This window comes from Glycine max, chromosome 15, assembly GCF_000004515.6.
Source record: "Glycine max cultivar Williams 82 chromosome 15, Glycine_max_v4.0, whole genome shotgun sequence".
In the NCBI taxonomy this organism is placed as follows: Eukaryota; Viridiplantae; Streptophyta; class Magnoliopsida; order Fabales; family Fabaceae; genus Glycine; species Glycine max.
In genome coordinates, this window is record NC_038251.2 from 34,593,903 (window position 1) to 34,665,991 (window position 72,089).

At 37.0% G+C, this 72,089-nt stretch overlaps 2 protein-coding genes across 3 annotated transcripts; one reads left to right on the top strand and one right to left on the bottom strand.

The window, feature by feature from the left end:
- Positions 1 to 13,827: 13,827 nt before the first annotated feature.
- Positions 13,828 to 15,477, top strand: LOC100814931 (GRAS family protein RAD1). The gene has a single exon (XM_003545660.3). The coding sequence runs from the start codon at positions 13,828 to 13,830 to the stop codon at positions 15,475 to 15,477; it is 1,650 nt and encodes a 549-aa protein (XP_003545708.1).
- An 8,601-nt stretch (positions 15,478 to 24,078) lies between these two features.
- LOC100816522 (uncharacterized) lies at positions 24,079 to 32,798 on the bottom strand. Of its 2 annotated transcripts, XM_003545662.5 has the most exons (9): positions 32,526 to 32,796; positions 28,859 to 31,764; positions 28,691 to 28,765; positions 28,026 to 28,178; positions 27,344 to 27,507; positions 26,907 to 27,054; positions 26,694 to 26,816; positions 26,252 to 26,339; positions 24,079 to 24,462 (listed from the first exon to the last, which is right to left on the bottom strand). In XM_003545662.5, the coding sequence occupies exons 2-9, from the start codon at positions 31,580 to 31,582 to the stop codon at positions 24,269 to 24,271; spliced, it is 3,669 nt and encodes a 1,222-aa protein (XP_003545710.2). In that variant the 5' UTR covers positions 31,583 to 31,764; positions 32,526 to 32,796; the 3' UTR covers positions 24,079 to 24,268. The 2 variants fall into 2 exon arrangements, with proteins under 2 accessions (XP_003545710.2, XP_006597992.1); XM_006597929.3 differs by lacking the exons at positions 24,079 to 24,462; positions 26,252 to 26,339 and having other exon boundaries at positions 26,907 to 27,010; positions 32,526 to 32,798.
- Between the last annotated feature and the right edge of the window lie 39,291 nt (positions 32,799 to 72,089).

The window sequence follows — 72,089 nt, forward strand, 5'->3', positions numbered from 1 at the left end:
CTAACTTCACCTTCTACTCTTCAATATAATCATTGTAGGAGAATACATGCTCAATCTTCATCTCCCAGTCAAGGTAGGCGTCTGGGTCACTCCTACCTTTGAAAGGAAGTACATTGAGTTTTACTCCCTCAATTCTGTTCTGCCCCTCCATCCTATTTTGCCTAGGTCCATCATTGCCCCATCTATTCCCACCATAATGTCTTCCAACATTCTAATTCAGTTGGTTCTCCAATCCTTATATTCGTCCATAGAGCTCTTCATTGTTACAGTTCAATAGACGTTGCATCTGTGTAGTCATCACGTCTAGTAACAAACACTGAGATCCGTCCAATTGATGATATTCACCACCACCATCACCAGCTCCTTCCATAATTAAGGAAAAGAAGAAAATCTGCAGTAATTTAAACAAAGGTTTCAGGACCTCACCACACTCTACTCACATGTTTCTCTCTTTGATGGAAGCACACTCATGTTTGATGCTCTCAATATAGGCTTTTGTGTGATGTTTTCACTCTTGCCTTTTACCACTCACCTCCCCCCCCCCCCTTTAAGTTCCTGGATGAATCAAATTGGATGCACAAAATAATGGAATAGGAAAAAAACAACTTAATTATCACAGACTCAATAACAGATAACAAAAACTCAATAACAGGTAGAAGAAACAAAGAAACTTTTCAATCATAGAAAAGAAGAAGAATAGAATAGCATAGATGACATGTAATTTTCAAATGTTCATAACTTTCGCAATGGTTGTTCGTTTGAGATCCACTATATATCAAAATGCTCATAATTGAGAGGAGAATCCCTTGGCATTTCTGAAGGGGATTTGGTTTGCTATTTTTCCAAAAGAACACCTCTAACTACCTCATACCCATGTTCAAAGATCAAACACCAACTTTTTTGTCAAACTTTCTACAAATTTTTTTTTATAATGCTTTCCTTTCAAAATTAGTCTAGGATAATAGACTATTCATCAATCAATCAATTCCACTGGTCCAAATTCAATAGGCAAATATGCAAGTTGACCCCCTAACAAAATTTGTTCCCAAACAAAATTTGTCCCCAAACAGAATTGAAACAAAATTGGAACAAAATTGAAATAGAATTGAGGCAGAATTTTGAAATAGAATTGAAACAGAATGAAGCAAGAACAAGAACGAAGCAACAACGAAACAAGAACATAGACAAAAACACAAATAGACACGCAAACAAGAACACAAATTACAAAACAAACATGAACCTCAGACAAATTACAAAGAATAAAAAATTGGATAGGATAGAACCTGTATCAAGAGCCAAAGCTCTGATACCAGATGATGTGATCCTTACTAGAAGTGGATTGCTTGATACATGTTATAGAGTTTGGATGATGCCACTTCCAGAGAGGGAAGATAAGTCAGGGTAGACACCACAAGGATTACCTTGATAAGTCAAAGATTGGTTTAACAAGGAACCCAAAGAGAAGCTCTCATAAAATATTCACAAAATGCCAAAAGTACCTTTATTGAAAATGAGTTCAATACATATAGTGTATTTGAGGTGCAACTGGAAAGGCACCAATTGTATTTAATTTAAAATTAAAACAAAAAATAGAAAAAAAAAATGGTATGGGACTTCAAATTAGTTTGGGCCAAAATGACAACGAAGAAATAAAAATAGAAAAAACATATTTGGCATGGGCCTTCAACAACAATTAAGACTCTTGGTAGTGCCTCTAGGCCTTCACCCTTCTCCACTTGGGCCTTGCTAAGTATGTTTTATATCATTTGTTGGAGGGTATCATTTGACTGTTTGGTCCTAATCCTGGTCATAGGTCAATGTATTTAGGCAGTTTTTGGATTCTCATCAACATGACTATGTTGAACAAAAAGATATGGATGAGTTCGCACATATATGTGAGGTTAGAAGTCCACAGGAAGCTAACTAAACCCTTCTTCTCAAACAAATCTGGGTATTGCTTTCCATAGAGCATAAAGTCCACCATTTCTTTAGTTATCTCCTTCTCCCAATCTGTATCAAAGTCTAGACCTTCTTCTGGGCATCTAATCACAACAAAAATAGTTTTAGGTGAGATGGCCATATTTCTTCCATTTACGGTTCCACTAATATTGACTCTATATTGCCTTGCTATTCCCTAGAATAGGGCATAGGACCCATAGTGCAATGAGCTAAACTTCTTCAAGAGTTGTGTCCAGCCAACACAATTAAACAGGTCTTTGAAAACAAATCCTTCTACCATCAGACTTTGAAAGTCCATTCAATTCCCAGGGATGAACTAGTCTTCTAGAAAAGCCTTCTTTGCATCTTCAACGTTGTTGTTAGCAGAAACCTTAACATTTTTCAATTTTCTTGAGAGCCATTGTTCACAAAATAAAAAGATTGAAAATTTGTAAGCAAAGACAGATGTTGAAAAGCATGGTTAAAGTGTTGGAACTTTCTAAAAACTTCTCAAAGTCTTTTTTAAGATAAGTGATCTTCTCTCTTAGCTTCTCAACTATAGAGGATTCATCAATCTTACTGGCTTGACTTAGACTCTCTTCCAGAGTCTGGATTTTGTTTTTTAGATCTTCATTTGATTTCTTCAATTCACTATTTTGACAAACAAATATTTTTGTATTATTCTTTATACTTCTTGCACTGAAGATAAATCATATGACTATTCTGAAGAATAACATCATAGGGCATATCTTCTTCATCGTCTGACGAAGGACAAAAGGAAGAGTTAGATTTTGAGTAGGTTTTTACCTCAACTTTTTTGTTTATATCTGCCATTAGACAAATGTTAGCTTGCTCATCATCTGAACTGCTGTTCTTTTCACTGTCTAAGTTATCCCAAGTTAACATTACGCTTTTATTTTTCTTGTATCCATAATGTCTTTTTCACTTTAACTGAGGACATCCTACACTCAAAGCAGATGATCTCGTTGCTCTCCTCCTTGTGTTTCTTTTTAAATCTTGTATGTTTACATCTAGAAGAGTGTTGGAGCTTTCCTTTTTTTCTTCATGATTTGTTTGAATTTTCTTGACATAAGGGCCACTTTATCATTTGTGAATCCTTCAAAACTATTATCTGAGTCGTCAAACTCAACCATCTACACCTTCAAAACCTTCGATGAGCTTTTTCTTTCTTCGTGTCTAGAGCTAGTTTCTCCAATTTTGAGGGTAATAGAGTTCCTTTTTTGCAGATGATCCATGTTTTGAAGATGAACTTCATAAACTCTTAGGATACCTAATAGTTCATCCCAAGATAGGGTTTTTAAGTTTCTAGCTTCTTGGATGGTTGTTGTTTTTTGTTTGCACACCTTGGAAAAGCTATCTAAGATCTTCAGGCTAATCTAAGCTTTGGTGAAGGTCTGTCCTAGAGCTTCAAGTCCATTTAGAAGGACTTGGAGTATCCCAAACACATCATCCACAGATTCTCCTTCCTTCATGCAAAAGCTTTCATAGTGACACATCAGAGTAGCATCCTTTTTGAGTTGGACATCTTATGTTCCTTTATAATTGATGCTTAGAGAGTCCCATATTTCTTTAGTTGTCTTTAATCTGCATATCTCGTTGTACTCGTTTCTGGAAAGGGCGCATGTTAAAGTATAATGAGCTTTTGTGTATAGCTCCATTATAGACCAGTCGTTTGTCCATTCTGCTTCAAGTCAGGAAAGGGTATGTCTCCATTTGTGATGATCAGCCAGAGCCTGTAGTGATTGGACTTGATGTACATCTTCATTCGGTCTTTCCAATATGGGTAGTCCTTTCTCGTGAAGCCCGATGGTCTTGTGAGAGATGCTCCCTCAATGATGAACGGGGAGGGGGGTTAAATTGTAATATTAGTGAATTTTTTAAACCTTTTTGAAAACCAACAATTTTTTTCATCTAAAACAAGGAAATTTTGTAAAAACAAATAAAATTTTTATGAAAAACACACTCAGATGATGAGGAAACAAGTTTGTAAAACACAAGATGTTTTCAAAAGACTAAAAACCAATTAAAGCCCCAGGATAGTTAAATGAAAAAAGACAACAAAATATTATACACCGAGAGTTATTCTGGTTTGTCTCTACCAATAAGACTACTGTTAACATTTTAATTACGTTAGGATTTATGTCGGCCTAGTGTAACCGAATCCCAATTGTAGTATTGAACCCAAAGCTTAGGTCATCTCCTATGGGAATAGTGCAAGGATGAATATTCAAATTAAAGCCTTTTGAATAAATATATTTTTGTGTTTTTATATTTTAAACTACCTAAAACTAAAACTAATCAAAACAGAAAATAAAAGATATATTTTTCTAGAGAGATTAATGTGCTAAAAATTTAATAAAAAAAATTAAAAGAAAATGTAAGAAGTTACTTATTGACGCGATAATAATTGTAGACGGAAACAATAACGTTGAGATGCTAAGATTATACTCGGAATCCCCCTATTTGCTGTAATTCCTCACACTTCTACATTGTTATATCATTCATTCCCAATTTAGTAATGTATTCTATCCCTAATCCCTTAGGTGATAGACCTTAAATCACTTTCCTTGATTCTCAACCCCTTGGCAAACCAAGACAAGCAATCAGCATTATCGCTTGGGAATTAGTGAGGCTTAACCAAGATTATTCTAACCTTAGAGATAACCCTAATTAAGTATCCGATTTAGTTCGGGTTTCAATGAGACTTGCCAAAGTGCATGTTAATTCATGGAATCATCTATTAGGTGCACATGCTCACAAAGCATTAAGTATTGAAGGCGAATAATGAACTTAAAAAATATATTAATATGAGAAAATTACATCAAATAGCGTTCAATCCTTTCCTTTCCTAGCTAAGAAAGAAACTAGCCACTCATGAAATACAAGAAGAGAGAAGAAAATAGGGTTTTTCAGTGAAGGATGGTGTGTGGAGGTGTTTTTTTTCTTTCTTTTGTTGCTGCCTATGCCTCTCTATTTATAGAATAATAGACGTGTTTAATAGAGGCAAATAATCTCCTTAATTTATAAAATAATATAATCTATACAAGGAAGTTATTTTCACTGATATAATATGTTTTAATTGTTGCAATTATCTTCCAAGTGATTTTCTTTATTTATCTTCAAGCTATATCTTCATAATTATCTCTTTTTTTAATTAATTCAATTTCTGGACACACTGTCTGGTGTGCTCCTCGCTTAAGTGGGATATCCCTTCCTTAAGTGAGGTGGTCCCTATAAGTATGTTGCTTTCGGTCATCTGCTCACTTAAGGGAGACGTTTTTTGTAAAATTTCATCTTCTCCTCTGTTTAAGCTAGCTCAAGTAGCCTATACCTCGCTTGAGTGAAGCTACCTTGTAAAATTTCCCTATTTCTCAATAAAAACTCACAAAATCATATTAAAAACTTCTAAAATCGTAATTCCTATCTAAAATATATTAAAAACTTAAAACATAACGAATTTGATTCAAAACAAGGCCTAAAGTATACTAAAGTATCAAATAACGTCTCAAATTCCATATGAAAATATGGTAAATTTGATGTTTATCAACTACGTTTAGTTCTTGGAAAAATATCAAGTTCCACTAACTTCTCACAAGTTACAAGTATTGTGTCACAACCACTTTGTGCTCTTACAAATCAAACTCTACCCCAAGCTTGATCAACACCTGGTATTCTTTTGTTCTACCAAGCCAATGTTGGCTCTAAACAAATCAAAATAGATTTGTGGTTGAAGTTTGCTCAAAGACTAAATCTAGAATCGTCTTAAAAACAAATATACAAATTAGTGCCTAGTCTTTTTCTCTCAAAGTGTTCAAGGTGTTTTGAGAGCTTTTTCTAACTTCACAAGAGTATACATAAAGATTTTTACGGAAAGAACGATGATTGCTTTTGCACAAGATTCTCTACTTTAATCTTCTAAGCTTTTGGTTTATATAGGCTTCATCTTCAAGTATCCATTGTCTCACAATGGGCAGATATCTTCACTTGATCTCCGTCTAATGAAAAAAGTCGTTGGGAGAATTTAATGCATGTCCTTTCCTTTTACAAAAAGTTCTCTCTTCAACACTTGTGTCTTAGAGAAATGCATCAAGTAGTCACTTCTTTATGTAGGAGTAGGTCATGTGTAGCAGAGCTCTTCTTTTGATGGCGAATGAGGAATTCAATATATGGATTTATTTATTCTTCATAGGATTCAACAAATCCTAGAAGAATGTTTATGCAAAGAAAATCTCAGACACATAGCACTAAATAAGGTCTTAAATGCCATCACACATGTTGTATCAAATCATGACTCGATGTGCCTATTGTTTGAAACATCAGACATATTTTTTTTAAGGCGTGTTCTAATAAAACATCAAATACAAAATATCATACATATAACACAAATTTTAACCTTTGTATTTGCTTACATCTAATCAAAATAATTAAGGATCCTGATTTATCTTTAAGATATATATGTCTTTTTGACTCAATACAGGCTAATATTCTAACATGATGTGTGCCCATAAAACTTAAACAACAATTTTAAGTTTTTAAGATTCTTCATAGTCTCCCTAAAAAGAACCATAATATCATTTGCATATAAAACATGAGTGAGGACTGAGGGTGGAGTAACCTCTTGGACTTTCCACGGGCAGCAAATAATGATTATCCACTAGGTAAGAAATCCCCCTGCTAAGAACATAGAGGAGATAGGGGATCTCCTTTACGCACAGCTCTCTTGCAAGATATATAACCAATTGGGCAACCATTAATTCCAAAAGAAAGTCTAGGAGACATCAATATGACCTTGATCCAATTTCAAAAGACTTTATTAAAACCAAAAGCCTTCAGCACCTCCAACAAAATATTCCAATCTAATGTATCAAAAGTTTTCTTTATATCAAATTGAATGGCTAGATTGCCACCAAACACTCTATTATTCAACACGTTAACAAATTTTGAAGTGACACAAATACAATCATGTTAAAATTAATTTAACAACTAGTGTGTTTGTGGGCAGTGACAATGATGGTGGTAGTCATGGCGGTGGTTCTAATGTCCTTCGTTACAATAATTAATCATATATAACTTTGCTAAAGATTAAATTTTCAAAGCCAAAAATGTCTAAAATCACACTTCAAGCATATTAAAATAACCCAAATAATCCATTTGTATATAAATTGAATCATGAAATCCGATACTCAAATGACTACAAATAGTCCTAAATAAGAAGCAATAAAATCTATTCAGCCACAAATTGTAAATCATGCATGTTTTGATGAGGTCAAAAAGAATTTGCTTGACAAATGGGGAGAATGTGAATCATGCATTGTTTTGATGATGTCGAAAAGAAATCACTTGATTGTCATCATCAAAAAGGGGGAGAATGTGAATGTATGAATACATGAATTTTGATGATGCGAAAGAAGAATCAAACAAGGCCACTTCAAAGGATAAGCATTTGCTTCAAGATTAATTCAAGATTGTTTCAACAACCAAAGCCTTGTTTCAAGATTCACTAAAGATCAAGCAACGAAAAAGAGTAATCGATTACTAGAAGGGAAGAATGAAAAAGAGTTGTTGAAAAGGGTTTTGAATTTGAATTTGAATTTTGAACATGTAATCGATTATCATATGTCTATAATCGATTACCAGCAACGAAACTCCTGAAATTCAAATTCAAAAGTTATGACCCTTCAAATTATAACTGTGTAATCAATTACACAAGCATTGTAATCGATTACCAGTGGAGAGTTTTCAGAAAATCTGCCAACAGTCACATCTTTTGATTGGATTTGTGAATGTTCATCAAAGGCATATAAATAGGTGACTTGGGCACGAATTTTAAAGAGAGAGTTTTGCTTGTTTAAAATGTCTTATCCTCTCAAAAGGAAATGAGAGAGATTCTGAGAGAACTTCATTGCCAAATGCTCTCTCAAAAGAAACTCTTGGGCAAACACTTGCAAATTCATTAAGAGTTTCTCCATGGACTTCAATTGTAATATCCTTCTCTTCAAGAGAGAATTCTTCTTTCTTCTCAATCAAAGAGATTGATTAAGGGACTGAGGGTCTCTTAAGTTGTAAGGATTCCTGAACACAAGGGATGGGTTGTCCCTGTGTGGTTCAGACTTTGTAAATGGATTTTTACAAAGGGAGTGGAAAATCTCAAGTGGGTTGCTTGAGTATTGGACGTAGGCATGGACTTTGCCGAACCAGTATAAGACTGTGTTTGCATTCTCTCTTCCCTTATCTCATTTATTTTGTTGCAATCAATTTCGTCGTTCATGTTTAAAGAACATTATTAAAATGATTGCTGCTTTTTCTACATTCTAAGCCTATCCCTCTTAAGTTATTGAGGTCGCTGGTCCAACACAAATGACCCCTTATTCTAATAAATCCTAATAGGTCTAAAATCAAATTAAATAAATGAGATAGCAATTCTTTAAGCCTCCTTAGTCCCACTAATTTCGTCTCCATGCTTTGAAAACAACACTAACTAATGAGATATATAATAGTGAATAAAACACACATTACAAAATATTTCACAAACAGTGTTTGTTCTCTGTCGGTGCTGCAACCAGGAAAATGAACCATGGTATCTGCATTCTTCTGAAATAATATTAGTAATAAATATCTTTAAATAATAGTTTTCTCATGGATATTATAACATCATCACATATGTCTTTCACATAACAACAATTAATCATTGAAAATATCACAATCAATCTACACACACTAAGTTAATCAAATTCTATGGCATCTAAGTGTTATGTGGAGATATACTCCTTCCTTGAAGAAGTTACCTCAATCTCAATAACATGGAGCACTAGCTCAATCTCATGTAGAGAGATACTCCTTCCTCGAAGAAGTTACCTCATTCTCAATAATATGGAGCATCAACTCAATCTCATATGGAGATATACTCTTTTCTCGAAAAAGTTACCTCAATCTCAATTATGTGAAGCACCAACTCAATCTCATGTGAAGATATACTCCTTCCTCGAAGAAGTTACCTCAATCTCTTGTAATGTGGAGCACCAGTTCCATCTCATACTACTAAACAATCATATGTCGAAAACATGATATCAAACATATCCTATTTATACTAATTTGTAGCAATTTTAATTTTCTACTATTGATTGCATCTTATCTTATCTTAGTTATCTTATATAGAAATATGAAATAAATGTAATATCTTATCTTATGTATCTTATATATAAATACAAAATAAATCTAATATCTTATCTTGTTTTATTTATCTTATATATAAATACAAGATAAACTAATATGTTTTAAAAAATAGAAGATAAAACAAATATTCCTTTTTGTCTTATCTAAACTATATATATGTATTTTCTATCTTGTTAGTTTTTTATATTAAATATTATTATTATTTTTGGGATGTTACATTTCTCCCCTCTTTTAAGAATTTCGTCCCCAAAATTAACACCAACTTAACATGTAGTAGGTCAAAAACAGAAATATTTGACACTGGAGAATCAATTGACATTTTTCGCATAACAAATAGTTTACTAAAACAACATATAACACAATTCAAGGCAACCAATGCATACTAAGTATGACAACAAAACAAGATGTCGACAAATATTTAAGATTAGTATGCAACTTTCATAGTTCTAACAAGCAATCCTATTCTGAAAAACAAAATCCTATACGCTCATATTTGATTTTTTTTAGGTGGTGGTGATAACAATGGTGGTAGTGATGAATATGTTTTTTCTAAAACTAAAAGTCAAATTTACGTATCTATTTTTCTTGGTTTTGAAAATGAATATAAAAGTTTTTTATATTGAATTAAAAATCATTTCAACTTTATTTTAACCAAACATGTTTTGTTTTAAAAATTGGACAATTGAAAACCACTGCCTCAAATGGAGTTTATAATTATAATAAATGTAATAACAATTGTTTGACAAAATTAATTAAAAAGTTAGTTAGTAGCTAAAAGATGATAGGAAAAGCTAGCTCATTAAGATATAATTGTTTAACAAAATTATCTATTGAAATAACTGATAAATGTAACATGATAAAAATATACATGTTTATATGATATTTTTATATAATTTTGATATTATTATATTGATAAAAAATATATTTTGGAATATTTATAATTTTAGTTGTTAATTAATTTAAAAGTATTTTAATTTTTTATTTATATTTTACTTTCAATTATCTTAATTTTTCACGTGTGTTCTACTATTCAACTTATACTATATCTAAATATATTTTAAATCAAATTTAAAATTAAGTCAAAATAGTATATTTTTAAATAAACATCATACTTGCATTATGTTAATAGTGTAATGGTTAAAATAAAATATGTAACATAAAAATATTGAGACAACAACAAAAAATAAATAAAATAAAGTTATTATCTATTAATATCAATCTCTTGAAGTATAAACGCCAAAATAATAAAATAAATATTGTAAATAGTATAATGGTTAAAATAAATAGTGTAATTAATATAAAAATATCTTAAAAATAATAATGAAAAAATAAAAATAAATCATATCGTTATCAGTATCTTATGCAGTAAAATAGTAAAAATAGGAAAATCCTATCTTATGTATAGAAAAAGGGTAAAAAGAATAAAACTCTATCTGATGAGTCTAATAATTAAGAATAATAAAAATTATAATAAAATCTTACCTTATATATAGAAAAAAGTAAAAATAAATTTAATAAATACTTTGACAAAAGAAAAAAAATTAAAAATTAAAAGTTAACGTTTTAAAATATTACTTAAGGTAGAGTCTTAAAGTAGCGTAACTATTAAAAAAATTTGTTACCAAATACTGGATAAACCAAATTTTTTATCTAGTAAAAAAAAATTAAAAATTATTGAAACTGACGTGCTAAACATAATCCTATTATAAATATTTTCAAAAATAAAATTAATTAAAAAGATTCAAAGGACAGTAGTAGTTCTTTGCAAAGATAAGTGGCAGCTTAGCTAAACAGTACGTAATATATGAATTATATATTGTGAAATGTCCTAGTTTAATAGGACAGGGAATATTTTCAAGCCACCTTGTTTCTCATTGCTTGTTGGCCGACCAAAGTGGGAATAGACTTATGACAAACAGATGAGACCAGTGAAAAGAAGAGAAGTTTTCTCATTATGTGAAGTAACCGGCCTCAACTAAGTATGCATGTGTAGTGTACTTGTGCATGAGGCCGGCTAGATGTACAATTTGCATTATTAACTTGAATTAATAATTTCCATGGCTATCACCAAAACCCATTGTCTCTTTCCCTCTTTTTTCACAGAAACTCTCTTTGATTTTTCGGCCATTATACCTTTTCAATCTCCAACAAATAAAATTCCGGAAGATAAGAGTCAAGGGAGAGGCTAATACTTCCAAAAATAGGTTTTTTTTTACCAATAGGAATAGAAAACAGATACTAAAGAGAATAAAATGTATCACATTAACAATTAACAATATGATATAGTGGTGATATATAGTATTCTTTATAGCCATGATTATTTTTTGTACGTTAAGTAAGTTTTTAGTGTTTAAATTTTTATAAACTTCAATTTTTATTTCCTAAATAAAAATTTGATAGGTCAAAGTTTCTCAACTTTTAAAAATTTAAATTTTTAGTTCCTAAATAAAAATTTAAACCCATTATTTTTATTTATTTAATGAGATTTCAGAAAAAAAAAACTGAGTTTTTTAAAAATTTAAAGACTAAAAATCTTAATGAAAGAAGTTGAATAATCTTAACTAGTCAAACCTTTTGTTTAAAGACTAAAAACTAAATTTCAAAAAATTTTAAAACTAAAAACTTACCTAATCCTTTTTAGTATAATGTAACATAATGTTAGTATAGACCCATAATATCTATATGCTAATAGTTGAATTTCGGTTGGATAAAGTTTTTTTCAACAATAATACTAATAATGACAAACTATTAATAAAAAAAATAATGACTTTAGAAGAATATATTCATATACTTAAATATGAAAATTTTCAAAATAAATAAATACACTCACAGTAAAACTCATCAGATGAGATAAAAGAAATATTTTTAATAAACTTTGCTACAAAACTTGTAAAATAAATAAACTAACTTGTAAAAAAGTATAATCAACTTTCTTATGTACAAATAAATCCCGTACATCAAGCATGATATGTCTACCACGGTAAAAAGCTATTTCATAAATACAACTTTCACGCGCAATGTTTATACATCATGCATGATATTTGTACCACTGTTTCGGAATAAAGCTTGAAACTCAAATTCCTTTACGTACCGTTGTGGCTACTTGTATTTGGATAGCACATCAACTACCTCTTTGCAAATTAAAATTACCCTTTTTTTCCTATTAAGCTCGTGTGTAGACATAAACTTTTGCTTCCCCTGGACACGTAGAAGCACACCGAAACACGTTGATGAAAGATGGAGTCCTAAATGGAGTTGTGCAAACTTGGACCCAATTTCTTACTATTGCTATAAATTCCTTGGTTAAAAACTCTGAGTATGTCATGCTTAATTTGTTACAAAAGCATTGCATGATCGCTTTCAAGTAACAATTAAAAGAGGAAGATCGTGTTAGGTGATTGATAAATGATACTGTTCAACTTTTTGGAATATTTACGACATTGGCAATTGTGTTAATGTTAGATTACAACTTTTGATCGATGAAATATAGATAATCAATATCATTTGATTTGTACTCGAACCCAAATAGTCCAAACAAACAAAAAAATTGTTTTTTCTTATTGTTGTTGTCCTAATTTTTTAATTGCCTATCATTTCTAAACATCTTACTCTCCTTGACACTCTTTTCTTAACTAGGGTTAAACTAATGCTTAAGGGTTTGAGTAGTTAATAATTAACCGTGGGTTTAGATAAATATACGTAAGTCTTGTTGACAAGCAAGATATTAAAGAATTAATACATAAAAATTCTAACTCCAAGGAGTTAGTTACGTAGAGATTCTTAATTCCAATGTAAAGTAAATATGTTGCAAATTTGAGCCTTCACTCTTTTATTTAAGATACACTAAATATACATTTTACTTAATATGTTTTAGGCATCAACAATATTGGATTTACTGAAAGGGACTTCATAGTATGTTTAACTAAGGTTTGAATCTTTGTTGGGAGAGGTGTCCACGTTTAGTAGCTGATCAAACCTCAAACAAAATTGTTTCCGAAGGAGGAGACCTATGGAAAAAAAAAAATCAATCATTTATAAAGAATCTAAAATATATTTTAGCATATAAATTTATTTGTAGCTCGAAAACCTTATTCTTTATTTCCTAAATTTTTATTTTTCAGTAAAAAAAACCATACATAATTTTCTTTAAAATTAGGGAAAGCAATTGACAAATTTTCCGGAGAATATTTTATTTTGAAAGAATTGGTCCTTTCTCATAAAAGATTTGTACATTATTGTGTGTCAGTGCGGCAAAGCCTCGACTGATAGATTCTTCTTATAGATGACAACCAACTAAAAATCCATATAGCAGAATGAACTTTTAACAAACGTAAAACCATAAACCATGGGGAAAAAAATGTTGCATGGCCTTGTTGAACTGGCAATTCTTGAATTTGTTTTAAAAATACTATCTTTTGCATATTAAATTATAAACTATGTAAAATCAAGTTTTACTCCCTGGCTAAGAGAATCCAGGTATTATTCTTCAATAATACCATTGTTTAGTGTTTATTTTGCATCTTGGAAGCTAATTTTGAAGCATTAAAATGCATAGAGTATGCTGTCTCTTTTAAAAAGGCTAACTGCACCCTCATGTGCAAACAGTGACTACTGACTAAGGTCATAAAATCACTCTAATCCTTGCAAATTTTTTTCTTCCAGGCTTCAGGCACCTCAATTCAGTCAATTGTAACAATGAAAGGCATAAACAGGTGGCTATCCTTCTATATGGATGAAAGTGTTAACCACGATTTCGCCATCCGAAGGTATTGCCCTGCAAGAATGGAGCAAGAGCAAGGAGGAGATAAGTGCCAAGACCAAGAGGCACTAGTTTTTTATGACACTGAATTATGTTCTTCTGATGCTACCAGCAGCACTCCTTGTTTGGCTTCATCTGAGGTTGATGACTTTGTTGATAGCTTCATCAACATGGATCAGTATGAGTACGTGAATGAAGATCAAGGGTTCCAAGAGAAGCATCGAAGTTTTGACCACTTTGTGGTGAATGATGAGGATGAGGCTGATGCATACTCCATTGTGAATGGTGTCTTTGAATATGTTCCAACCACCTTGGAGGATTCAGAATTGGAGATCTATGAAGATGTCACAACAGCCATGTTGGAGGAAGAGGTTGCAATGAATGGCTCTTTTTGTGCTATACCTGAGTTTGTTGTGCCTTGTACACAAGAGGCCAATCTTGGTGTGGACCAAGGGTTAGACTTGGTTCACATGCTTTTGGCCTGTGCTGAAGCTGTGGGGTGCAGAGACAACCAGCAGGCAGAGTTGCTTCTTAGCAGAATTTGGGCTTTGGCAAGTCCTTCAGGAGACTCGCTGCAGCGAGTCTCCTACTGTTTTGCCAAAGGATTGAAGTGTAGGTTATCACTGCTTCCTCATAATGTCATTGCAAATGCTACACTTTCCAGTATGGATGTGCCTTTCATTACTAGGGAGAATAAGCTGGAAGCTTTTCAGCTTCTGTACCAAACCACACCTTACATTGCCTTTGGTTTCATGGCTGCAAATGAAGCCATATGCCAAGCATCACAAGGAAAGAGCTCAATACACATTGTTGATTTAGGAATGGAGCATACCCTTCAGTGGTCTTCCCTAATAAGGGCCCTTTCTTCAAGGCCTGAAGGGCCTCCAACACTCCGGATCACCGGATTAACTGGCAATGAAGAAAACTCAAAACTTCAAGCTAGTATGAATGTGCTTGTGGAAGAAGCAAGCTCATTGGGAATGCATCTTGAATTCCACATAATTTCTGAGCATTTAACTCCATGTCTTCTTACTATGGAGAAGCTGAACTTGAGAAAAGAAGAAGCTTTATGTGTCAATAGTATCTTGCAGTTGCACAAATATGTCAAAGAAAGTAGAGGCTATCTGAAGGAAATTCTTCTATCAATAAAGAAGTTAGGTCCAACTGCACTTACAGTGGTAGAGCAAGACACAAACCATAATGGCCCTTTCTTCCTTGGGAGATTTTTGGAATCACTGCACTATTACTCGGCCATATTTGATTCTCTTGAGGCAAGTATGACAAGAAATAGTCAACACAGGATGAAAATAGAGAGATTACATTTTGCAGAGGAAATTCAGAACGTTGTAGCTTATGAGGGTCCAGATAGAATAGAAAGACATGAAAGGGTAGATCAATGGAGAAGGCAATTAGGCCGAGCAGGATTTCAGGTAATGCCACTGAAGTGCACTAGTCAAGTTAGAATGATGCTTTCTGTTTATGACTGTGACGGATATACATTGTCCTATGAGAAAGGAAATCTTTTACTTGGGTGGAAAGGAAGGCCAGTAATGATGGCTTCTGCATGGCAAGTTGCAAGTGTGTGATTTTCCCTATTAAGAAACAAGGAGCAGAATGATCATGCACTTCTGCATATTCACTCATTAAAGATACAAAATTTTCCAAGTATGTTTTGAGTTAGCTATTTGTGATTGTAATTCTTGATCAAGGAATTCAGTCCTAGAATTCCTATGGTAATGTTTCAGATATGAAAATAATCTACTGCCGGAAGGAGAAAAAGATATACGAAGTTTTCGAAGACCATTGGAACTTGCCAAGAAATATCAAATTGAAGATAGCACATCAACTTTTGAGTCTTTAAATCCAGTTTTGCAGATAGCACATAAACAATGCAAGAATTTAGTTATTATTGTTTAGTATTTCAGTAATAATACTTTTTTAATGAGTTGTTTTTCTGCAATATTTTTCATTTTGTCCCTCTTCCTGTGCTTCCTTTTGATTGATAGTTTGTGTTAATGTTTTTCTATATGAAAAAATAAGTGCAAATGGTAGAGGAATGGGTGAAAAAGAGAAACATCACCTCAACTTTGGTTTCATAGTTCCTCATATTGATCTGTAGAAATAATTCTTATCAAGTTCAAATCAATAAAAGTATCTTCAGTTTGATAGAAAAACACATGTTAAAGTGGGGAAAAATGTACGTTTAGTAATCACAACAATTGGGGATGTTTTCTCCATGTGTTATTTAAAATGCTTCCTGCAGGTATTGTAGGTGGCAATGACATTCTTTGGTCGTTAAAACCAGATGTGCAATTGTACCTTTATACCTTTGTAACTGTTATTAGGTGTAACTGCTATTCTCTTCTTAACAAGCATAAATGTATATATATGGAAGTTAGCTTATTCATAGGTCTAAGAATTAGCATATCACTGAGCACATAGATCAATTGGTACAGTGTTGTTAGCTTAACCAGAGGTGTCAACTTCAAGTCCAGGATACACAGTTGTGTTAAATATTCGAAGGAATAACTATACTGCCCATAGTAGTCTTATCTGACCCGAATAGGATAGCATCCAGTGGAGGATATATACTTGTAGTCTATACAAAAAAAAAACAAAAGGCTAAGAATTAGCCTGTCAGCTTGTAATTAAGCAGTATTTATTTGAGAATGCTGTAATTGGAGAAGATGGTTTAAGAGAAGGGAGTGAGAGAACGAAATGAAGTGTGTAAAGGAGATCATACATTCAGACTAGCTTAATAGGTGAAACACTTAAAGAAAACATGCATGAAACTCAATTGGTTGCTCCTTTGAATTTATGTCTTTACCATCATCAAATAGGCATTATAATTTCACATAACAATAAGAAATTCAACTTATTGTCTTCAAATCCAATCTGAATCATTCTTAAATTTATACACCAAACAATGTCCTAATATTAGCCAGAGGATGTCTCTCACTTGTTTCTGTATATTTACAGTTTTGTCTAAATGTAGATTAATTACTTGGATTTATTATATACAGAAGCATTAGTTTTAACATAGAAAACATTAACCAAGGTCCTACTCAAAGTTGTGTTTGATGCATTGAGGAACAATAAAAGCAAATAGCACATGCAATTAGTGAAGTGACATGTGATATATAGCATAACTTCTTAGATGTTTGGTGGTGTATGTCCAATGCATAAGGGAAAATGGATGCATAAGGAGGGTTGAGGGAGTGGTGGAGTCTCCGGAAAAAGGGCTAATAAGAGGGGAGAGAAAGAAAGGGCTATTTGCATTTAAACCCTATTGTCATTAATGGGTACCTTTTTGCATAAATTACCTAAAAGTATAAGAATTGTTTTCATCTAAATCCTATACTGCAAATAATACTAATTTTTACAGTAATAACATAATTGCTTACCCTAAAAAAACATAATAGCTTAAGAAATAATCATTAATGTTTTGACAAAAATTAACATTTTTTTATGTATTGAATCATGATTAAACATTATTATACTATATAAAATAAAAATTTAATTAAATTGAAAATAAAATCTTGGAAGTTTCAGGTAAAAAAAATAGATATTGAAATTTAGGTTGTGTTTAACAATAAAATCAATTAACACATAATATGTCCTACAAAATTAGTAAACAAAATAGATGAAATTATTACAACTCCAAATAAATATATAAAAAAATCACAGTCCTTTAAAAGAAATTACGTAAAATTCTTATAAATTGGTATGAGTTTTTAATGTGATAACGATTGCTTATAATTTGACATAAGATTTTAAAAATAATAACAACAAAAGTGAGGGTTATTAGAAAGCCTATTAGAAATGATGCATTAGCTTTGAGCAAATTCATCAGTGTCATGCATTGGTTGAAGAGATCCAAATGCTTAAGGTGAAGTTTCATCACTGCCAGATATCTCACGTCTTTTGCAAACCAAACCGCTGATGTATGTATTTGTAATGCATGGACTCTCTATGCCTAGTTCTTCTATTTTTTTTTCTTTTATTATTTAACCTTTTTTTCAGTTAATATATAAGGTTAAAGAATAAAATAATTCTATATTCTATATATAAAAATATATAGAAAATAAATAAAATTCATTTTTTATAAATAACTAAAACTAAATTAAGGAATTAAAATAAATATTTAACAAATTAATTAAAAATTCTAGATTCATAGAAAAAAAAGATAGATTTAAATAGAATAAATACAAAATATAAGCGGGTAGTCTTTTATCTATAAGGCTTAATTATATTTTTTAATACCTTTACTTTAGGAGATTTGCTTTTTTAGTACTTTAAATAAAAATTTATATTGTTAGTCTTTTAAATTTGAAAATTGTTCTTTTCGGTTTCTCAGCCAAAATTTGAGACTAAAATATGTAATTTTTTATTTAAAGGAAAAGACTAAACATTTTTTTATTTGAAAGGCTAAAAAATATAAAATTTTATTCGAAGAATTAAAAAAAAAAACAGACTAACCTTTATTTAATTAGGTTCCTTCTTTTATTCCAGTTCCCTTAACGGGTAATACCGCTTGTACTCACTTTCCCCGTGATTATTATTAAATCTTGGCTGTGGGGCTGACAAGTTAATAATAGTCACGTCCAGCAAAAAAGAAAAGGAAAAACAAATGATTCTTAAAGTTAATAATTGTTAAAATTATTAATTAAAATTCATGGTAAAGTTAAGAGTTATTAAAAATAAAGTTAAAAAGACATTTAGGAATAATAATGTTTAGAATTTACTCAGAATGCCAGATGAAAGAAATTCAGTAAATTTGTATAATTATCAACTCACATCTTTTATATAGGTAAGTATATGCTATGTAGATAGTAAGATTTGAAATTTGGAAACTAAAATCAAACAATTAAAAATAATGAAATCAAAATGTTACAATCATTGTATTATGAGATTCAAAAGTATAATAAAACCTATGGATGCGTTAGTGATCAAATCAAAGCTCTTTGATCTAATACAATATATTTTTAACAGAAAATGGCCCAAAACCATTAGAGGAGGTCCATGATAATTTGGCCCATATAAATCCTGTAGATACCTCAAATTGTAAATAACATCTGCTAGGATCATTCTAGAATAGTATGAGCTGTAAATATAGGTAGAACAATGACAGTTTTTTTTTTTTATCTTATTTCTTCAGAATCATTTTGTATCTGTTATACCTCAGTCACCAATTCTTTTATGGTATCAGAGCTCCCTCTTGGAGCTCTGCCTTTCCTTCCCAAATGTTAGACACGCCTCCTATCAGTCCAAAGAAATCGTCCAGCTCTCCTAAGCATGATGCTGGTTCTGGCACTGTCACCACAGACCCTACCTTGAATCCTTCCAGTCCTTATTTTATTCACCCAAGTGAGGGTCCTTCTTCTGTCTCCATTACGCCGATTCTTGACGGGACCAACTACCATTCCTGGTCCAAAGCTTTTCGTATGGCTCTTATTTCTAAGAACAAAATGGCTTTCCTATTAGGTACTCTCCCTGTTCCTCTTGTTGCTGACCCACTTCACTCTGCTTGGGAGAGATGCAACACTCTCATTATGTCCTGGATCCTCAAATCTATTTCTCCTTCCATTGCTCAAAGTGTGATATTTCTTGAGTGTGCCGTCGACATTTGGGACGACCTTCGTGAACGTTTTTCACAAGGTGATCTTCTTCATATTGCAGAGCTCCAGGATGAAATTTACGGCATGTCTCAAAACAATCGCACCGTCTCTGAGTTTTATACTGCGCTGAAAACCATGTGGGAGGAGCTTGACAACTATCTTCCCTTTCCGGTCTGTACCTACGACGCTAAGAAATACCATCAGCAGGACTTCATCATTCGCTTCTTGAAAGGGCTTGATGATCGTTTTTCCGTTGTCTGCTCGCAGATTCTTCTCATGGATCCCCTTCCGACCATCAACCGTGTCTTCTCGATGGTGGTTCAGCAGGAACGACAACTTCGCGTTCCTTCCTCTGCTTCACCAGAGCCTAACTCCTTCGTGAATGCTGCTGTCAATTCATTCCAAGGCAAGGGTCGTGGCGGTTATGGCTCTACCTCAACCATTAAAGGCGCTGTCTCCTCCAAGAAGTGTGCGTACTGTCATCGCGCCGGGCATACAGTCGATGTTTGCTGGGGAAAGCATGGCTACCCACCGGGACATCCACGCTACCCCGGACGCCCTCGTTTCAACAACCGTGACTCCTCTTCTTCCGCAAACAGCGTTGCCGTCGATGAAGTGGTGGAAGGCGGTTGCTCTGACTTTGGCACCTCCTCTTCCAACCCTATCAATTTAACCCAGGCCCAATATCAATCTCTCATGGCACTCATTCAACCTATGCAACTGAAATCAACTTCTGATAGCACTGGGCCTCATTCTCCACACCAGGCCAACCTTCTCCATGCCATCCCAAATGGCCCAAAACGTGTCTCTGAGTCTAATGGTGATAGTTATTTTGTTTTCTGCACCACCCACTACACACAAAATATTTTTTCCACCACACACAAACACTTAATCCCCTGGATCATAGATTCAGGGGCCACTGATCATATAACTTCATCTTTAGACTATTTCACATCTTATTCTAAAATAAAGCCTATTAAAATCAATCTTCCCAATGGAGACTCTGTCACAGCTTACTTTTCTGGAACTGTTAAATTTTCACAAAATTTTATTATACATGATGTCCTATTTGTGCATGAATTCAAATTTAATTTGTTGTCCATTTCGAAATTGATTTTTTCTCTAAAATACATTCTCATCTTCTATGATTTCTTTTGCACCATACAGGAAAGGAGTATGTTACGGATGATTGGTTTGGCTAAATTAAAGCAAGGTCTCTACCAATTAGATGTCAATCAAGAAGCCAAGGCTATCCTACCTACCACTTCCTTCACCAACAAAAATGTTGTCTGCACCATCTCATCTTCTAATCTTTGGCACTATAGGCTAGGTCATCTTTCTGGAAATCGCTTGAATATGTTACATTCCATTCATTCCAAATCATTTTAATGAAAATTGTGACATTTGTCATTTTGCATAAAAAAGAAAGTTACCTTACTGTCCCAGTAGCAATAGAGCTTCTAAAGTGTTTGACTTGGTTCATATGGATATTTGGGGCCCTTTTTCCAAAGTCTCTATTCATGGTGAAAAATATTTTCTTACCATTGTGGATGATTATAGTAGATACACTTGGGTTGTCTTGTTGAAATCTAAATCTGAGGTTAAAACCCATGTCCAAAACTTCATTGCTCTAATAGAAAATCAATTTGATTCCAAAATAAAATGCATACGTTCAGACAATGGCCCAGAATTTTTTCTCAAAGATTTATTCTCTTCAAAAGGAATTATACATCACACTAGTTGTGTGTATACTCCTTAACAAAATGGACGTGTTGAACGTAAGCATCAACATATTTTAAATGTTGCCCGGGCTTTAATGTTTCAATCTCAATTACCAAAACAATATTGGTCTTATGCCATTAAACACTCCGTTTATCTTATTAATCGTGTTCCTTCTTCGATCATTAAAAAACAAACACCATACGAGCTTTTACACAAAAATACACCAGATTTTTCAATGATCAAGGTTTTTGGGTCCCTCTGTTTTGCCTCCACAGATGGGCTACGCCAAAAATTTGACCCAAGGTCCAAACAAGGAGTTTTTCTTGGTTTTCAAACTAGAACAAAAGGTTATGTCATCTTAGATTTTTACACAAGAGAAATTTTTGTCTCTAGAAATGTTTTATTTTATGAGTCCATATTTCCTTTTATTAAAAATGACTTGGTCCAAATAAATTTCCAGAAAGATGCTTTACCCATCATACCAACCCCAACACACTTGAGTAATGACAACCCATCCTTATCTCAGCCCAATTCGGATTACCCACTTTTTCACACCAACCCAACACCTCACAATACAGCTGATCCACATCTTCCAGCAGCCTAATCTTCCTCTCCTTCTCGACAAACCTCCTTCTCACCATCACCTATTCCAGAATTCACAAACTCCATTTCTTCACCTCTTTCCACCTCACATCCTTCTCCAATTCACTCTTCAACACCTTAATCTTCACCTAACAACCAAATTCCTTTCGTTCCTAGACGCTCATCCCGTCCTCACCAACCTCCCGTTCGTCTTGCCGATTACATCTGCGGTAGCATACAAAATCAACCAAGCCAATCATCGTCAACGTGCCTCTATCCGATCCAGTCTGCCTTGTCTTATTCCCATGTCTCAGAGTCTGATCGCCATTATCTCATGAACTTCTCCTCCGAGATCGAGCCCCGTAACTATCAGGAGGCTATTTCTCAGCAGTGTTGGCATGATGCTATGCGTGATGAAATTGCAGCTTTGAAACTCAATAATACATGGGAAATAGTTGATACTCCTGCTAATGTCAAACCCATTGGATGCAAATGGGTTTACAAAATTAAAAGGAACTCTGATGGCAGCGTTGAGCGTTACAAAGCACGATTAGTCGCCAAAGGATTTTCTCAAGTAGAGGGTATTGATTTCTTCGAGACTTTTTCACCCATTGTGAAGATGACCACCGTTTGTGTTATCTTGGCCCTTGCTTCCATTTACCGTTGGGATCTTCAACAACTGGATGTCAGTAACGCTTTTCTTCATGGGGACCTTTCAGAAGAAGTGTATATGAGTATTCCACCGGGATTACAAGGTCATGGATCTCCTCAGTGTTGTAAATTGAAGAAGTCCTTGTACGACCTCAAACAAGCTAGCCGCAAATGGTACGAAAAATTCTCTACTTTGCTTATGTCCTCTGGTTATCAACAAGCTCACTCTGATCATAGTTTGTTTGTAAAGCATTATAATGGTACAATTACAGCTTTATTGATATACGTGGATGACATTGTCTTGACTGGTAATTCACTTACTGAAATGGCCCAAATTAAGAGTATTCTTCGCTCTAATTTTCGAATTAAGGACTTAGGACCATTAAAGTATTTTCTGGGCTTGGAGGTGAATCAATATGATGAGGGTATTTGCATTTCTCAAAGAAAGTATTGTCTTGAATTGCTTACTGATTCTGGAATGTTGGGCTGTAAACCAAGTTCAACACCCTGGACAGTTCTATGAGGCTTCGTCAAAATGACTCCAGTGATTTTCTTGATGATCCCTTGTCTTATAGACGTCTTGTTGGAAGATTAATATATCTTACAACAACTCGCCCTGATATTGTTTATGCAACCCAACAACTAAGCCAGTTCATGGCTCATCCTACTAAGTCTCATCTTGGTGCAGCAAGGAGAGTCCTTCGATACCTCAAAAGCTGTCCAAGCAAAGGTCTATTCTTCAAACGAGATTCTCCTACACATCTCATTGGTTTTAGCGATGCTGATTGGGCAACATGTGTTGACACTAGAAGATCCATAACAGGTTATTGCTTCTTCCTTGGCAACTCCTTGATTTCATGGAAAACAAAGAAACAAAACACAATGTCTCGTTCTTCTTTAGAAGCCGAATACAGGGCTCTTGCAACCAGCACTTGTGAGTTACAATGGCTGTCCTATCTCCTTGATGACCTCAAGATTACTCGTACCAAATCTGCAGTTCTATACTGCGACAATCAAAGTGCTCTTTATATAGCTGCAAATCCCGTGTTCCATGAGCGCACAAAATACCTAGAAATTGATTGTCACCTCGTCCGTGAAAAGTCTCAAGCAGGCGTGATGCGTTTGCTCCCTGTTCCTTCTTGTTATCAACTTGCAGACATGTTTACCAAAGCCTTGCCACCTCGCTCATTCACCTCCAATGTATCCAAGCTGGAGTTGGTAGATCTCTACACACCACCAGCTTGTGGGGGGCTAACAGAAAATGGCCCAAAACCGTTAGAGGAGATACATGATAATTTGGCCCATATAAATCCTGTAGATACCTCAAATTGTAAATAGCATCTGCTAGGATCATTCTAGAATAGTATGAGCTGTAAATATAGATAGAGCAAGGACAGTTTATTTTTTTTTAATCTTATTTCTTCAGAATCATTTTGTATCTGTTATACCTCAATCACCAATTCTTTTAATTTTCCCTTTCCAAAAAAAGAGTTTGCTTCCTGTTTGAGATATCTAGCACATCAATAACGCATCCGTCTAGACGAGTAATACCGATTATAATGTTTGCAAATACAACAATGGAAAAACAAGGAACAAGAAAAATAATATACAATATACAGAAATTGAAAAGCAATTTTTTGCACTTGTAGTAAAACATTGGTATACAAAATTTTTGCATAGTGTAGTATTGAATTATTATGGTAAGGAAAAAGAAAAACCTAAGTATATAAAACCACCCTTGTATAATTTACTTCCTTGGTTCACCATTAAGAGATGCCAAGATGACAGTATAACAATGTGTAACTCATTTAGATGCTTTATTGCCCTGTGTTTTGGTTTGGCTAGCTGCAGCGGACATTATGCGCAAACGACTGGTGATTTCTGTGAAGGAGGGTCTGGCTCCAGGATTGGGTGCCCAACATTGTTCCATTAGTGTTCTCCATTCATGATCACAGTTACTTGGGATGGTTGGCCTTAATGTGTTATTTACAATCCCACCTGCAAGGGGAGACACAAATTAGTGATCAGTTCTACACAAATTATAGCCTGTTTGTTTTGGTCAGAATCGGGTTTAGGGCCAATGGAATCAATTTCAAGGGTGTCATTAATGTGTTTGTGTAACTCACTGTGGATAAAAGCGAGGTTGTGGTAGATAGAATTGATTTTGTGAGAAATGAAAATACTTTTTAGTGCAGTGACCACAAGATTTTTAAAAGCATACCTATGTGTACCCTCCAAAAGTGGTTCTAGTTTACCAGTCAAACAGATCCAACTATTTTAAACTTACTTTTAAAACATCGTTTACATACACAAATGAATTTGTTTAATATCAATACTTTACAAAATTCTACTAAAATCTGAACCATACAGACCCTCTAGAAAGATAGCTAAAAACAAACATAAGTATGCGGGTGAAATAAGTTCTACAACCATTCTAAGGTAGGAATACAAACATTGAATGTGTGCACAGCATGTTTGGTGTTGATAAAATTTTCAGGACATAATCGCTTTCTATTTTTTTCCAGTTGCTCTTTCCAATAGATTTTGATTAAAAACTATTTGGAATACAAAATAAGCTAATCCAATTGGATTAGTCTATCAGTTTCTAATACAAACTTGATCCATTTCCAAAAAAATTAACATCAACAAAGCTGCTGGAGGAATGCTAGAGACTTAAAAGAAGGCTGCTTAATTCAGGACTTAGGAGGAATATATTTTTGCTCAAGAGACCACATGTATCTTTCACGAGAAATATTTTTGCTCCAGACTACTATGGTTGGCAAAACTTTTCCTCTAAGCATTTAACATAATTTTATGCTCGAGACCACTAGTTAAACTAGAACAATCATGTAGTCTGATTTTTTTCCCCATTATTTAATTGTTACTCTGGTGCTTATCAGAGCATTCCAACAGGAGCTTTTAATGGTTTTTTAAAGCTGTCCTCAACGGTTTGAGTAATATTAGTTTAGGCATTACATTTTATTCGGTTCAAAAGACCTATATAACATAAAGAATTTCTATACAAGTCCTATGACATAGAAACTAACATATCTCTCGTAATGCATAAAAGTCCTGGGCATAAACTTAACTCCTTTGCAGCTTACCTAATATTCTTTAACCATATTTTAAAATGACATCAGCTAGCTCTTTCAAAAGCCCAACCTCTCACCACCTAAATCTCGAGTACTCAACACTAATTTGCCAATTCAGAAGAGCTGGTGAGGAACAGTTCAAAGAGCCTGCAATATAAGCTTTCCTCTAATTTTTGGGAGAAGAGAAAGAAAATAAAATGAAAACAAGAAAACTCATAGAATTGCACAATTTTGCAATTTTTCCTGTGTGCTTGCGATCCAAAATGCAAACGAAGTCAGTTTCTAGTGGAATCATGGTGGAATTGGTGAGTTGGGAGGGTGGAATCATGAAGTTGAAGTAACTCAGAATTCTACCAGTTTAAGTTTAGTTTAATGATGTGATTTAAAGGTTATTTTTTATATCTGTTATTTTCTAAGTATCTTAATGTGCGTAAGTATAATTTTGCAGTTTTAGTAGGATCTTACAATTCATGTTATGATCCTGCTATTTTGGATCTTTTACGGCCCCTCCGCTCCCCACCCCTCCCTTTTCCTGATCCTATCAAAAATCTCAATTTTGACAATGTTGCTCTATTGTACTGTATATTGTCTAATGCTTGTTACTGCAATACAAAGCGCCAATATCAAGAGGACACAAAAAGACTAAAGTTCAGGCTCCACTACAGTACAGATAAAAGAAGAGCATAAGATATTACCTATAATTGCACCATAGTGCATATTAGCATATGGCTCCTCACCAGTCAGAATTTCCCATAATACTATGCCAAAGGAGAACACATCAACCTACACAGATAAGGTAGAAAAACTAAAATAGATTTCAAGAATTTCCTTCCCAGTAATGATTGAGAGGTAAATTCCAAATATCCCATATGAACAAAGAATTCAAAAGTAGTAAAAGAATGAAATAGGAGAATTTGATTGCTCAAAATTTAAAATGGTCAATGAAAAATAATTATACAGGAAGTTCCTGAAGACCAGAGTATTGTGAACTGGTAAAGAGAGTTTTGCTATCATGTGAGAGGAAGGAAATTTCAACATCTAGACAAGAAATCAATACAATTCATTTCCTTGGTTAAATTTCAATTCTGAGTCCTGAAATTGCAGGAAAGCATTTTATGAGATAAGTTGAAATATTACCTTTTCAGAGACCTTGTTGCTGCTGCCATTCAGAAGTTCTGGTGCCATCCAAGGTAGAGTCCCACGCACACCACCAGTAACCAAGGTATTTCGTTTAATTTTTGATAAGCCAAAATCACCAACCTGGGAAAGAAAATTTCTTTGTCTTCTTAACACACAAAAATGTGACATTTCATGCTGATAGAAAAATACTACCAGATCCAGTCTACATACCTTGCATATTGGTCGTAAAGGATCTTTCAAGTTTACAAGCAAATTGTCACATTTCAAGTCGAAATGCACAATGTTTTTTGAGTGCAAATATTCCATTCCAAAAGCTGCATCCATTGCAATTATCAGCCTCTTGCGACGATCAAGATACCTTAGAAAAATCATGCTAAAATTCTTAAACCAAATTCATTTAAAAAAAAAAAAAAAACTGGCATGAAATTCATCACTCGGATGCTGTTGCTGACACAATAAATTTTAGTGGTGCCCATGACTTAAGATTGTACCACATCATGAAGATATCCTAACAAATATTCATGCCTTCCATCCAAGACATAGGTTGTCAATAGGACAACTTTCATTTCATAAAATTTGAGACAGAAGTAAGCCTTGATGTTATGCACTATAATAGAAATGCAAGACCTATTTTTCAAATGCATTACCTATCCTTGCGAAGTAAAACATGCCTAAGAGAACCATCCACCATATATTCTGCCACAGTGGCCATTGTTCCTCCTGGTCCATGCTGTACCACACCATAAAATGCAACCACATTTGGATGATGAAGATTGGAAAGAATGTCAGCTTCCCGCCAGAACTCTACAGTCTGAGAAAAGAGTCAAATATTCTTAGATTTTTAGAATGTGAATTTAGGTCTAATTCAACCCCAAAAGTTAGCTCAGGGGGTGAGGGTTGTACCTCACTTATATACTCTAACTTGACTTTATTTTTAGCCGATGTGGGGTTTTTTCCAATATACCCCCCTTACGTCCAACACTTCTTGGGCTTGGTGTGTGAATAACAATGGTGGGTGACCCTTTGGATTAATCTTGGATATGTGCTGATACCATCTTAGATTTTTAAAATGTGAGTTTAGGCCTAACTCAACCCCAAAAGCTAGCTCCCATTGAGGGTTGTCCCTCACTTATATACTATAACATGGCTTTATTTTTAACTGATGTGGGACTTGAGTTTTTCCCAATAAATATCAACTCACCTCAAAATATATCCTTATCATTAAAGAATTTTTAAACAATCATGAAAAAAGAAAGCTTTTCTTATTTCATTTTAATGAAAACAAAAAAAAAGTGCATACTATTCAACAGCCATTAAATAACAAGTTACCAGTCTCTCTTGCTCAGATGATCGACCAGTGAAGCAGCTCTTCTTTATTCTTTTAATAGCAACATCTGTTCCTCTCCATTTTCCATGATACACAGTCCCAAAGGTACCAGAACCTAGTTCTCGCAGCTCTTCAAGATCTTCATTCTTAATGACCTACCAATTGCATCAGAAACAATGAACTATTACTACAAATACACACTTCTGAACTCTGAAGAGTTCAACTAAAATTATGTAATCACAATTAAAGAAGTAATTAAGAACCATGCCAGCAATATGTTATATCCAAACATTGCTTATTAGCTCTAATGCACGGATACATGAAAAAAGACAACTAAGCATATGCGATCAACAGAGATACAGACTAGTGTACACACACATATTATATTGTTGTACCCATAGTTAGAAAATTGTCATATTTCTGAATTGTATCATATGCAAAACCCATACCCAATCCATGTAATGCAACATAGTTCATTACCAATTATTAATACATACACTAACAATCCATTTATACAAGTCAGATCATCAGTAACTAACTTTCCAGCAGGAGAAAGGATTTTTGAGAGGGCAATAGAGGCTTCAGTTTGCAAAAAAATAACAAAAACATGTTCCATGTATCATAAAAGTACATAAGAAATACAGCATCAGTAAGGATGAGATTTTACCTGCACAGTACTTAAATCTCCGAAAGAAGAATCAAGTGGAGGTAGATTGCTATTTTTTGCATCAAATTTGCCATCCTAAGTTAAAGCAAAAGATCTTTTTTTAGTGGAAAAGCAGATCCATGCAACCTTAACCAAAAACATAAAAAAAATGAAAACTTGAAATAGTACCTCAAACTCTGACTCTTGCATTCTTAGATTTTCCATCATAGCATCAAACTGCATACTCTCATTTTCCTTAAGTTGGGATTGATTATAATTAGACTTCAGAACAGTGGTTTCAGTTCCAATCCTTCTATGCAAGTCCTCTTGATTTTCTTCATTGAAATCAAGATGGGAATCTTCATGATGTAGAGGATGTCCATCATTTGTTAGCAGTGTAACATGATGGGTTCTATTATCTCCTGCTTTTCCTATCACAGGTGAAAAACCAGCATGATCCTGATCAATTAGAGAGACATTATCAATCCCTTCTTGTGCTAACTTATGAAAATATGACCATCTTTTAGGTTCATGATTTTCCATATTTATGCTTAAGCCTACTCCATCTCCGGGAAGTGGATGTAGACTGGAGGGATCTTCTCCAAGTATTGCTTTAGAAAACATATCAGAAAGTATTTCCCGGGGAAATCGATCATCAATATCAATAAGAATATCACCTTGAGATTGTTCAGAAACAACCGTTGGAGGGAAATCTTGATAAATATCTTTGGTTATGTTCCCAGTTACAGATACAGGTAGTTCTTGTACCATACAACCATCATTGGATTCCTTCCCTGAGGCTTCACCCCAATCAATCTCAGGAAGATTGGATGCTAGATCATCAAGACGCTTCCCAGAGGAAACATGATGCAAAGCAGGAAGATCTGATTTACCACCTTTGGTTTCGGTTTCATCAACCAAGAGCTTGGTGTGGTTATCTTTACGATAATTTTCAGTTCCTTCATTGCTTGGCAACACTGACTTCAATTCAGGATCTGTGTGCTCAGAAAGTTTTGACTTAACCAGACTGTTTGTATCAGGCAATGGTTTGCTCATTTGATTTTTGGAAAACCCATTGTCAATGGTAAGGCCATCTGCAAGCAAGGGCTTTGCCACAGTACCCAATTCCTCAGTAGGATTTAACATTTTACCATCATGCAAGTTGTCACCAGATTCTGTTACTGGATTCTCTGGGTTGACATCGGAAAGTAAATCTGACACATGAATTTGAGAATTGTGTGTGTCATCTGACTTGGAAGAACGATTCAGTAACTCCACTTGCTCCCTCGGAGTTCTTTCTGAATAGTAAACTCTCTCAGGAAGCGGAGGAGGATGAAGACAACTCAAATCAATTGCATTGGTGTGGGAATCAACATAAGAAGGAACAAATGCACTGCTAGAAGTAGAAGAGACCTGTTCATAATCCTTGTGCTGAACCTTTTTTGTTGAAGGCAATGAAGGTGGAAGCCCCTCAGGCATGCTAACTACAACCGGTGCTTCAGGAAAATTACTTTTCAAGTAACTATCAATAGGCTGTGAGATGGCTGGGGATGGGGTTTCTGAGGATAAAACTTTACCAGGGTCACTTCCTTGTTTCACCTGCACTGTAGATAACTGAGAATTTTGTATTTGTAATCCACTAGATAGATTATCTTCATTCAGAACCCCTTGTTGGCTGTTCAGCAGATGAGGAGCCATAGGAATAGAAGTCTCTCCAACAACAGGGTTATGACTGGAATTAAGGCCATGGTGAATAAAATATTGACGACTATATTCCCAAACTTGCATCATTTGGTCACCATAAGACAGTTGATTGATTTCATAAGCATTTGAGGCATTTGGTAGAACTGGTTGTGAAGAATGAATAGTCAATGAAGAATCAGATTTATTAGTCAATGGAGCATTGCTGACACCTATAGATTCTGCAGCAACTCTACTAGTCTCCCTCTCCGCAGTTTGCCTTTCCAATTCATTTAGATCATCTGCTGAAAAACTGACACCTAGTGGGGTTGAGCTGTTTATCGATCCAAAGTCCATGGCATTAACAGCAAGAACATATTGGATCTCAGAATCACCACCAATGCTACTGAGAACAAACTGAGCATCTTCTAAATCACTCAATGAGAACAAAAACAACCTAAGTTTTTGAGAGCGTTCTCTATTGTCTAGAAGATTACATTCCTCCATCATATTCTGCAAATCCTCTTCAGAGGATACTGATACCAAAGCATCAAGATCTTCCCCAGGAAGTTGATATTTTAGTACATGAACCAGATTATACATTACCAATGCTTTCTGCAAAAGCTCCTGCCAAGATATGTCCTTTCTTAGACGAAGAATACGAGTTTGACCTCCAACATACCTTAGCTTTCCATCACTTGGTCGAGGTAATATTCTGCCACCAAAGCTACAGAGACACTTCATCATTGTTGATGAGCTGTCAGAACCAACAGAAGAGCCATACTCACATACGAATCGACTATTCTCCTGATTCAATGAAGTTCTTGGTATGGATCGAATTGACCCATAATTGCTTCCCTCTCCATGTAATGATGTACTCTGTCTGTTAAACTCTGTTGGACCTTTCTCGGCTTTTGAAAGCATAGAAATGTCAGACCCACTTTCAGATGCTGCATGACTGATTCCTAATACGCCTTTCAGTTCCATACAACCAGTTGCATAATTGGAATTGGAATCACTAACATTTGAAAATACAGGCTTCCTCAGATTCACCCTATCTCGCATGAATTCAAGAGCAAATTCCTCACCTGTCTGTATTGAATAATTAAGTACAGGTTTAACATCTGACATGTTATAGTCAGATGGTCTTCTGATAGTATGCATGCCATCCATATGGTCTTGAATTACTGATTGAGATCCAGACTGGAACTCCTCATTCTTAGGTTCCATCATGACATTTTTTCTACTTCTTAAGAGAACAGTGCATTAAGAAACCAAATAAAAAAATCTTTTAGTAACTCTTAGACAACATATAAATATGTGACAAATCTGAAATCTTTGAAACTCTCAAGACAAGACCAAGCTGACAACTCTCTTTTTCCAACAAAATGCAACTTAATTGTACAGCAGTTGCCCTGTGAACAAAATGGAATCAAGGTAGGTAGTGTGAGCAAGAGCAACAAAATAAAATGCACCAATATGGTCATTACAGATGGAAACAAATGAATTACACCTCTATGGTCAACCATAAATGCCAAGTTACATATTGATAGCCTGGATAACTGACTAAAAGATAGCATTAAAAATTCGTTATGACGTCAAGTAATTACTAATTTATAATGAAGAATAAGCAACTTCAAATTTTGAGACAGAACAATGAATTTGGGCAGTAGAAAAATGCCATTTGGTGGACAACTCTAGCTTCCTTTCCATGGCTAGAGGACCATTATGTCTCTCATGTGTGGCCATAAAACTGGGTATAACATCTAAAATCTTTCTCTCTCTCTCACTCACACACACACACATTTGATAACCTATCTTCATTTGGGAATGACTTGTATGACAATACATCAATGTCACAAAATGCAAGCTAACAAGTGAAAAATTTCTGTGCGAGTTTATTAAGTTCTAAATAAATTGCACACAAACATCTAGTCCTGCAACTACAGTTATGTAAACTTATAATCTCAGCAATCAATTTAGCTCATCTAATTTTTTATATAATGAATTTCATTACCATAACAACATGCTTTGATGATTTTAACACAACAGACCGACACGTCATCAACATAAGATCATCATCATCATCAACTTAGCCTTCTTATACTCTAACGTTCTACCATCGAAACTAAACACAGCAAAAACAGATAACAGAACATGAAAATTAATCTAGTACCTGATGAAAAAGGAAAAACCTTGTCTTTGCGTTTGCTGAAGTTGAAAAAGGAAAAGATTGAAAAAAAAAAAAAGAACGAATTTTGAACCAGAAACAGAGATTTCAGCGGAAAATCCAAAGAAACAATTTCTGGTTTCTCTTGTTTTCGCCCATTAAGCTATTATCTCTTCAGAGTATGCTCCTGCTTCGATCCTTTTTACCGGAAAATGACGGCGCTTTATCTTTCTCTCTCTAGAAAACAGAAAATTCCCTCTCCAAATTTTTTCTCGACACCGCTTCTTTCTAATACATAGTTTTGGATATTTTGTAGAGTTACGAAAATGCCCTTGCAAATTTGTTAGTTATTACTGCTACACTATTTGCACGTGTGGCAACTTGGGAAATTTGTTTAGCAGCCACAGAGTCAGAATTTTATGGTTTTACCAATATACACACTCTCCAAAATATACCAATTCTACATCAGTTTTGATTTTATTTCCCATTCATTACCTGTTTGTGATTTAGTTGAGAAGTAGGGATTGCAAACCCAACTTGCCTTTAGTTTGCTGTTTTTGTTTTGTTTTTTTTAATAAAATAAAATTAATTTTAATTTTAATTTATTTAAATTTCAAAGTAAAAAAGTAGGGGTTGAAAAATCGAACTTCTCTTTGGTTTTTTTTTCTATTTTTTTAAATATTTAACTTGTTTTTCTAAATATCATTTTTGTATTAAAAAAATAATTAAATTTTTTAATATTATTATTTTATTAAATATAATTTTTTGTTATATTATTTAATTTACCCAAAAAATATTCAATCAATTTAATACGTTATGAAATTTGAACTAAAATATAGTTTAACAAAAAAAATTAAAGATTCTCACCAACTGCATGAGTGATTTCTTCAAATGTTTGCAGTTCGGGTTATTATGACACCCTCTACCCCAATATACATATTTATATAATAACATACATGAAATACAAAATTACATAAAATTGGATTTTATTCAATGAACATAAAAGAATTCACATGGGTAAAAGGTTCACATTCACTTTACTATTACAAATAAAACTTAGATATATTTTCGGCTAAAAACATCATGCATTTAAAATAAAATCTCATGCCCCAATGTCACATCCTATCAGAGCATTGTGTTCCATCGTCCTCTAGCATAAGGTTCTTCATAGCTATGCACCTAATCATCTGCTCCCACGAACACAAGGTTCAAGATCATCATAGATCCAAATACAAACAACACACAAGGAGTGAGTTATCACATTCCTAACTAATAGAGAGAAACAAAACAACATAGATATACATATTATATAAATGAAATACAACTTATTTAAACACAACTCACATCATTCCACCACTTATTGCGTGACATCACATCTCAACATTACACGTCTCACATATTTTCATATCATTCACAATCTTAAGAATCAAACACAATATCACTCAACCAATCAATATCGATCAATACACATGAGTTAAGAAACAAATGTACGAAGACTCTATCCTATATGCAATGTGGTACCATGTTAGTGAAAAACCTTGTCGGGTGCCTAGGAATACATGACAAGACAGACCACACACTGGTAAGGCAGGTCACTCTTGCTAGGTAAAATCATAGGGAGACCAGTTAGGGTCACACTGTTTTGCGAGAATGCTCTAACCATGTGGGATCAGCACAGGCTTAAAGGAATACTCAAATCAGGTGTATTTACCCCCAAGGCCTAGACTCTGAAGAGTCTGTTAGGGCCTCTCCCTCCTGATTTAAGTCCAACCCAGAAAACATTTTAACACACAGACTTTATCTATGAACTGTATAAAACACACGACTCCTCAATTATTCTCAAAATAATTTTATCTCGTCGTGCTTGTTATTAAACTCGTTAGGTCCCCACAGTGGTTCCCATCACAATACTCGTTGCGCATTAACTCGTCGCCCTTAAAAGGTCTTATAGTCGTGTGATTGTACAATTCATAGCTCACAACTCAATGCACACAACATCTCAATGCACATATATATTACAAGTCAATACAACTCAATTTATCACATACACTCGGTCTCAATCACAATGGTATAATCCCAAAGTAACATGTTATCACACCTCATGAATCATATACACTTTATCTATGAACTATGCAATACACACAACTACTCAATTGTTTTTAAAATCATTTTAACTCGTCACGCCTCAAAGTGATTCAACTCGTCGGGTTTCTGATGCAATCCTACCTGATGTAGCTCCATGTGGAGCTTGTAGGCCTTGGATCTTCTTCATCAATGGATTCCTTTGCTTCTTGAGGTCTGATTGCAGCAGAATGGAGAAGGAGAAAGATGAATGGAGATACCACTTCAAGTAGAAGATGAGTCTAGAAGAAGCTCACCACCATAGGAAGCTGTTAGTCGGTGAAAACAACTAACTTTTGTGTATAAAACTTGTATAAATTGTATCAAACTCTCCCAATTTATGGTTAGTTTGTAATGTTATAAGTATTTTCTATTAAGTATAGGTAATAAATACTTAGTATTCTTATTTTGTGTGTTTAATAATCATTTTCTCTCAATTTCAGGTTAATTAGGCAAGCTTTGGAAAAAGGCTGTTTGCACCTTCTCGCTAAGTCAATCTGTTGGCTTAGCGATCATCCGCTAAGCGCAACACTCCTGGGCTAAGCGTGAGGAAGAATCTAGAAGAAGATGAGTTGTACAGGTTCACTAAGTACACCGCTTCAGTTCATCCGCTAAGCGAGAAAGGTGCACTAAGCAAAAAATCACTAACATGCGCTAAGCGGTCCATACGTGCGCTAAGCGCACGAGCACGAACAAGACCACCTATTTAAGCTTGAAATCAGATTTTGTGAAGGGAGTTTGGACTGGGATTCAGAGCTTTGTATGTCTAGGGTTTCTAGAGAGAGAAAGGTCCAAGTTCTAGAGAGTTTTGAGAGATTTTGTTGTGTGAAGATCTGCAGAGACTAGAGCTTGAAGCAGGAGCCGTTTTGAGAGCTTCAGATGAATTTGTGAGTGATTGTGAGATCCTCGAGGTGAAGGAGACATCTTCACCACTTGTATTTTTTCAATCTTTCATCTTGTTAATCTCTTTGTTGTTAAGAAGGCTTCTTGGTATGGAAAGCTAAATCCCCTGTTGGATCTTCCTTGTAGGTACCTGATGTAAATATATTTCTATCTATTTAATGATGTTTTGTGTGCTCTCTGTGCTATCTGGTTTTCATTCCAGTATGACTTTACCTTGATCACGTAGATGCATGCTTTGTTAGGGTCATTCAATAGTGGAAACTGGTTTGACTCTAAAGTCCTTGATAGTGCAGGGCTAAGTTGTCATGCTTTCACGAGGAATCGGGGCGTGATAAGTCAGTTGAGTATGTGTGTCTTAATGCGGTTCTGGTTGAGTTTAGTCTTACAAGAGGAATCTGCGGACGATGCTTGATCAAGATTAGGCTAAACTATCATGAGGAATCGGGGTTTAGTATCTCAGGAGACACCATAAGAACACATGAGCATTGTTAGATAGAGAATATCTTTTCAGCATCAGGCACCTATTAGGAAGACCAATGTGTTCTCTACTTGTTTTTACACATCATTTCTCTCGCGTGATTTTCTTTCTTTTTGCACAAATAGTTTATACACTTGTTCATATTCACATTTACTTTTACACAATAGACGCCTATTTGCTGAAATAGCTTACCAAATAACACAAGTTCCCCGAGTGTTCGATACTCGATTCTTACCGTTTTATACTACTTGTGCGATCTGGTGCACTTGCTGGAAGCCGAACAGAAGCATGGATAAGAGCTTAAAGGTAGAAGAAGATGAATGAAGGGAGAGGAAGAGAAGAGCACAAAATTTAGTGCCTCTAAAGAAGTCTAAACTTTGAAGTTTAATTCTCAAATGATCAAAGTTGAAAAAAATGTACACACAAGGCCTCTGTTTATAGCCCTTAGTGTCACACAAAATTGGAGGAAAATTTGAATTTCTATTCAAATTTCACTTGAATTTGAAATTGAATTGGTGGAGCCAAATTTTGGAGCCAAAATTTCACTAATTATGATTAGTGAATTTTAGCTATGGTTCAGCCAACTAATTCAAGATCAAGTCCAAGATTCTCCACTAAGTATGCTTAGGTGGCATGAGGCATGTAAAATATGAAGGACATGCACAAAGTGTGACTATATGATGAGGCAATGGGGTGTAGCAAGCAAATGCTCACCACCCCCTATAAAATTTAATTGGATTGGGCTTCGCCCAATTCAATTAAATTTATTTTCCAACACACACATCAAATATTCACTTAATGCAAGTGAAATTACAAAACTACCCCTAATACAAAAACTAGTCTAGGTGCCCTAAAATACAAGGGCTGAAAAATTCTACATTTCTAGGGTACCTTACCTACATTATGGAGCCCTAAATACAAGGCCCAAAATAATGAAACCTTAATCTGATATGTACAAAGATAAGTGGGCTCATACTTAGCCCATAGGCCCAAAATCTGCCCTAAGGCTCATGAGAACCCTAAGGCCTTCTCTTACATCTCTGCCCCAATCTACTTGGAGTCTTCTATCCAATGCCCTTGCGGGATAGGATTGCATCACATTAATTTTATTAATTTTCTAAATAGTGATCAAGGGGTTCCCATGAATCTTAAGAGAATAAAGGTCATTCTTGAGTGGCCCACTCCACCAAGTATAAAGAAAATGCGGGGCTTCCATGACTTAACAAACTTTTACAAAAGGTTTGTCCCATATTTTTCTATACTTTTAGCACCACTCATTGAGTTGGTGAGGAACCATGTTCCTTCATGGGAAGATGCCCAGGAAATGAGTTTTCAGACCTTACCTTACTTCAACATACCAAACACCACTAATATATATGTTTTTTTTTTCTTTTTATAGGTGTTGAGGAAAAAAGCCCAGAGTTTCAAGAACCTTGGGATTTGAGGTCAAATCCTTTTCAAGGGGGAGGGAATGATACAACTAGTTGCCTTGTCATGTAAATAAAGGTGTAGGTTTGAACTACAGCTACCCTCAAATGATATCCAAATGACTTGAAATTTTGTGAGCAACCTTAAAAAATGATGAGAAGATAGCACAAAAAATTTCAGGCAAAAATTCAAAGTCTAACTATGGAAGCTAAAAATGGTAGGTTAAGAAAAATAAGTGAATAAAACTTGAAAAATAAAAAACTTTTGACAGAATCACTATTTTTGGACGATGGAGTATGGCCGGCTGCCACGGCGTAGGAAATTTTTTTCTACCCTAAATACATATATAATAATTGTGATTTTGATAACCGGAGCAAAAGTTATGGCCGTTTGAAGTTTCGACAAACACAAAATTTGCTACTTTTTTGGAACTTTCAAATCTGACCAAACTAAAGGCTCTAGCTATTTTTCCCACAAAATATAGGTTAAAAGAAGTTACCACAAAAAAATTCAGCCAAAAATAACAACCCTAGCTACTAAAACAAAAAATCTCAAATAATTCAGCATGGGTGGTCGCTAAAATCCGTCTCTACTTGATTTCTACTACTACTCTGTTTTGCCGCAAGCAAAAGTGGTCGCTAAGTTCGTCGCAAAACACTATTCACAACAAAACATCCAAGACTGAAACAGGGGAAACGCTTAATGGGAAAACTGAAACAGAACACACACTAAACAAAATACCAGGACACTAAACAACACTAACACACATACTAACACAATACTAACAATTAAACATAAAACATGAAAGGATTAAACACACAACACTAGTTAGCTATTATGAACCTTTGGACACTGCTCCCCGGCAACGACGCCAAATTTGATCGAGGCCGTACCCGAATCAAATAAACATGAAAATGCAGTAACTAGGAAGTGATCCTAGGTCGTTTCCCAACGAGCAATGACAAACCAAATGTTCATAATATACTTGCGCAGTAACATAAACGATTGGGGGGAGGGGGGTTTGTTTGTTTCGTGATTAAAGAGCAGAACAAGTAAACTGGAATATGAGACTACTAATATTAAAAACGGGTTGTTTCCTCTGATTCAGAAGCCATTCTCTTATCCTGGGTTATGGAGAATTCGTCCCTAACAGTCAACCACTTAATCCAACCCTATTTCAATTTACTAAGCGAAAATCAACTTAGGGTTGTCAATACGTGATTAGGCACCACATACACCAGTTACCCCTTCGTCCATTAAGCATGAACGCAAGTTAGGCTCAGAGGCAATTAATCGAACACGAAGCGTGCACTGATTAATGTTCACGAATTTGGGATAACTGGTGAAGGGAAAACTGCCAGGAAACCACATTACAAACGAAACCTCAAAGAGAGTTGGGCTTCGTCCTCAAAAGGAAACAACACCAGAAAAACTAGCCTTCCATAGATTCAAACAGAAAACACAAATGAAACATGAAGCGGAAACGTAAATGAACAGAAATGTAAATGAAACAGAAACGTAAATGAAAGTAGAAGAAGAAGCAAGAACGAAATTGTAATTAGAAGCAGAAAACGGAAAATTGCATTAAGAACGAAAACAATAGCCTTAGAACAGAAGAACGTGAAAACCTAAAACAAAAGTTATGAATAATAAAATAGCATAACAGAATAGCCTAGCATGAATCCCAAAGTTGCTATTTAAAAAGAGTCACTCAAAGTCACTGGGCCCTATTACAATACTCTGGCCCAAAACGAAATAAACACTGAACAACATAAAATAAAATTGTGAAATTTCCTAATTAGAAATTAACTAAGGTAAGCGTTGCTTTATTTGCCCTCTTCAAGTCCATAACCAAAATCCGGATTAAGCCCAATGTTTCATTAATTCCTGAAATTAGATTAAAAACATCAAATTAGCTAAATGAGCCCAAATAATAAAACTGCCTGATTAATTGACAATTAAGACCAATCAGTAATTAAAATGGTGCAAAAAGGGTTTAGAAAATAGAAGAAAATGATGGCACATCAATCCTTATGCTCACTATCAGACCCTAATTTCGTCTGGGGACTATCATTCACTGATGTTTTGATTCTCGATAGCCGAATTGCGGTGTTCGACACTAGTTACTGCACAAAGCAAAGGATCACTCAGTGTTTTGATCAAGAATACAAAAGGATACAAAGGAAGGGGCAAAAGGGTCTTTTTCTTGATTTTTCTAGACCCCAGCTCGCCTAGGCTAGCATCTGCCTTGCCTAGGCCATGGAATTACCTCCTAGGTAAGCAACCAGCTCTCCTGGGCGAGCTCATTACTTCAGTGCTAAGGTTCAGCTCGCCTGGCGTGAGCTTAAACCGCCCCAAGGTGACTATTTTCCTATAAATAGGTATGATGGAAGGTGTTTTAAGGGGTTAGAAGGGTCAGCACTAAAGGGAATTGAGAGAATTGAGAGAAAAGAAGAAAGAGAAAAAGAAGAAGAAGAAAGAAGAGGAAACGAAGCTTAGACCCTACCGAATCGCGACCATGATCAGTCCCTATGTTGTTTATTGTTCTGTGTTCTTCGTGCGACACTCACTAAAACCATCCATGTTTTCTTCATGAAATCGTATGATGGGATCTTCATCAGTGATGGGATGTTCATTTGGATTTGATGTTTGTGTTTGTGGTTGTTGTGATGGGGTGATGTTGTAAAATATTGTGATGGTTGATTGTTTGGTTGGTGAAAGGAGATTTATTGGGCATCAAAAAAAGAATCATTTTAGGATAATAGTTGTGTGCATGAAGTATAAATGTCAAAGGCATCCTGGGTTAAGGTTGTTGTATGAAAACTTGGATCATTGAGGTCAAGGTTGTTGTACGGTAATGGTTGTGCATACGGTAGTTGTGGTTGTGGAGACAGTGGTTGTGGTTGTGGAATAAGCTTAGTAACCACATACAATTCGGTAGAATTCAATTCTGGATTTTGGACAATTGTTTCTAGCACACCTCTAAGATTGTCATTGTCATGTAGTTGTGCTGAAATAAAACATGTTTGGTCATGATGAAATGAAATAGGAACACGATATAACAATTGAACAACTGTTTCAATTGCCCGAGTAGGGAGACAGTTGTTAATTTTTCGAATCAATTGTGTTAATGTAATAGACCTACTCATGTATTGATGGAAGCTTGCTTGTGAAGCTTATGTGGAGGCTGGATCTTTGAGCTTCAATGAGGTCCTTCAATGGTGATTTTCCACCATGGAGATGTAGCGGAAGGCAAAGGAGAAGAGGAGAGGGGAGGCACCATCCACAAGGGAATAAGCCATGGAAGAAGGAGCTTCACCACCAAGAATGTGCCTTAGATAAGAAACTTGAAGAGGATGCTTTAATGGAGGAAAAGAAAGAGAGAAGGGGGGAGCACGAAATTGAAGGAATAAAAGAGGGAGAGAAGTGGAACTTTGAAGTGTGTCTCATAAGACTTTCATTCATCAAAGTTACAACAAGTGTTACACATGCTTCTATTTATAGACTAGGTAGCTTCCTTGAGAAGCTTCTTTGAGAAAACTTCCTTGAGAAGCTAGAGCTTAGCTACACACACCCCTCTAAAAGCTAAGCTCACCTCCTTGAGAAGCTAGAAGCTAGAGCTTAGCTACACACCCCCTATGATAGCTAAGCTCACCCGCATGACAAAATACATGAAAATACAAAAAGGTCCCTACTACAAAGACTACTCAAAACGCCTTGAAATACAAGGCTAAAACCCTATACTACTAGAATGGCCAAAATACAAGGCCCAAAAGAAGAAAAAAACCTATTCTAATATTTACAAAGAAGAGTGGACCCAACCTTGGCCCATGGGCTCAAAAATCTACCCTAAGGTTCATGAGAACCCCAAGGCCTTCTTTATCAGCTCTAGCCCAATCCTCTTGGAGCCTCTTGCTCATGGCTCTGGTAATTGGTCCTTTCCTAGGGAGGATTGCATCATCCCCTCCCCCTTGAAGAGGATTTGACCTCAAATCTGTTGGTTCCTCTTCCTCTATATCAGCTCCACCTGCAAAAGGAATTAAATCAGAAATATTAAAAGTGGTGCTGATTCCATACTCTCTTGGGAGGTCCAACCTATAGGCATTATTATTAATCCTCTCCAAGACCTGAAAAGGTCCATCCCCTCTAGGGCTAAGCTTGGATTTCCTTTTAGTAGGGAATCTATCCTTCCTAAGATGGAGCCAAACCCAGTCCCCCTCATTAAGAACTAGCTCATTTCTTCCTCTATTGCCCTTAGTTGAATACACCTTTGTTTGGTTCTCTATTTGGGTCTTAACCCTTTCATGAAACTTCTTTAGAAACTCTGACCTAGATTCCCCTTCTTTATGTATAAAAGAAGTGTCAAGTGGAAGGGGAATGAGGTCTAAGGGTGTTAAGGGATTGAACCCATAGACAACCTCAAAAGGGTATTGCTTGGTGGTTCTATGAAACCCCCCTGTTGTAGGCAAATTCTACATGAGGAAGATACTCATCCCAAGACTTATGGTTGCCTTTTAGAAGAGCCCTTAAAAGGGTGGATAAAGACCTATTCACTACCTCTGTTTGCCCATCAGTTTGTGGATGACAAGTGGTAGATAAAAGAAGCTTAGTTCCTAGCTTAGCCCATAATGTTTTCCAGAAGTGGCTAAGGAACTTAAACTTCCCTAAAAAAGAGTTTTGAGATATGGGAAGCATCATCCACCTTGTGGCATGGTATAAAGTGTGCCATCTTGCTAAACCTATCCACCACCATAAAGATAGAGTCTACACCTCTTTGGGTTCTAGGGATCCCAAGGACAAAGTCCATACTAATGTCTACCCAAGGTGCAGATGGAATGGGTAAGGGTGTGTATAGCCCATGAGGCATCACCCTAGACTTGGCTTGTAAACAAGCCACACACCTAGTGCAATGCTTATGGACATATTTCTTCATATGGGGCCAATAAAAATTTTTTTTGAGTAAGACAAGGGTCTTGTCTATCCCAAAGTGGCCCATGAGCCCACCCTCATGGCTCTCCTTCACAAGTAATTTCCTGATGGTTCCTTGGGGTATGCAAAGCTTTCCTTCTTTGAACAAATACCCCTCAGCCAAATAGAATCCATCTTGGGCCTTTTTCCCATAACTCTTGTAAATGGGAGAGAAATATTCATCTAAAGCATACAAGTCCCTAATGTTATCAAATCCTAAAATTTGAGCTCCTAGGGAGCAAAACAATGTGTGTCTCCTAGAAAGGGCATCAACTACCACATTTGTTTTTCCCTTTTTGTATTTGATAACATATGGAAATTGCTCTAGGTACTCTACCCATTTTGCATGCCTTTTGTTTAACTTTCTTTGCCCTCTAATGAACTTAAGTGATTGATGATCACTATGATTGACAAATTCCTTGGAAACAAGGTAATGTTCCCAAGTTCGGAGTGCTCTTATTAAGGCATAAAGCTCTTTATCATAGGTGGGGGTAGTTAAGGGTTGCACCATGAAGTTTTTCACTAAAATAAGCAATAGGGTGCCCACCTTGTAACAAAACAACTCCAATTCCCACTCCGGAGGCATCACATTCTAGCTCAAAAGTTTTAGAAAAGTCAGGAAGAGCTAGAACATGTGCCTTAGTAAGCTTCTCTTTGAGCAAAGCAAAGGCTTGCTCTTGTTTTTCACCCCAGGTAAATGCCACATGCTTCTTTACCAACTCATTGAGAGGTGAGACAATTGTAGAGAAATTAGGAACAAACCTTCTATTGAAGCTTGCTAACCCATGGAAGCTCCTAATATCTCCCACACTTTTTGGGGTGGGCCATTCTTGGATGGCCTTGATTTTCTCAGGGTCGACTTGGACCCCATTTCTACCAACTACAAATCCTAAGAAAACTATACTATCTACATAAAAGGTACACTTCTCTATATTTGCATAGAGGGTGTTTTTCCTAAGGACCGAAAGAACTTGCCTAAGATGTCCTAAGTGATCATCTAGGCTCCTATTGTACACTAAAATATCAACAAAATAAACAACTACAAATCTACCTATTAAATCCCTTAAGACATAATGCATAAGCCTCATAAAGGAGCTTGGTGCATTAGTGAGCCCAAAAGGCATCACTAGCCATTCTTACAAACCAAACTTGGTCTTGAAAGTGGTTTTCCACTCATCACCCTTTTTCATCCTGATTTGGTGATAACCACTTTTAAGATCAATTTTTGAAAAGATGTTGGCACCATGCAACTCATCAAGTAAATCATCAAGTCTGGGAATAGGGTGCCTATACTTTACAGTAATGTTGTTGATGGCTCTGCAATCTGTACACATTCTCCATGTACCATCCTTTTTGGGCACCAACAACACTGGCACAACACAAGGGCTTAGGCTCTTTTGGACCCAACCCTTCTCCAACAAATCTTTAACCTGAGACTCTATCCCCTAAACAAATCTTTAACCTGAGATTCTATGCCCTAAGTCTCCTGAGGGTTAGTCCTATAGGCTAGCCTATTAGGAAGGCTTGCTCCTGTGACTAAATCTATTTGATGTTCTATTCCCCTTAAAGGAGGTAGCCCAGGGGGTATCTCTTTAGGAAATATATCACCAAATTTATGTAAGAGTTCTTGGACCTTTGAAGGTAAGGTCTCACATATAGGAATTTTGGCAGTGCTAAGGGATGTTTCCCTTGATAGGAGAAGGTAGAAAGATTGTTTAAGAAGGAGTGTTCTTTTAATATCACCTTTTGTTGCAAAATGATTTTCCTTCTTAAAAATCTTCTTGGAGGAATCATTTTCCTCTTTTCCTTTCCCCTTGGCCTTTGAATACAAGGCCTTACTATCCTTCTTTTTCTTTTGTTTTTCTAGTTTTTCTTCCTCATCCCTCTTATCTTTCATAGTTAGTTGATCTTTGGCCACCTGTGAAGATGTTTGAGGATGCAACACAAATTTAGTGCCAAGATGGGTGAGGGTAATCTCATTACTTAGACCATTGTAAATTATCTTTCTATCAAATTGCCATGGTCTTCCTAAAAGAATATGTCCAGCCTCCATGGGAACTATATTACAATTAACTTTATCCTTATATGTCCCAATGGAGAAAGGTACCTTCACTTGTTGGTTAACTATCATTTCCCCATGCTCAGCCATTGAAGTTTATAAGGTTTTGGGTGGGGAATGATAGTGAGGTTCAACTTGGAAACTAATCTTGTGCTACAACAATTGCAACAAGATCCACTACCCACAATGAGAGAACAAGTTTTATCTAAAATTTTGCATCTTGTATGAAATATGTTCTCTCTTTGGGATTGAGATAGATCACAAGATTGACCTTCAAGGAGCCTTCTAACCATTAAGAGGTCACCTTCTTCATGGGGGTAGACTTCCTCACTAGACACTTCACCCCTTACTTCATCTTCACTTCCACTAGAGGAAGGGCAAGAAGTAGTTTCCTCTTGACTACTATAAATGTCTTGACCCCTCATAATCATGGTTTTCTTTGTGGGGCATTGAGAGGCAATGTGACCTCTTCCAAGACATTTGAAGCATTTAATGTTGCTAGTCCTTTCTTGGGAACTAGTCTTAGGGGTGTATTTCTCTATGGTCTTACCTTTATCTTCCTTGGGTTTTGAAGGTGTAGCCCCCAAAATTCCTTGGGCTTGGTCCTTCCTTGGATAAGAGTGAAAGCCATAAGATTTTGAAGAAGGCTTTCTTTTTAGTTGTTGTTCCACTCTTATACAAAGTTGGATTAGTTCATCTAGGTCCCTATATGGAAGGAGTTCAACCTTGTCCCTTACTTCCATATTAAGCCCACTAAGGAACCTAGCTATGCTTGTCCCTAAGTCCAGCTCTTAAAAAGAGTAGTTCCATTTGTTGTCTATATTCTTCAACACTCATACTCCCTTGTTTAAGCCTTTGGAGCTTGTCCACAAGCTCCCTTTCATAGTAGGAGGGAATGTGCCTCTTCCTAAGGGCACTCTTAAGATCATTCCAATACTCTACTCGAGGATCCCCATGAATCCTTCGTTCCCTAACAAGGGAAGTCCACCAATAGAGGGCATACCCTTGAAAGCTAAGGGCAGCCAATGGAACTTTTCTCTCTTCGCTAATATGATGGCAAGCAAAGAGTTGTTCAACCTTCATTTCCCAATCTAAGTAGACCTCAACATTATCTTTTCCATGGAAATATGGAAGACTAATGTTAACCTCTTGAGGCCTTTTATCCTTTTCCCTTCTTTGGGAGTGATGTTTAGTATGTGAACTATGGTGCCCTCTATAATAGTCGCTAAGTTCTTCACTTAAACTCTTGCAAGAGTCATGACTACTATAGGAGGCATGTTTTTCTCTTTTCATTTCTTTTATTATTTTCTTCTTTCTTCTTCCCTTATTTTCTCTTTTTCATCTTGACTTATTTCGTCCACTCTTTTTTCCCTTTTTCTTTTCTCTCTTGTTTTTTTTCCATAACTTGAGGGAACTCAACTCGTCTAAGATTCTAGATAAAGGGTCCTTATGACTAGTACCGTCACCATTAACACTAGTTGAATGATGACTTATGTTGGTTCCTAAGTTGTAGTTCTTTCTTGTTGGGGGTTTTAAAACAAAAGGTAAAAGAAACTATGGTTGAAACTAGCCAAAATAAACACTTAAAGAGGTGTGAAAGATAAGGTAAAAACTAATTGGTAAAAGGTAAACTATCTAGGCGGTTTGACAATGGAAGGTAAAGGAAATAAGCTATTAAAGTAAGCAAGAAAAGTAAGCTAGGTGAATCCTAAGAGTGTTTGGATGACCACGTTCAAGGTTCCCAACAAAACACTCACTATCCTAAAGAAAAATTGCCTTAAATTATTACACACAAATGGAAGTTTGGTAACCTATTGGAGGCTCCCAACACACTTCCAATGAAAGGCCTTTTTGTTACAAAACTTGAAAGCAATGAAGGTAAGTAAATTGCAAATTAAAAAATTACAAAACGTGCTCAATTTTGGTGGTTGTTCTCTTTGGTGATTCACTCAATTTGGAGTGCTTCTTAGTCCAATAGCTCTTAAGGTGGTTGGCCCCTTGCTTCTTGAATCAAATTCTTCAAGGGATGGCACCAATCCTCCTTTCCAATTCCCTATATGGCAACTCACAAACAAGGAAACAAAGAGACAAGCAATAACCAAAGACAAAAAAATGAAATGAAAGCTAAACCAATGAAGTTTTAACAAGACAATTTTCAAGGATTATTCAACAATTAAAGCAATGAAAAGGACATAGAAGCAAGCTTGGACTCAAGGAGAAACATAGAATGGCTCTAGAGTAAAGTAAAAAAAAAAACTATAAAAAAAAGACTCAACAAACCTCTAGCTTTGGCCCTTGTTTTTCACACTAATTTTCAATTGAAATTTAGGAACTAAGATTGGTATAAAATAGGCACCAATTATAGAATAAATTTTGAGCCAAAACAACAAGCATACTTCCCTTTCACTTTTTTTTCCTGGATACTGATTTTTCTGCCAAATTGTGTGATGTTTAGTATTTTTTCCTTTTATCCAAATCACTTGGTTCTTTTTTTATAAATTTTTTCTAGATGTGTAGCAAATTCAGTAAAAATTTCAGCTCAAAATTCGAAGTAACCAATTCTCAGTAATTTTTACAACTTTGTATGTCCAAGCTGCCAACACCAGCGATTTTTTTAAGCATGGTATATTGATTGCATTGGGCTTACTTTCAACCTTCCTATGTATGTTGAACTCACTAGGATTGTTTACCATAGTTTTAGAAGTTTAATATTCACTTAGGATCAACATTTTAGTCAGCAATTCAATCACCAAAACTCAAATTCACAATAGACACAATCATAAGGAAACCTAAAAGTTCAAGAAAAGGTTCACAATCAAAGACTCTCTAAGAATTTTGCATGAACATGTTAAGGACTAATTAACATGAAAGATTTGACTCAAATCAAATAATAGGCTAATAGAATTTCATACACTCATGAACAAATGAGTTAGACAAAGAAACAAGAAAAATAAAATTCAGCACAACATCAGAAATCTTATGTGACAAGTTTCATGACTAGACATGACTTCTATAACAAAACTACAATAGGTGAACAAGTCACTCTAGATTTTTGAGGTTTTATTCTACTTTAATATTTTTTTAAGAATTTTATGGTTTAGGTTTCAGCCACAAAAAATAACAAGACAAAACTCAAAGGAACCTAAACTCAACATAATTCATGGTTCAAGAACAAGAACAAGAAATTTGAACCATAGAAAATCAAATCTAGCTTCTATAGCAAGTTTAATCGGTGGAAACTCTAAAGAATCATGTTAAAAAAATTTAGCACAAGACATGTGAGGAGATACATGGAGAAAAATGAATAAACAACAATGGAAGAGAAGGTAAAGCAAAAAATTAATGGAGGTTTAAGGATCACCTACTTGAAGCTCTTGTGCTCTGATTACCACTTGATGGAAGCTTGCTTGTGAAGCTTCTATGGAGGCTGGATCTTTGAGCTTCAATGGTGATTTTCCACCATGGAGATGCAGCGGAAGGCAAAGGAGAAGAGGAGAGGGGAGGCACCATCCATAAGGGAATAAGGGGGGAGCACGAAATTGAAGGAATAAAAGAGGGAGAGAAGTGGAACTTTGAAGTGTGTCTCATAAGACTTTCATTCATCAAAGTTACAACAAGTGTTACACATGCTTCTATTTATAGACTAGGTAGCTTCCTTGAGAAGCTTTCTTGAGAAAACTTCCTTGAGAAGCTTCTTTGAGAAAACTTCCTTGAGAAGCTAGAGCTTAGCTACACACACCCCTCTAAAAGATAAGCTCACCTCCTCGAGAAGCTAGAAGCTAGAGCTTAGCTACACACCCCCTATGATAGCTAAGCTCACCCGCATGACAAAATACATGAAAATACAAAAAGGTCCCTACTACAAAGACTACTCAAAATGCCCTGAAATACAAGGCTAAAACCCTATACTACTAGAATGGCCAAAATACAAGGCCCAAAAGAAGAAAAAAACCTATTCTAATATTTTCAAAGAAGAGTGGACCCAACCTTGGCCCATGGACTCAAAAATCTACCCTAAGGTTCATGAGAACCCTAAGGCCTTCTTTATCAGCTCTAGCCCAATCCTCTTGGAGCCTCTTGCTCATGGCTCTGGTAACTGGTCCTTTCCTAGGGAGGATTGCATCATGTATAGAAATATTGGGTTCACACATGAGTACGTTGATCCATGAATAGGGTTATTGCAATTTGACCATGGTGGTGAATGACAACCGATATTTCTTTAGGTGGAGCCATGGGTGGTGTTTGGGGGATGTGAGTGGGAAGACAATGAGAGTTAGGAATAGAGGTTAATTTTGTGAGGATGTTGTTGTGTGTGATGTGTTGTGAAATGGTGGGATTATATATAGGTTGAGAAAGTTTGGTAGGAGAGTTAGGTGGGAGGGTTAGTTGGGTAGGAAAGTTAGGTGGAAAAGTTAGGTAGGAGAGTTAGGTGGGAGGCTTAGGTAGGAGAGTTAGTGCATGTGAATGAATAATATGTGTCAGACCCTAATTTCGTTTCGGGACTATCATTCACCGATATTTTGATTCTCGCTAGTCGAATTACGATATTAAGTGCCAATTACAATGCAAAGCAAGGAATCACTCAGTGTTTTGATCAATAATACAAAAGGATACCAAGGAAGGGGTAAAAGGGTCTTTTTTTGGGTTTTCTTGACCTTAGCTCACCCAGGCTAGCATCTGGCTCGCTTGGGCCATCAAATAACTTCATGGTTAAGAAATTAGCTCGCCTGGGCGAGCTGCAACCGCCCCAAAGTGGCCTTTTGCCTATAAATAGGCATCCTAGGGGTGTTTTAAGGGGGTCCAAGTTTCAAAAGTGGAAAGTATCGAGAGAAGAGAGAAATAAGAGGAAGAAAGAAGAAGAAACGAAGCCGAGGCGCTATCGAATCGCGACTGTGGTCATTCCCTACATCGTTTTCTTGTCCCGTGTTCTTTGTGCAACCATCAGTTAGTTTTATTTTTCAGGATTGAACGTGATCTATGTACCCTTAGGGGTCCCCTCTGTTATTATGTGCACATTCATCTTCTCCATCTATCATTGGTAATCTTGTTTTTGTTGTAAAGTTTAATCTTAACCGATAACTAGTGTCGTAAAGTTGTCTTTAAAGAGGTTGAAAGCTAATAAACAAAACCAAAATAAAACCAACTTATAACTGAACTTCTTTTCATCAAATATCACTTGAGATCATTTCAAGGTCCAATGCCTTAACGATTCTCTTCGCTTTTCAAAATTTAAAACATCATTTCAAGCTCTAACACCTTAAGCGACTCTTTTTTCTCAATTAAAATAAATCTTTCAAAAACATAAAATCAATTTAACACACAAACATTTAGACTTAAAGAACTATGTAGGTTTGAATTCCTCATCGCACCTGAGGATACGTAGGAGTAAGGGCAGCCCCCTTGTCGACCAAAAAAAAAATAAAGAAATAAAAAGGGAAAATAAATAATCTTGAAGTCACGTTGTGCACACTTGATTAAAGGCAGCCGTCCCTTGTGACGGGCGCGTGGGGTGCTAATACCTTCCCTATGCGTAAACAACTCCTGAACCCTTCTTTTCAATATTCACAAACCTCTTTTTGGGTTTTTCTAACATTTTATTTGAATAAGCGTTGGTGGCGACTCCACTCGTTTTCTCCCTAGGAGATGAAAGCTTTGGCTTATCTATATATGCTTTCGTCGTCCCGTCGTGAGGTAGGTTGCAACAGATGACGACTCTGATGGGGACTCCTTGTTAGAGAGTTAAGCCATTCGGTCAGTGTGCAATGTTTTATCATGACTTCTTCTTTATTTATGTTCCCTTTTCTCTTTTATCTTTTGTTTTGTCTATATTTGTATATAACCTTCGCTATGTTATTGTGTTTGGTGTGTGTCTGCCTATCTATTACATTCGTAGTTAGAAATATTTTTGTTCTATGCACACATGGCACCTACACCTTTGCACATACATTGGGATATTAGGCCCTACACCCGGGTCTGTGTGAGCCATAGGGAGTGGAGGTCGATCTGCGATCATGCTGGGTCTCCGACTCGCTTGATAGCAGTGAAGCCTCGCCTAGAGTTTTGCTCTCTTGGCAAGGCATTATCGTTGGTAGTCCCTACCGCCACAATGTTGTTACCTAAGAGGATGATATCTCTCTAATTGAGATATTAGGCCCTACACCCGGGTCTGTGTGAGCAAAAGGGAGTGGAGGTCGATCTGTTGTCATGTTGGGTCTCCGACTCGCTTGATAACAATGAAGCCTCACCTAAAGTTTTCCTCTTTTGGTGAGGCATTGTCGCTAGTAGTCCCTACCGCCACAATGTTGTTACCTAAGAGGATGATATCTCTAGAACCCAGTAAAGTTACATGAAACCACCCTTGGGAGTTGTCACTAGAAGTGGACTTTTGAGTTCTTTCCATAAGATTCCTAAATTAGGGGCACAGAGCAAACTCGCTTTGGCTTGTTCCTTGATCGCATCATGGATCTCTTCATGGCACCATAATGGACACATTCATTCCTGCATTTATCATTTATCACATTCATGCATTGCATTTGCAGAAGTCATCGCATTATCATACATCTTCATTTAGCATGATTTTGTTCTGCCAATTGCATACATTTCATTTTCATCGTTTGCATGTTCACTCATGCATGATCCTGACACATAGTTGCTCATACCTTGCATTTTCCTTTAAAAAAAGAACAAAAAGAAAGTCACAATGAAGCATGAAAGTTTACACCACATTCTTAGTTACATGTGTTGGGTACCATGATGATGGCTATAAACAGACCATGTTGGGATTACACACTCATTTCTCTTAGAAAATGATTGAAAGTCACGTGAACATGGTACCTAATGCATTGTTAACTAGGAGAGGATGGTTATTTGGGCGTTTTGTGTCAGTTTGATAAATACGTTTTTCATGCATAGCATAACCATGCCCTGATCATTCGTCATATCTCTTCTATGATAGGGTGTTGAAGTATTGGCAATCAAATTTGCGATGCTTCAACAATGTATCATTCACATGCATCCATGCTTATTTTTATTTTCACATTGGTTGCATTGCTCATTGCATTCTTTCCTTGAAATCAGAATTGTAATCATTGTAATAAAAAGGAAATAACATGCTTTACAACGCCCTTACCGAATGTGTGCCAAAGCTAGAGTGATGAGTGAAATAGAGGAGGTACAGGAACAAATGAAGGCCGACATGGAGGCCATGAAAAAACAAATGACCACCAAGATGGAGGCCATAATAAGTATGAGAAAAATGATGGAGGTCAACGCGACTGCAGTCGCTGCCACAAGTACCACCACTGAGGTGGACCCGACTCACCCATCTGGCCTCAATCAAGTAAATCGTCCAGTCTCAGATATGGTAGGTCAGGCAGGCAAAACATTGGGAAGTACGGGTGGCCCCCATTTTGTGCAGGTTTAGAGTAAGCATTCCTTCCCACCATATGGCATGCCTCCCAACTATACATCACCCAATGTTGAACACGCTCTTAATGAGAATGTTGATAACTCTGCTCCCATACCCATTGAGAGTTGTTAGTCATCATTTACGACTAACTTTTGTATTGAAAAGTTTTATGAAATTTATGTCTTTCCCCCAATTTATGGTTCTTTTTGTAGGAATTTTTATGTTTGGTTCAACTTTACTTAATAGATACTCCCAATATTGTGAATTAATGTGGTTCAACTTCAATTTCGGGCTAAGGGATGAAGAAGAAGAAGGTTGAAGCAGCTGGTTTCTCGCTAAGCGAGACATATGCGCTTAGCGAGTAACATCCGCTAAGTGAGGCACTCAGCTCGCTTAGCGAGTTGGAGGAATCTGGAAGACAATCTACCATTGATGCACACGCCCAGCGCGCCATCAGCTCGCTCAGCGAGTCATTTGTCTTTTCTCGTGCTTAGCGCGCCTAGCTCACTTAGCAAAAATTCACTAACTCGTGCTTAGCGGGAAAATGGTGCTAAGCGAGCCTTCAGGATCAAAAAGCCTTTAAAAGACTGAAGTTGGCAAAAAAATAGAGAGCGCAGAGAGTAAGCAACAGTGAGAGAGGTAGCAGAAGAGAAAACAGAGCAAAAGAGAACCAAAAATCTCATCTTTCAAGAGGATTCTAGGTTTAGGAGTGATTTTCAGGTTTCTAGAGGTGGAGGAGAAATTCTCACCACTGTGTAATCTTAATTTTACTTCAAAAAACTCATCTTGTTGCTGAAAGGTGATAACTTGCAATGGAAGACTAAGTCTCTTGTTGGGGATTTCTGTCTAGCTTTGATGTAAAACTCTTCACTATCTATTTTGAAGTTGTTTTATGTGTTCATTGCTTCTATCTGCAGTTAATTCTTGCATGCTTGTGGATTGATCACTCATTTGTGGATAGAGAAAAACACATAATTACATTAAGTTGTTCAGTAGAAGGACCCAACATTTTAATCATCTGTTTATCTCTCACGATTAGATAGCAAATTTTGTAGTTATTTTTAGAATTACAGAAATTATCTTTTGTTATATTTTCTGGTTCAATACAAATGTCTGCTTATTGAACGAACGCTTTTCTGAATGAAACAAACTCCCTGTGATTCGATACTCAGTTCTTACCATTTTATATTACTTGTGCAACTCAGTACACTTGCTTATTAGTATCGCAGTTGGGCGAGTCCCGAACAAGAGCCAACATCCCCAATTTGGTCATGCACAGGTCCCTCAACCCATGGGGGAGACACATGAAGTACCCCAAGACCACACTCTAGCTGACACCTCATCTCACCTCAGATATGCCACTGAAGGGCAGGCATTTTGTGGCATACCCCTACCAAACACTTTGGGGGGCCTCAGTATCACCCACAACCACAACCATTGCATTTTGCGGTGGAAAGAGTCCCTCCTGCCATGGTGGAAAGGGAGAAATTTGATTATATAGAGGAAAGGCTGAGGGTCATTAAAGGAGTCAGAAATTATGCCTTTGCTGACATGCCAGAGATGTGCCTAGTGACCGACATGGTCATTCTTCCAAAGTTCAAGGTGCCAGATTTCAATAAGTACAAAGGGACTACTTGCCCCAAGAATCACTTGAAGATGTACTACAGGAAAATGGAGGCATACGAAAAAGATGAAAAATTTTTGATGCATTTCTTCCAGGAAAGTCTTACTGGGGCAGCCATCACCTAGTATACTAATCTGGAACCTTCCCGAGTCCATTCTTGGAAGGACCTAATGGTTGCCTTTGTTAGGCAATATCAGTACAATTCAGATATGGCTCCGAAAAGAATGCAGTTACAGAACATGTGTAAGAGGGAACATGAATCTTTCAAAGAATACGCCCAAAGGTAGAGGGATCTGGCAGCTCAAGTAGCACCCCCAATGATGGAAAGGGAAATGATAACAATGATAATGGGCACGTTACCAATGTTCTACTATGAGAAGATGGTGGGTTACATGCCTTCAAGCTTTGCAGATTTAGTGTTTGCAGGCGAGAGGATCGAAGTGGGTCTGAGAAGAGGCAAATTTGATTATCCTGCTTTAATGAATAGGAAGCCTGGGGCAAATGGAGAGAATAAGAAGGAGGGAGAAACCCGTGTTATGACTGTCATTCCTACATGGTCAAATTTCCCACCAGCTCAGCAATATCAATACTCAGCCAATATCAGTCCTTCTCATTAACCATCACCCTATCAGCCTAGAACACCCAATCATCCACAAAGGCCACCCCTAAATCAGCCACAAAACCTGCCTACTGCACATCCGAGGCCAAACACCACCCTTGATACGAATCAAAACACCAACCAGGGAAAGAATTTTCCAGAAAAGAAGCATGTAGAATTTACCCCAATTTTAGTGTCGTATGCTAACTTACTCCCATATCTACTCAATAATGCAATGGTAGCCATAATCCCAACAAAGATTCCTCAACCTCCATTTTCCCTAGGATACAACTCGAATGCAACATGTGCTTATCATGGAGGAGTTCTGGGGCATTCCATTGAGCATTGTATGACCTTGAAACATAAGGTGCAAAGTCTAATTGATGCAGGCTGGCTAAAATTTGAGGAGGACAATCGCTTATAAATTCTGGCATTGTCGAGTGACACTATGCATGATACTTGGGGCAATTTGAAGGTTGTTGTTAGATATCTCCAATGACTCATTAGGATTTTTCAAGTTTATGCCATTACTGTAAACAAAAGTCACAATGCTAATAATACGAATAAATTTGATGTCCTTGCCTCTCATTATCTTACAATTACATCTTTGCGTATTTATTTAACATTCATTGGAATGTGAATGTACGTCGTTGGCTTGTTTGCTCAAGTGACTTGTGCTCTTGAGTTATTCTCCAAGTCTGTTCAATCAGAAATTGCTCGTTCTACACGTTTGGTGGGGGTGCCTTAAACGATGAGTAAAGTTAAAAAAGAAAACGTTTAATTGACTGTGCTTTAAATAAAAAATAAGAGGTACAAACATTCATGTGACCTCATTTTATCATTCTTAAAAGTTGTCTTTTTGAGAGAAAAGTGAGTTGTCAAGAACAAGAGTCTTTCGACTTAATCTGTCAATTGAAAATCTTTTAAATATTTCTCATTCTTGAAAATTCATTTTTGAGAACCTGCACAGTTTCTTCTTTTTTTCCTTGCTACAAGGTCATGAAAAGACAACAATAGATACTTCAGAGCCCTACACTAAGGCAATGAGAGGCACCATGCATGAGCCTCAACCGAAGCTAGGGGAAGATTAGAAGTTCTCACCCAGTAGGTTGAAAACCCGAAAGGGCGGCCTAGGCAAAAATTAGGATAAAAAATAAAAGGAAAAAAAGAATCAAGAGCGTGTTTATCAGGGGTTTGGTCCCAAAATCCAAACTACAAAAGTATCTAGTCAAGATTTGAAATGACACATGGCTGTGTTTCAACATCCCAAACACTAACTTATCCCTGGCTACCCCCTCCAGGCCAAAGCATATTTGTTTTCTAAAAACAAAAAAAAAAAAAACAAAAACAAAATAGGAACCCCAAGCAAGAACCACCGCTAAACCGGCGGGAAGACCAATGCAAACAACACATGCATGAAGTTGGGAAACAATGAAGAAAAAAAGAAAAGAAAATTCGCCAAAGGTGAGTGAAGAAAAAAAGAAAGACAAAAGATCTCCAAATTTTACAAGAAAGGCACAAAAGTGCAATAAAAAATTAATGTATAAAGCGAATGGGGTAGAGCCCAACCCAAGAGTTGAAATGAATACGAGCAACGCTCTTGAGGTTCTTACTCAATATAACCCTTAAACAGTCTTTGAGCCTCTCTGATCCTTTCTTTCATAGCCCTCTTACCCCTGACCATATTAGAAGCCCAATAAAGCCCATGTGGATCAAGGAATGACTAATTTTGCTTTTAAGTTTGGATTCTGGAATGGAATCCGCACACACTTATGATTGTTGTATATATATATATATATATATATATATATATATATATATATATATATATATATATATATATATATATATATATATATAGGGAGAGAATCCTCGAGGTTTTGCACTTGCACATTTGAGAAGAAAACTTATTCGACCAGGAGCTCATGGAAAATGCCCAAAGGTAATTGTGATAGTAGGGTACATCTGATGTTAGTCGCTCATACAGACTCCTTAGGATTCCTTTTGAGTCCAAGGGTGGTCTTTGTTGTATAAATGCTTTCGGGATCAGCCCATGTCATCAAGTTTCAGTGGGATCGACAAACCCTTGACATCACTCTATGACCTTAAATCAGGAAAGTTCATTTGGTTCATATCCCAAAGTGTACCATTCCTTTGTTGTGGGATAAAGGGCCTTTAAAATAATTAAGCGGGGGGGGGGGGGGGAGGCTGAATTAATTATTAATGTGTCTTGACTAATTAAAAATTATCCTTCTTAATATTACTAGATTCAATTAGGCATTTACTACTGAGTTAAGAAAGTAAAGAACAGAAACAATAACTTAACCAAAAGTAAAAGCGGCACTTAAAAATACACAACGGAAATTAAAGAGTGTAGGGAAGAAGAAGACAAACACAAGATTTATATTGGTTCGGCCACAACCTGTGCCTACATCCAGTCCCCAAGCAACCAATGGTTCTTTAGATTTCTTTCAACCTTGTAAATCCTTTACAAGCCAAAGATCCAATAAGGATGTAGCCTCCCTTGTTCTCTTTGAACAACCAAGTGGATGTACCCTCCACTTGAACTGATCCACAAGAAATGTACCCTCTCTTGTTCTCAGTACAACAACTCAAGTAGATTACCCTCTACTTGTGCCACAAAGGATGTACCCTCCAATGTGTTAGGACAAAGGATTCTCAGGCGGTTAGTCCTTTAAATCTTTGTAAGGGGAAACAAAAGATATCTTAGGCGGTTAGTCCTTTGAAATCTTTTGTTTAAGGGGAAGGAAGAATCAAAAGAATTCTCAGGCGGTTTGTCCTTTGAATTCTCTTGGAAAGAGAGAAGGGAGACACAAAACAATTCAGGCGGTTAGTCCTTCTATTCTTTTGGCAAAGGGAGAAGAGAAGAAAAGATATCACACTTTTGTTTTCTGCAGAATTTTCACTTGGCAAAACAAAACTTAGAAAGCTTTTTGGAAAAGGAAGAACAAGAAGAGAAATGAGTAGAAAGGAATTCTTAGAAGTTCTCAAAAATTGTTAATGAGTTGTAAAAGTTCTATTGAATGCAAATCAAGGTCTTACTTTTATAGACTCTTCATGTCTAGTCAAGAAAACCATTGGAAGAGTTACAACCTTGAGAAAATCATGTCAAGAGTTACAACATTTGACCTTTTATTCAAAAGTTATCACTGATAATCGATTACCATAATCATGTAATCGATTACACAATGCATTTTATGAAAAGTTGTGACTCTTCACAATTGGATTTGATTTCCAACATTTAGATACACTGGTAATCGATTACCAATATAGTGTAATCGATTACACCATTTGAAAAATATTTTTGAACTTTGCAAATTAGTTAAAAACATTTTGAAATCAAATTTGGTCACTGGTAATCGATTATATGAAACTGGTAACCGATTACCAGAGAGTAAATACTCTGGTAACTTAGAAAATTTTTGAGAAAACTCTTTTGTAAAACAAAATTGTGCTATGTTTGGATTTTTTGAAAAATACTTCCCTTGTGAAGTCTTGACTGTTGCTTCTCGATTTCTTTTCTTGAATCTTGAAACTTGAGTCTTAAATCTTGATTTTGATTGTTCTTGAATCTTGAATCTTGATCTTGATTGTTCTTGAATCTTGAAACTTAATTGTTCTTGAATCTTGATTCTTTGAGACTTGATTCTTGACGCCTGATTCATTGGAACTTGCTTAACTCTTGATTCTTTGGCATCATCAAAATAATCTTGGAAGTTATTGCTTCCACAATTGCCATCCTTCAATGGTGCATGTGATTAGTCCCGAAGCCTTTTCTTGCTGTGCAGAATAATAGAATGTTTTAAACAAAAAGAAAAGGATGAACCCTAAGATCAATATATCAATTAATCGATTAAATGTCAGACGGCTCCACTGCTGTCACCCAAAACTGTCAAGTGATTAAATCAAACATACACTCTAAGGGAGTCCCCAAGGAGATTTGCTAAAGATGGGATGAGTTCTCATGAGTTATCACATCTTTTAAAAAGAGATAGTCATCTATGTTTTTTTTCACACAAAAAAGGAGAAAAAAAACAAAATTAAGATCACCAAAAGAGAAAAGAATGTCATGAACATTGCACAATTTTTCATTACATTGCATTGTTGTGTACAAAACCTGCATTTATTTCATTTTTAGGGCAAAGTTTGCATGTCCATGCATTCCAAAACCCATATTTCACATCAGGCTATGAGTCCATAGATTTCTCATTATATACCAATTGCCAAAACCTAATTGCATGGTTCATAGGACTCAACGTCCTTTGCTTTATGTTTCAAAAGACTACAATGTCTTTTTGCTTTTACATTTCAAAGACTTCAATGTCTTCAGTCGTTTACATTTCAAAGACTTTAATGTCTTTGGTCTTTTACATTTCAAAGAATTTAATGCCTTCAGTCATTTACATTTTAAAGACTACAATGCCTTCAATCATTTACATTTCAAAGACTTCAATGTCTTTTGTCTTTTACATTCCAAAGACTTCAATGTCTTCAGTCATTTACATTTCAAAGACTTCAATGTCTTCTATCTTTTACATTTACAAGACTTCAATGTCTTCTGTCTTTTACATTCCAAAGACTTCAATGTCTTCTACAATTCAAAGACTTCAATGTCTTCTGTCTTTTACATTTCAAAGACCTCAATGTCTTCCACATTTCAAAGACTACAATGTCATCAGTCATTTACATTTCAAAGAATTTAATGTCTTCTGTCTTTTACATTTCAAAGACTTCAATGTCTTTAGTCATTTACATTTCTAAGACTTCAATGTCTTCTGTCTTTTACATTTACAAGACTTCAATGTCTTCTGCCTTTTACATTCCAAAGACTTCAATGTCTTTTACATTTACAAGACTTCAATGTCTTCTGTCTTTTACATTTCAAAGACTTCAATGTCTTCTACATTTCAGAGACTTCAATGTCTTATGTCTTTTACATTTCAAAGACTTTGTCATACCCTAATTTCATCCGGGGACCATTGTTTGTCGACATGCGACCTTCGTTTGACCACTTGAAAATGTTTAATACCCATTGTCGTGGAATCTGTAAAGTTCTGGGACGTTTCAGAAAGAAAACAGCCAAAAACACAAAAGCGGGAGTTGAACTTATCAAACATGGGGGGTGCACTCAGGAAACTTCACCCAGAACATTCAAGAAGGGGGGGGGGGTGAACTTATCAATTATGGGGTGTATTTAGGAATCTTCCTCAAGAAGCCTCTGGGTGGCAACCACCTCCATTTGTTAAAAAATGGCACCCGGGGCTTCCGTAATGCTTCCGTAAAATTTCCGAAAAACCTTGGGTTAACATATTTCACTTAATATTGGTGAAAGGGAAGAGAAAAAAGAGGAAAATCAAGTCTGAAACGATCCCGTAAGGCTTCCGTAACTTTTCTGTAAAGTACGAAAAGGGGGGTGAACTTAGTAATTGGGGTGCGCTCAGAAATCTTCCTCAAGAAGCCTCTGGGCGGCAAGTTCCTCCCCATTTCTCCTATAAATAGGGGTAGGAGGCTAAGTTTCAAGGATCCCTGACCCTTATGCTATGCATTTCAACTATTTTGGGTGAAAAAAAAACGTGTTTCCGTGAAGAAAATCCAAGTCGAGGTGCTTCCGTAACACTTTCGAGACGTTTTCATGAGCAAATCCGTGAAGATTTTCCGCCTTTCTTCACCGTTCTTCGTTCGTTCTTTGGTCTTCAACCGGTAAGTGTTCGAATCCGAGACTTTCAATTCATTTCTTGTGTTGTTTGCTTTCATCTTCATCTCATTCACTTTCGATTTTCTTTTCTTCCGCTTTTAACGAGCTTTTTACCATTTATTTAAGCCGTTATCTCGCCTAATAATTGATAAAAAAAATTTCAATCAATCATTTGTGTTGTAATCTTATTTAATCACTATTAAAATAAAATCCAACCGATCGTTCACGTTGTAACTTCGGTTAAATAAAAAAGCAAAATAATAATAAAATAATTAATTAAAATATCATAAAAAAATAATCAAAATATCTAGAAAAGAATAATAATAAAATAATCAAAAAGATCAATCGGACGCTTTTCTTTGAAAGTTTCCTTTAATGAATTGACTAATAATCAAAGTGAAACTAAGGTTAAAATCAACTCACAAACCAAGCTTTGTCCGCAAAAGTCACTCAAAACCGTTTTAAGGTCCAACGCCTTAAAACGGTTCTCTTTGCTTTTATTGGTTAAAATGAACCATTCAAAGCATAAAATCAACACATAACTTTATCGCTTTTGCAAGAACTACGTAGGTCCGAGTTCCTCATCGCAATTGAGGGTACGTAAGAGCAAAAGCCCTACTTTTGTCGACCACCCCAAGAGATCGTTAATGGTTCAACGCGTTAACGTTTCTCTCCTTTAAAAAAAACAAGAGATCGTTAATGGTCCAATGCCTTAACGTTTCTCTTCTTTCACCCCAATAGATCGTTAATGGTCCAACGCCTTAACGTTTCTCTCCTTTAAAAAAAAAAATCAAAAGATCGTTTAATGGTCCAATGCCTTAAACGACTTTTGTTCGGTGTAAATCAATCTTGCGGAAAAAGATCAAAACAACTTAACGAACGTTTAGTTCTGAAAGAACTACATAGGTTTGATTTCTTCATCGCAATTGAGGAATACGTAGGAGCGAGGGAAACACCCTTGTCGACCACAAAAAGATAAAAAAATAAAAAAAAGGCCCATAAAAAGCAAAAAAACATAAAAAGGGAAAAATACATAATTTTGAAGTCATATTTGCACACTTGATTGAAGGCTGCCGTCCCTTCTGACGGATGTGTAGGGTGCTAATACCTTCCCTGTGCGTAAAAACAACTCCCGAACCTTTCACGATTAAAGTTGGTAGACCACACGTTCCTATTTTTCTGACGTTTTCCTCGAATAAACGTTGGTGGCGACTCCGCACGCCTTCCTCCCTTGGATGACGCACCCATGAACCTCCGCGTCGCCTTCCCACCGAAGGGAAGGCTGCGACAGTTGGCGACTCCACTGGGGACTATTTTTAGACAGTTAGGCCTATTAATCTTTTGTGCAAAAGTTGTGTTTTCCCTTTCATCGGTTTCCCTTTTCCTTTATGTTCTTGTATAAAATTCTTGGATGCTGTAAGCGTGTTTTAATGTATGTATGAGATAAATATGTATTCATTTGATGCACACAACACCAACACCTTTTTGTATACACGGTGAGTTGAAAAGGGGCCCTATACCTGGGTCCATGGAAACATAAGGAGTGGAGGTGAATCTGTGGTCATGCTGGGTCTCCGACTTGCTTGATAACAGTGAACCCTCATCTAGAGTTTTTCTCTTTGATAACATATTGTTGCTGGTAGGCCCTACTGTCGCAATATGTTTTTCGAAGGGGACGATACCTCTAGAAACCGTCAAGAAAGATATGACCACCTTGGGAATTATCACTAAAAGCCTTTTAGTTCCTCCCGTTTTGGTCTCTAAAATAGGGGCACGAAGCAAAAACGTTGCGTTCCTTTTAAACACTGCCATGCATATAACCTAAATGTCATGTACGCCTTTGCTGTATGATTATTTGTGGATATTGCCATACTGTGTACATCCCTATGTTGCGCTTTTGCGCGTCTGCATCATGTCGTCACACATGCGTTGTATGTTGGTCTCGTCTTTTGTCACTGGAAGCCGGAAGGTCCATATCACCTTCTTAACTGCACACATGGGGCACTGCGCCCCTGAATACGCAAGTAAGAAGAGATGATTTTCTGGGCTCTCATGTCTGTAAATGCATTCATATCATGCATCGCATAAGCATCTCTTCATGGCATCGTATGGATGTATCGTTCCTGCATTTGTCACTTATCATTTCATGCATTGCATTTTGCATAAGTCATTTCATCACCATGCATCTGCATCTAACATGCTTTTTGCATATCTTTTATTTTCATGTTTACTCATGCATGATCCTTGCATTTTTTCCTCTGCAAAACAAAAACAAAACAAAGGAAGCATGAAATTTCACACTGCATTCTTAGTTGCATGTGCTAGGTACCATGAGCCAACCATGTTGGGATCATAAACCCATTTCTCAAAAAAAAAAAAACAAAACAAAATGATTGAGCATGGTACCTAATGCGTGGTTAACTAGGAAATGATGTTTCTTCGGGCATCTCAATCTCATAATTACATTTTCCATGCATAGCATACGCATTCCTGAGTCTTTCATCTCTATGAAATATTATCGAAGTATCAACGATCAAAATTGCCATTCCTTGGGTTATGGGGTTGAACCAAGCTCATGCTTTTACGAAAAGGTTCATCAAGTTAAGTATAAGTATGGAAGTAACCATCTTGCAAAAAATTGAGGCAAAAGATGGATCGAGTTACATCGCTGCTTCGTCTAATACCAAACACATTTAGGACTGTTGATGTCCTTGTTACTTCCAGTTTCACCTTGACAAAGATGTCATGAACCATGTTAAAAATCTAAATTGATTCAACCCCATGTCCTACGTAAAAATTCGTAATACTTCAACTGTGCATCATTCGCATACATCCATGCTTTTCATTGGTTGCATTGTTCATTGCATTCTTTCCTTGAAAAAAAAACGAACTTAATCATTGTTATCAAAAGGAAAGAACACGCTTTATGGTACCCTTACCGCACCTGTGCTAGAGCTAGAGTAATGGGTGAAGTAGAGAAGGTGCAAGAGCAGATGAAGGCCGACATAGAGGCCATGAAAGAGCAAATGGCCACAATGATGGAGGCCATGATGAGTATGAAGAAGATAATGGAAGCCAATGCAGTTGCAATTGCCGCTACCAGCGCTGTTGCTAAGGTGAACCCGACGCCCCCATCTGGCCTCAACCAAATGAATCATCCAACCTCAGATATGGTAGGCAAAGATTTGGGAAGTACGGGCGGCCCCCATTATGTGCAAATTCAAAACAAGCACGCCTTCCCGCCATATGGTTTGCCTCCGAACTATACTCCACCCAACGAGAATGTCAATAAGTCCACTCATATACTCATTGAGAGCCAACAACCTCAAACTGATCATGCACATGTCTCTCAACCCATGGGGGAGACACATGAAATATCCCATCGCAATCTAGGCGACTTCGAGTCGAGCCTCGGATATGCCACTGAAGGGCAAGCAGTTGGCGATATACCCCTGCAAAACACTTTGGAGGGCCTTCAGTATCTCCCACAACCACACCCCTTGCATTCCACAACGGGTAAAAACCCTCCTGCCATGGCAGAAATGGAAAAGTTGGATCATCTAGTGGAAAGGCTCAGGGCCATTGAAGGAAGTGGAGATTATGCCTTTGCTAACCTAGAAGAGTTGTTCCTAGTACCCAATATCATCACCCCTCCTAAGTTCAAGGTGCCGGACTTTGACAAGTACAAGGGGACTACTTGCCCCAAGAACTATCTAAAGATGTATTGTTGGAAGATAGGGGCATACGCAAAAAATGAGAAACTGATGATACATTTCTTCCAAGAAAGTCTTACTAGGGTAGCTGTCACCTAGTACACTAACTTGGAACCTTCCCGAGTCCATTTTTGGAAGGACCTAATGGTTGCCTTCGTTAGGTAGTATCAGTACAATTCTGATATGGCTTCAGATAGGATGCAACTACAGAACATGGGTAAAAAGGGGCACGAATCTTTCAAAGAATACGCCCAAAGGTGGAGAGACCTGGCAGCTTAAGTGGCACCTCCAATGACGGAGAAGGAGATGATCACAATAATAGTAGACACATTACCAGTGTTTTACTATGAAAAAATGGTGGGGTACGCACCTTCAAGCTTTGCGGATTTGGTCTTCGCTGGCGAAAGGATTGAAGTGGGTTTGAAAAGAGGCAAATTTGATCATCCTGCTTTGATGAATGAGAAAACTGGGGCAAATAAAGAGGATGAGAATGAGGAAGGAACCCATGTTGTGGCTGCCATTCCTACATGGCCAAACTTCCCACCAGCCCAACAATGTCATTGCTCAGCCAATATCGGCCCTTCTCATTACCCACCACCCAGCCATCCACAAAGGCTATCCCCAAATCATCCACAAAGTTTGTTGGCCGCATGTTCGCTTCCGGCAAGTGCACCGGATTGCACAAGTAGTATAAAACGATAAGAACCAAGTATCGAACTCTCAGGGAACTTGTGTTACTTGGTAAGCTATTTCAATGAATAGGTGTCTGGTGTGAAAATCTAAGTGTGAATATGAACAGGTATGTAAACTATCTATGCAAAAAGGAAAATCACGCGAGAGAAATGATGTGTAAAAACCAGTAGAAAATGCGTTGGTCTTCCTAATAGGTGCCTGATGCTAAAAGGATATTTTCTATCTAACAATGCTCATGTGTTCCTATAGTGTTTCCTGAGATGCTAAACCCCGATTCCTCATGATAGCTTAGCCTAATCCTGATCAAACATCATCCTCAAATTCCTCTTGTTGGACTAAACTCAATCAGGATCGCATTAAGATAAACATACTACAACTAAATTATCGCACCCCAATTCCTCGTGATAGTACAACAACTTAGCCCTGTCCAATCAAGGTCATCAGAATCAGACCAGTTTCCACTGTTGAATGACCCTAACAAAGCATGCATCTACGTGATCAAGGTAAAGGCATACTAGAATGAAAAGCTGATAGCACAGAGAACACACAAAACATCAATAAATAGATAGAAAGATATTTACATCAAGTACCTACAGGGAAGATCCAATAGAGGATTTTAGCTTTCCATAACCAGGAAGCCTCCTTTACAACAAAGAGAAGAACAAGATGAAAGATTGCAAAAATACAAGTGGTGAGGATGTCTCCTTCACCTCTAGGATCTCACAACCACTCACAAACTCATCTCAAGCTCTCAGAACAGCTTCCTCTTCAGGCTCTGGTCTCTGCAGATATTCACACAGCAAAATCTCTCAAAACTCTCTGGAATTTGGACCTTTCTCTCTCTAGAATCACCAAACATGCAAAGCTTCAACTCTCAGCCCAAACTCCTCACAAAATCTGATTTCAGGCTTAAATAGGTGGCCTTGTTCATGCTCGTGCACTTAGCGCAATTATGAACCGCTTAGCGCACATTAGTGAATTTCTGCTTAGCGCGTGCGTTTCTCGCTCGGCGGATGGACTGAAGCGGTGCGCTTAGTGAGATGAAGCGGTGCGCTCAGCGAACCTGTACAGCTCATCTTCTTCTAGATTCTTCCTCGTGCTTAGCCAATGAATGTTGCGCTTAGCGGACGCTCGCTAGCCAGCAGATTGGCTTAGCGAGAAGGTGAAAAACAACACTTTTCAAAGTCGCCTAATTAACCTGAAATTGAGAGAAAATGATTATTAAACACACAAAATGGAAGTACTAAGTATTTATTACCTATACTTAATAGAAAGTACTTATAACACTACAAAATAACCATAAATTGGGGAAGTTTGATACAATTTACATAGGTTTTATACATAAAAGTTAGTCGTATTCATCGACTAACACCGCACATCCAATGCCAAGCGCAAACCAAAACACCAACCAAGAAATGAATTTTGCAGAGAAAAAGCCTGTAGAATTCACCCCAATTCTGGTGTCCTATGTTGACTTGCTCCCATATCTACTCGATAATTCAATGGTTGCCATAACCCTAGCCAAGGTTCCTCAACCTCCATTTTTCTGAGGATACGAATCGAACGCAACATGTGCTTATCATGGAGGGGCCCTGGGGCATTCCATTGAGCATTGTAGGACCCTGAAGCATAAGGTGCAAGGTCTAATTGATGTGGGCTGGCTGAAATTTGAGGAGAATCGCTTGTGAATCCTGACATTCATAAGAGATGCCACACATGGGGCAATTTGAAGGTTGATGCTAGATGTCTCTAATGACTCATTAGGACTTTGAAGTTTATGCCATTATTGTAAACCACAGTTACAATGCTAAATAATATGGATAAATTTGATATCCTTGTCTCTCTCATCCTTTCACAATTACATCTTTGCTTATTCAACTTCCACCGGAATGTAAGTGTAAGCCATTAGTTCATTTGCTTAAGCGACCTGTGCTCCTAAGTTTTTTGACTTCCAAGACCGTTCAATCAGAAATTACTCGTGCTACACATTTGGTGAGGGTGCCGTAAACAAGGACTAAAGTAGAAAAGTTCAAAAAGAAAAAGAAAAAAGCATTTTATTGACTGTGTTTTCAAGTAAAAATATAGACATTCCTGTGACCTCATTTTGTCATTCTTGGAAATTTGTCTTTTTGAGAGAGAAGTGAGTTATCAAGAATAGGAGTCGTTTGACTTAATCCGTCAACTATTTCTCATCCTTGAAAATCCTTTTGGAGAATCAGCTGCTTCTTTTATTCTTCCTTGCTACAAGGTTGTGGAAACAAAACAACGATTGATACCTCAAATCCCTACACTACACTGGGGCAATGAGGGGCACTGTGCATGAGCCTCAGGCGAACCTAGGGGCAAGTCAAAAGTTCTCACCTGTTGATGTTTTTAAACAAAAAAGGGTGAGTGACAAACCCTGGGATTTCAGTGGATTTATTAAACGACTCCATCGCCGTCATTCCAAAATTGTCAAGTGAGTAAATCAAACAGGACATACACTCTCAGGAAGTTCCTGAAGAGATTTGCAAAGATAGGATGAGGTTGCATGAATTATCACCTCTTTCAAAAGGACAATTAATTTGTGTCTTCCAAAAAATCAAATCAAAATCAAATCACAAAATAGGGAAAGAATATCATGAACATTATACAACTTTCCATTACATTGCATTGTAGCATATGAAGTCCGCATTTACCGCATTTCAAGACAAAGGTTGCATGCATCTGCATCCCTAAAAATCATGTTAACTGCATAGATTTCCTACATCTAATGTCCAATCTTTTGAATTTGGGATGACCGGCCCTCTCGATGAGTCAATCTCTTGCTTTCTCATAAGGGTGGACCCTTGGGTACTAGTACCTATTGCCTTTATTAGAGGGCTGCACGCCCAAGCCTTCAGAGGATTGCACATCCTCGCCTTAAGAGGGCTACATGTCCTCGCCTTCAGAGGGCTGCACACCCTCGCCTTCAGAGGGCTACACGCCCTCGCCTTCAGAGGGCTGCACGTCCTCCCCTACAGAGGGCTACACGCCCTCACCTTGAGAGGACTGCACGTCCTCACCTTCAGAGGGCTACACGTCCTCGCCTTTAGAGGGCTACACGTCCTTCCCTTTAGAGGGCTGCACGCCCTTGCCTTCAGAGGGCTGCACGCCCTCGCCTTCAGAGGGCTACACGCCCTCGCCTTCAGAGGGCTACACGTCCTCGCCTTTAGAGGGTTACACGTCCTTGCCTTTAGAGGGCTGCACGCCCTCGCCTTCAGAGGACTGCACGTCCTCGCCTTCAGAGGGCTACGCACCCTCGCCTTCAGAGGGTGACATGCCCTCGTCTTCAGAGGACTACACGTCCTCGCCTTAAGAGGGCTTTGCGTCCTTGCCTTTAGAGGATTGCACATGCTCGCCTTCAGGGGACTGCACGTCTTCACCTTCAGAGGGCTTGACGTCCTCACCTTAAGAGAGATACACGTCCCCGCCTTCAGATGACTGCACATCCTCGCCTTCCGAGGACTGCATGCCCTCGCCTTCAGTGGGCTACACGCCCTCACTTTCAGAGGGCTCCATATCCGCGCCTTTAGGGAACTCAAGGTCCTCTGCCCTTAATGCTTAACCAAGACTTGCGATCCCGGGTGAGGGGCTGGTAGTTTCTTTTTATCAGTTCCTGTGCCACCCCCCTGATCTCGGAGGAAGGTCAACTGTGCGAGCACAATCAGAGGAGGAGGTTAGTCTCCAGCTTCGACGAGGAGGCTATCGCACAACTACTATGCATATCGGGGCAAGATTTTGCTCAAACCACTGCAAGGAGACTAGTGCTAATCCTGCGCACCAACATGACCACTCTTATGCAGATGTGGATGATGTTGCTACTTAGCATCATTCTGCCCAGCGACCATGACTCCGATCTCCCCCTACCAAAGTGCTAGCTGGTTTATGCCATCATGACATAGGTAAGTATGCACGTGACTCAACTGATTTCTGATGCCATCTATTGTTTGTAGGGATCGCGCCCACAAGACACCTAGTAGACCCGAAGAAGTCCAACAAGAACCTGGGGTTTCCAACTCTGATTATGGGCCTCTGTCAATTCTACGGAGTGCCCGTCACCCCCAGCAAGGTCATCAGGCCCCCTATTAATAGGGCTTTCATCAAGAAGTACCACGCCCCCAAGCAGGCGTAGGACGAGGCACCACAGCAGCCTGGTGATGGCCAACAGCGGGCAACAGACGCAGCACCACCACCTCCAGAGTCCACGTCAGCTCTTCTACAAAGACTGGAGTGTTGCCTACGACACGTGGCCGACCAGTAGGCGACCAAGTCCAAAGCCATAGGTAAGTGAAAGTACTAGGCCCGTGACCGACAAGTCATCACGCGTCCGGCTCAAGACGTTAAAGAAGCACTACTAGGAGGCAGCCTAGTACCTTTTAAATTTCTGCTTGTTATTTTTTCACCTGTGTTTCTTAAGTCATAGTTGGACATGCCTAGTTGCTCATGATCCTAGGAATTTAAATAAAACAAGCACAAGCTTGGAAGGTAGTCATACCTCACAAAATATATGTATGTGTGTTTAGGTAGTAAAAATACCTTGGATATGCATGTATGTAATTTAGGTAGCAAAAAAATACCTCACAAAATATACATATGTATGTTTAGGTAGCAAGATACCTTGGATATGCATGTATATAGCAACAATATATATGTGTATGTTTAGGTAGCAAGATACCTTGGATATGCATGTATATAGCAAAAATAGCTCACAAAAATATACACATGTTTAGGTAGCAAAATACCTCATGAAAAAAAAAAACAAAAAACAACAAAAAAATTAAAATAAAAATAAATTTGGTTAGCTAAAAAGCCAACATGCTTTTGAAAGGAAATGAACTTGCCATTCAGAACACAAGGTTTTTGAAGAAAAATATGTATATACCTGAAGGGTGAATGCTATGAAAATTTTCCCAAACGCCTAGAATGGACTTGGATGGATGCATGAGTTGATAAAAGAGCATGTTTTGGAAACATTAGGTTGACTTAAATAGGAAAATCAATCCTGAGCCCTAGTGTCACATGACCATAAAAACTTGATGCTTGAGTGTCCACATGGGTGCATGCATGACCAGTTTTGCATAAAATTTCCAAATCATCATTGTTGTATATGTGTCATGGAAATAAATGTGGGACATCCCCTTTATCCCTGAACCGCTAGCCAAACCAACACCCTGACGTACATCATGTTCGGCCGTTCTGCAAACCTTTTGAGCCAAGACCTCAAACCACCATAAAACCTTGACCCAAGATGACAATTTCCATCCTTGTCCTCGGAAGAAGGAACAATGTGGTCTCTCAAGAAAAAAAAAAAACTCATTCACTATTGAGCTACTAACATGCTTCCAAACAAAAAAAGTTCCCGATCAAAGATCGGAAGAAAACAAAAGAAAAAGAGAAATTCTCGGTCAAAGATCGGAAGAAAACAAAAGAAAAAGAAAAATTCCCGATCGAAGATCAGAAGAAAACAAAAAGAAATATACAGAAAAGTCTTCGGACCAGACAATATTTGAACAATACAGAATTGTCACAAGCAAATAAGAAAAGAAAGGAAACCACGACTTGAAGTGGTCCTCTCCCTTTGATTGCCAACCAAAATCCTGTGCGCCGATGACTTTTTCGTCCCGCACGAAACAAAAACAAAAAAGGAAAAGGCCAAAACACTCAGATCCAAATTTCCCACCAAAAACACTATTCCTAAAAAAAGGGTCCTATTGATCCATGATCATGCATGTAATCTTTGATTTGATAGGAAATGATTTGAAAAATCAAGTCATGACATATCTATGGTTCGGAATTAGGATAAAACACTTGCCTGTGTGAGGTTTATACACTCTGAGTGATTTTCTTCTATTTCAGATGGACCCCAGTGTTTCCTCTAAATGGTTCTTTAGAAATGAAACGCTGTTATCCAAAATCTCATTTGTGGTTATGAGAAAATTTTATCAGCATACTCTCCTTCCCCAACAGACACATTGTTTTTCACCAAAAATTATATGTTGCTCTGATCAGTTGGAGGTTTTGTTTCTTTACTAAAGCATGTTCGCATTTTATTGAAAGAACACCAAGACTATTTTAGTCTCACAAAAGCAAGAACTACGTAGGTCTGAGTTCCTCATCACAAATTGAGGATATGTAGGAGCAAAATCCTCGCTTTTGTCGACCACCCCACCTTCTACTATCGTGACTCGAGGGTCCGGTAGCATGCAGAGATACCTTATGGTTATCCGTGCCTTTTGTCAACTAGAGGCAAGTGAGCCCGTTGACACGTAGAGACCAATGTGGTCATCTGCACTCTTTTTGGAGATGTCAGCATCTTTAGGCCGAGACTATTTTAGTCTCACAAAAGCAAGAACTACGTAGGTATGAGTTCCTTATCACAAATTGAGGATACGTAGGAGCAAAAGCCCTGCTTTTGTCGACCACCCCACCTTTTGCTATGGTGACCTGTGAGTCCAGTGGCATGCGGAGACACCTGATGGTTATCTGCCCACATACTATTGCTATTTAGGGACCCCAAGTCCGATTGACAAGTGGAGACCAAATATGGTCATCGACACCCTTTCCGATCGAGACTTTTTAGTCTCACAGACAACATTAGTTGATCCTGACCCACGGGTCAGGTGGCAGGTGGACATACCCAAGTGATTGTCCGTACAAGCACAACATCTGCCGATCCTGACCCATGCGTTAGGTGGCAGGCAGATATAACCAAGTGATTATCCGTACAAAGACAACATATGCCGATTCTGACCCATGCGTCAGGTGGCAGGTAGATATACCCAAGTGATTATCCGTACAAAGACAACATCTGTTGATCCTGACCCATGCGTCAGGTGGCAGGCGGATATACCCAAGTGATTATCTGTAAAAAGACAACATCTGTTGATCCTGACCCATGCGTCAGGTGGCAGGCGGACATATCCAAGTGATTGTCCGTACAAGCACAACATCTGCCGATCCTAACCCATGCGTCAGGTGGCAGGTGGATATACCCAAGTGATTATTCATACAAAGACAACATCTGCTGAACTTGACCCATGCGTCAGGTGGCAGGCAGATATACCCAAGTGATTATCCGTACAAAGACAACATCTGCTGATCCTGACCTATGCGTCAAGTGGCAGGTGGATATACCCAGGTGATTATCTGTACAAAGACAACATCTTCTGATCCTGACCCATGCGTCAGGTGGTAGGCGGACATACCTAAGTGATTGTCCGTACAAGCACAACATTTGTCAATCCTGACCCGTGCGTCAGGTGGCAAGCGGATATACCCAAGTGATTATCCGTACAAAAACAACATCTGCTGATCCTGACCTATGCGTCAGGTGGCAGATAGACATACCCAAGTGATTGTCCGTACAAGCACAACATCTGCCGATCCTGACCCATGCGTCAGGTGGCAGGCTGAAATACCCTAAGCGATTATCTGTACATACACAGTTCTGCTACCCCGACCCATGAGAAGTCAGGTAGCATGCAGAGATACCCAAGGATTATCCACACACATATACAAATCTGTTACCCCGACCTGTGAGAATTGGATGACATGCGAAGACACCCAAGGGTTATTCGTACACACATTTATGCTACCCCGACCTGTGAGAAGTCAGGTAGCATGCGGAGACGCCCTATACGGTAATCCGCACACATTTCGAAGACAAAATGTCTTCAGTCATTGCATGCCTTCAAAGGCGACAATGACTCTCATTTACATTTCGAACACAAAATGTCTTCAGTCATTGTATGCCTTCAAAGGCGACAATGTCCTCATCTACATTTTGAAGACGACAATATCTTCAGTCATTGCATGCCTTCAAAAGGAGACAATGTCTTCA

Bases quoted from the DNA above. Each gene is read 5' to 3' on its own strand.
- LOC100814931 (XM_003545660.3), top strand. From the start codon at position 13,828: ATGAAAGGCATAAACAGGTGGCTATCCTTCTATATGGATGAAAGTGTT.
- LOC100816522 (XM_003545662.5), bottom strand. From the start codon at position 31,582: ATGATGGAACCTAAGAATGAGGAGTTCCAGTCTGGATCTCAATCAGTA. The intron at 28,766-28,858 runs GTACTATTTCAA...GCTTTAACTTAG, and splicing joins TGCAAGAGTCAGAGTTTGAG to GATGGCAAATTTGATGCAAA. The intron at 26,817-26,906 runs GTATGTAGACTG...TTTCTTTCCCAG, and splicing joins CTTTACGACCAATATGCAAG to GTTGGTGATTTTGGCTTATC.